The sequence below is a fragment of the Nicotiana tabacum genome, chromosome 4, assembly GCF_000715075.1.
Source record: "Nicotiana tabacum cultivar K326 chromosome 4, ASM71507v2, whole genome shotgun sequence".
NCBI classification, from domain to species: Eukaryota; Viridiplantae; Streptophyta; class Magnoliopsida; order Solanales; family Solanaceae; genus Nicotiana; species Nicotiana tabacum.
The window spans coordinates 47070970-47143058 of record NC_134083.1 but is presented as its reverse complement, the minus strand read 5'-3'; the positions used below and the strand labels follow the sequence as shown (position 1 = coordinate 47143058).

Genomic DNA, 72089 nt, shown 5'->3' with positions numbered 1-72089 from the left:
ATTGCTACACTAGTATTGATGAAATCTACACATAAAATACTTAGATCTTCAAGAAATTTCTTAAAGAACTCAAAGGAGGGTTTTGCAAGATTTTTTCCAAAAGGTAATCCTACACCCTTAGACTTACATGTGTGGATATATTATGTGAATTTGAGTATGAATTAAGTATTGAAACTTATGGTATGGTGATTGGAAACCATAAGTTTCCAATTTAAATACATAACAATTATAGAGATTGAAAGGTGATTATTTGATGGAATTTTGTTGGTTGGGTGTGGATGGATGGCCATGTATGTGATGTTGGAAGTTATGAATTGTGTAAGAATGATGGTGTGATAAATTTTTGGTTAATGGTAGTAGTTGGATGAACTAATTCTATGATTAAGAGATGTAGAGATTCATGCCTACTAGGTGTTTGATAAAGTGCTTAAATGGCCTAAATTATGGAATTTGTTACTAATATTGGTCACATTGGATGTTGTTATTGTAGATTGAAGTTGCTTAGTGTAGTAGATCATTGTAGTATCATTAAGGGATGAATTTGAGGTATGTTGACTAAACTTCTCTCCCAGAATTGAATCACATGATGTTCTTGTAAGTTCCGAGTTATTCATTATAAATTAACTATTCTGAATAAGCTTTGTGTTGAAAGGTTTATGTTCAAAATGTATTCCGGAATCTCTTATCATAGGATGTTATCCTTCAGGAATGTGTTCAAAGCATGAGTTGGGTATTAAAATGTTATGACTTCAAGTCATATTTCAAGTGAAGGCTAGTATGCCAAATTATGTAAGAAATCTAAAGGTACTTAAGACTCTTAATTGCTCGTATGTGTTCTAAATATCGTGATTAGAGATTCTTTGTTGTCGATAATCTATAAAGATGCTTGAAAGTAAAAGTAGTGAATAGTGGATATAAAGTGTGGACAACGTGCCAAGAATGAAAGTTATACTTGTGGCCAATAGCGCCAATGAAATGAAATGATGTGTGAAAGATTACGAAATGAGCCTTGGTTCAACTATTCCAAATTGACTCCAAAAATAGAGATTATCCAAAAGCTTATGTACTCAAGTCATGTCCAAATGTGGTATTTCTAACTAATGCTATGCTTGGTAGGTATTTCCAATATGTTGTGAGTTCTTAGATATTCATAAATTGAAATTGTGTATTGCCCTTTTTGGGGAGAGGTATTTCAAGAGTATTCTATAGGATGATGTTTATGATGATAATCCTTGAAAGAAAAGAAATGAAAGTGTGGAATATGATATACGGCCACAGTTCTATGAATGAAGAATAATATGTATGGCCAAGGGAGCCAATGAAATAATGATGTGTAAGTAGTTGAAAATACTAATGAAGTGATATATGGTGTGAAAAGGTTATGAGATGAACGTGTTCGTATTTGTGTTTCCAATGTGCTATAAGCTCCTACGCCCTCATGAAGAGAGGCTAAGGTGTTCCTAAATATTTTAAATGTTCTTGATGTCCTGTGATCACCCATGGCAAGTACAAGTAACTGATAGTATGAACATGAAATGTGACTGTTTGCCAAAATGAGAATTATGAGCGTTTATATGTCCCAATGGCTTCAATCATAGTATGTATGCTTCTAAAATAATTAATGTAAATGACTTCGATGTTAAGTCCCCATGAATTATGAACATAGCTAATGACCTTAAGATGACAAGGGAGTATTTAATGAAGTGGAAGAGGGATGTCATATGCTAAGTGACGATAAATGTTATGGAAAATGTATTTGGGCCATGTGCCATTGAAATTGACTTATTTATTTACCATACATGTGCTAATGTAATGAGGTGTATTTCTCCATGATGAGCATGAATATGAACATGAAGTGTTCCAATGATCCGGGAACTTACTTTGATAACCCAAAATGTCATCTTTAAATTTAATGATTAATTTTGTGATCTAAGTACTATTTATCATTACTCGACTTGCGAGCGCAGTCCGTAAAAATTTTTCGGAAAGTTTTTATGTGAAAATGGATTGAAATATGAATTAGAGCTTTAAAATACAACTAAGTTGACTTTGGTCAATATTTTGAGAAAACGGACTCGGATCAGTATTTTGACAGTTCTGGTAGGTCCGTATCGTGGATTGGGACGTGGGCATTTGCCCGGAATTAAATTCCGAGGTCCCTAGTCCTAGATATGGAATTTTGATGAAAAATCTAAAGTTTAAGGTTAAATAGTGATCGGATGTCGTATTATGTGCAAATGACCCCGGAATAGAATTTTGATGATTCCAACAGCTCCGTATGGTGATTTTGGACTTAGGAGCGTGATCGGAATTTTATTTGGAAGTCCGTAGTGGAATTAGGCTTGAAATGCTGAAAGTTGAATTTTTGGGAAGTTTAACCGAGGGGTTGACTTTTTGATATCGGCATCAAAATCCGATTCTGAAAATTTTCATAGCTCCGTTATGTCATTTATGACTTGCGTACAAAATTTGAGGTCAATCGGACTTGATTTGATAGGTTCCGGTGTTGTTTGTAGAAATTGAAAGTTTCAAAGTTCATTAGGCTTGAATCTATGTGTGATTCGTGATTTTAGCGTTGTTTGATGTGATTTGAGGTTTCAAATAAGTTCGTATGATGTTTTAGGACTTGTTGGTGTATTGGGTTGAGGTCCCGAGGGCCTCGGGTGAGTTTCAGATGGTTAACGGATCAAAAGTTGGACTTAGCTGCTGCAATTTTTCTGTTGGAAATGCTGTCAAAATCGGGCTGCCTGCCAAAATCAGGTTGCCTGTCAAAATTGGGCTGCCTGCCAAAATCGGGTTGCCTGTCAAAATCAGGCTGCCTGCCAAAATCGGGTTGCCTGTCAAAATCGAGCTCCCTCACAAAATCGAACTCCCTTACAAAATCAAGCTCCCTGACAAAATCGAGCTCCCTGACAAAATCGAACTCCCTGACAAAATCGGGCTGCCTGCCAAAATCGGGCTGCCTGCCAAAATCGGGTTTCCTGTCAAAATCGAGCTCCCTCACAAAATCGAGCTCCCTCACAAAATCGAACTCCCTAACAAAATCGAGCTCCCTGACAAAATCGAGCTCCCTGATAAAATCAAACTCCGTGACAAAATCGAGCTCCCTGTCAAAATCGAGCTCCCTGACAAAATCGAGCTCCCTGACAAATCGATCTCCCTGACAAAATCGAGCTCCCTCACAAATCTATCTTCCTCACAAAATCGAGCTCCCTCACAAATCTGTAAGTTATAAAAACAGGGGACTTCGTCCCATTTGCTTTTTTGACGAATTGGAGCTTGAGGAGAGGCGATTTTGATATATTTTCAAGTAAAAATATTTGGGTAAGTGATTCTAACTTTGATTTGGTCAATATACACGAATATATCATTGTTTTCACCATTTAATTAGTGTTTTGAGATTGAAATTTGGGAACTTTTAGAAATCTCATAGAAATGAATTTTTGAGATTTCGGTGTCGATTCGGAGTCGGATTTGAGTGAAACTGGTATGGTTGGACTTGTAATTGAATGGGTTGTCGGATTTTGTAAGTTTTGTTGGATTCCGAGATGTGGGCCCCACGGGCAATTTTTGAGCTAATTTCGGATTTCATTGAAAAATGTAATATTTTCTTATGAAATTGATTTCTATAAATTTTGTTGACTGTATCGAATTAATTATGAATAGATACGAGTCGATCGGAGTCGGAAAATCCAGGAAAAAGTATAATACTTAGTTAAATTGGAGCAAGTCGAGGTAAGTGACTTGTCTAACCTTGTGTGGGGGAAATTTTCCCTAGAATTGATATTATGTGATTATTGAAATGTGTTGAAAGTCGTGTACACGAGGTGACGAGTGTGTACAGGGGCTAAATGTGAAAGATTATATTTTTAAATTGTGTAGATCATTGTTGCGCATTTATTAAATTATTTTATCTTGTTATATTCTTCATCATTGATCTGAGATATATATTTTAAATTTCTTTGATCTTTTCCTGCTAATTGTTTTACATGTTTAATTGAAACTTGATTTCTTTTATACTGTGCATTATTTGAAGGTTGATTTTCTTTAAATTAAATATTATTAATACGAAAAATTTGACATTTTTAGATTTTGATATTGAAGCGACGTAAAAAAAATTAAAATATTATTTCCTGAATTATTTATTCTTGAATATTTTTGTAAGATTTTTTGGTACTCATTGTGATGGAGCTGTGAGCTCTTTATTGTAGAAAAAAATATTATTGTTGGATTATTCTGGCATGAGCCGTGAGCTCTTTATTATTGAAAAATATTGTTGTTGATTTATTGTGGAAAATTGAAACATTGGGCACTTGAGATGCAAATTGTGATATATTGTGATATTAATACGCATGCGGTGGTATAAGGTCTGGGTATTGAAACGCATGCGGTGAGATAAGGGTGGATTGATACGCGTGGCTAGTAGGGGTGACTACTAGAAGTTATGCAGTGTGATAAGGGTGGCTAAAACGCGGGATGCTATTTCGGGAAAAATATTTTCTTTAAATAAATCATGAAGGCTCCCGCGATGATATAAGGAAATGAGATATTGTGAAATTATTTATAATTTGGGACTACTAGGCGGTACCTTGGTAGTGACCTTGTTGATATTGATTTATGGCCATAGTTGCCTTCGATTAATTGTTGTGATTTTTATAAAGTTGAAGAAAATTTTGTTTTGATTCCACGAGATATTATTTGCAATTATTTGGTGTCATTAAATGTGACATACTATTTGATTCATTCCAATGTCATTTTATTTTACTATATTATTAAACATTTTACCATGCCATTATTATATTCCAGTAGGGCCTCACCTGACCTTGTCACTACTCTACCGAGGTTAGGCTTGGCACTTACTGGGTACCGCTGTGGTGTACTCATACTACGCTTCTGCACATCTTTTTGTGCAGATCCAGGTACATCTTACCAGCCTAGACGTCAGTGAGTTACCTGCGCACGGAGACTTCGAGGTATATCTGCCAGCGTCCGCAGACTTCGGAGTCCCCTTCTATCATTTTATGTTGCTTCCTTATATTTTATTTATACCTTGATATATAGATACATTGAGAATAAATTCTTAGAAGCTTGTGATTTATTTCTACTGGGTTTTGGGAGTTAAAATTGTTTGAATTGTAGTTTATTTATTTCAGATATTTATTATTATTCCACATTGTTAGGCTTACCTAGTTTTAGAGACTAAGTGCCATCACGACATCCTACGGAGGGAATTTGGGGTCGTGACACTTACGTCCTCAAAAGTAGCGCTAGTCATGTCGCTTTGGGTTTATATATATGGTCATGTGCATAATGATTCTCTATTTTTACTCAATTATGTTATACCCCCCTTGGGGAGAAAGTTTTCTATGGATTCAATGTGATCAAATTCTAATTCACATATGACGAAATCTTATGAACTTATATTCTTGTTAATATCAAAGGTGCCAAAGGGTATGATTTGAAAGGAAATATTTTGTACTAACTATTATCGTTTGAGAATCCAAATTGTAGTATTGTGGTTGCACCTCCACCCGCATATATTGGGGTGAGGCGGTAGGGCCACTTTGTGTAGAGATCGTGGTATTGTGGTTACACCTTCACCCGTATATATTGGGGTGAGGCGGTAGAGCCGCTTTGTGTAAGGATAGTAGTATTGTGATACACCTCCACCCGCATATATTGGGGTGAGGCGGTAGGTCCGCTTTGTGTAGAGATTATGGTATTGTGATACACTTCCACCCTCACATATTGGGGTGAGGCGGTAGGGCCGCTTTATGTAGAGATTATGGTATTGTGATACACTTTCACCCGCATATATTGGGGTGAGGCGGTAGGGCCGCTTTGTGTAGAGATTATGGTATTGTGATTCACTTCCACCCGCATATATTGGGGTGAGGCAGTAGGGCCGCTTTGTGTAGAGATTGTGGTATTGTGATACACCTCCACCAGCATATATTGGGGTGAGGCGGTAGGGCCGGCTTTGTATAGTGATTGTGGTATTGTGATATACCTCCACCCGCATATATTGGGGTGAGGCGGTAGGGCCGCTTTGTGTAGAGAATGTGGTATCGGGATACACCTCCACCCACATATGTTGGGGTGAGGCAACAGGGCTGCTTTGTGTGAAGGTGGTTATAGAAGATCCCCGACTTAATATCTATAAATTTTAATGGAAGCTCTTAATAAATTTTCTTGACGTTAACGGCTATCTAAGCCATTTTACTGTTACCATAATTCATCATATTCATGATGTATTTCCAAGCCCTTGAATAGGTGTATTTGTATTGTGTAAGCAAACACGGTGAACGCTCTATGAAACACACAGGTGTATTGTATAGGTGATACTGTGAACAGTATATGAGACGCATAGGTGTATAATATGATATGTGAACACTAAGGACGGTCTATGAAATGTATATGTGTAAAATAAGGGAGGATGGTGCCACTTTCATTGGCCTTGTTTGTACTTATTGTTACAATTACATTATATTATGTATTCCACGTATAGTTCATATGGCTCAGTTGATCCTAAAAGAAGTTTAGAATGATGCAAGTATAATAAGACTTGAAATGTGATTCTATGGGATGTTTCGTAGTTTCTTGATGTACTTTATTTGCCTCTTATTTGAGTTACCGTATTTTCATATGTTGTTTTGCCTGCCTTACATACGAGTACTATTCCACATGTACTCCGTCCCTTTTGTCGGTGGCGCTGCATCTTTTAATGGATGCATGTATACTTCTACAGGATGATATGGATCTTTGATAGGGATCTTCTTCCCTACTCAGCTTATGGTGAGCCCGCTACAGTTCTAGTGGGTGTTTGGGTCAAGTTCATTTTATGTATTTAGGTATCTATTGTTATAGAAGCTCCATGTACATTGCGGGTCATGTAATTAAAACTTTGTGTTTTGTCATGTATTTATGTTCACAGTATTTACAACTATTTATAAAGCTGTGTAACCACCATGAGAAAGAAATTATGGGCCATTGAGCCAAATATATTCAATATGAAAGCCAAGATCTAATTATGTTATGGTAAATCATGCATGAGTAATGATGAGAGGTTAATGTAAATTAGGCTTGCTCGACTGGGTTTACTCGGTTGAGCGTCGGTCGCACTCCCTGAGTTCGGGGCGTGACAAGTTGTCCATGCACTTAAGATATGGCGGCATTATTTATATGGTGTTCATGTGGATATATTTACAGATCATAAAAGTCTGCAATATATCTTCAAGCAAAAAGAGTTGAATTTGCAACAGAGGCGATGACTAGAGTTATTGAAAGATTATGACATTAATATTCTCTACCATCCAGGGAAAGCTAATGTTGTAGCATATGCTTTAAGTCGCCGATCTATGGGTAGCTTAGCATATGTAGAGGATGAGAAAAGAGAACTATCTAGAGAGCTTCATCAATTGGCTTGTTTGGAGGTTCGGTTAGTAGATTCTGACGATGGTGGAGTTGTACTCCAAAACACTGCAAAATCATATATCATAGCTGAAGTAAAGGAAAGGCAGTGCGAGGAGCTGGAGTTGGTCAAGTTGAGAGAGTGTATTTTGCAGCAGAAGAAGCCGCTGATAGAGCTCAAGAAAGATGGGGTTCTCAGATACAGGGGTCGTCTGTATGTCCCAGATGTAGCAGGGCTACGATACAGGATTATGTCAGGGGCACATTATTCGTGGTACTCTATTCATCCTAGGTCGACGAAGATGTATCATAACATTAAGGATGTGTACTGGTGGAACGATATGAAGAAGTGGGAGTAGGCATAATACAGACCGAACCGATAATTTCGGTTTTTTCAGATCGATTTTCTCGATGTTTCGGTTGGTTTGCGGTTTATATTTTTAAAAAGTTCGGTGATAGGTTCGGTTTTCGGTTTTAGTGCCCCAATTTTCGGTTAAACCGAAAAATCGAAGCTTTAATGTATAGGTTTGGAGGGGCTCTTCTTCACCTATTAATGTCTATCCCAAGTTGCTTACCCACACTCCAAAGGTTGAAGTCCAAATACCCATTTTTCAAAAGCAAGTCCTTTTGTTAGTATAGTATAATTTAGACTATGATTTTAGTTTAACAAATCACATTTCTATTCTCATTCAAGATTAGTTCCAGTTTAGACTAGGGCTATATTCAAGATATCCCTGATGATGGTAGGGGAGAGGGTACATCCATTGGTGTTGAGAGATCAAAGACGAAGGAAATATGAGAAGACATATTTGTTAGTTTGGCTGCTTTAATTGATTTTCGGGTGTGGTGGCCGACGAGATCATTGACGTATGAGAGCCAGTTTTTGTTGAAGGATCTATATAAATACAACCCTGCAGTGTTGAGGCACTTCATATCGAGGAAGGGTTGAATGTTGTAAACTGAGAGAGTCGTGGATGCCAAGGAGCACCTTATCCGCGAGTTCTATGCCAACATTTCACACATCCGCAGGGGGACAAAGGTGACCAAAGTACGCAACCTCAATGTGAGGTTTGATCAGCACACGCTGAACGCGTACTTGGATTTTTAAATTTATTTATTTTTACAATTAGCTTTTTCTAAAAGTTAATTGGACATTTTTTCCAGTTAATTGGTTAAGTACTAATGCACCACAAACTCACAAAGATGAAAAAAGAATGAAACTATACTTTCAACTTTCCTATGAAACTCCTTGGAGAATTTTTAATTTATTCTCATATCTATATAACTAACTTGCAGTACATTTATAACTATGGATATTATTTTAAATATAAATATTTCCATTTCGTCAAAACAAAAATTGGAGACTAAATACGTATCATGAAATATGAATAGAAAGAAATACAACAGTTTGAAACAAAAGGCACAGCTGAATATGTTGTGCATCCGATTATGGAATAGCTGCTGGCTCGAAAGCCTAGCTAGCACTTTCTGAACCCTCAAAAATGAAGTGAGATGATGAACCCACATCCATGGGCTCAGATCTCCCATGTGGCCTGGACTGTGCAACTGCCTGCTCCTCTGGAATAGAAACGGAGTTGCCCTCAGAAGCTTCCCTAGACGGGACATAAGAGCTAGACTCAAAAAGGTCTACACACCTCCCTCTGCCTGATGTGGCCTTCTTCCTGATGGTTTTGGGCATACTGAGGGACAAGGTACCTCTGACTCGACCCCTAGATGAGTCATCTCTACCTTTTGCAATTTCATCCCGGCCTCGTGATCGAACCATTGTTTGTATCAAAACAAAGAAGATTGTTAGTTGCAAGTCATCATTCAACACAGTCAAGACTCATGTAGGGAAGGGAGACATTGTGGACACAGTTAGGGTACTATAGATTAATATGCTGCGGGAAAATGGGAACTGAGGTCCGCACATTTCTGATGTGCGGCCGCAGAAAGGGAGTGCGGACCGCACAATTTCAAGTGCGGTCGCATTTCTAACAAAAACATTCAGAGGCTCAAGTGCCTCTTCTCTAAAAACAGTGCAATAGCTAAATGGCGGACACATAATTCATCTGCGGTACGCAGAAATTAAAGTATGGTCCACACTCTTATTTTCTCAAGAGACAGATATCTGATAGACAATGCAGACCTAATGCGTGCATTCTCAGAAGCACTTGCCTTTACCACTTGCCCAAAATAACTAAAATGCGGACCGTACAAATTCAAGTGCGGCCCAGAATTTCAAATTTTCACGAACAATAGTCTTTTTTCACTTAGATTATGCAATTACTTGTACAAATCAGTGTTGCAACATGGTATACACATCAAATCTAACTAACCCAACCTATTTGAGCATGTATTAACAACTACCCATTATAGATCTACCCTATATGAACATATAGATGAACTCTAATAACAGATGGCCTAAAAAGAAACTAAAATTTCAAAAATTAAACTAACACAAAGATTAACATGAGGTGAAGCATACCAGATAAAGTGAGTGTACTATGTGTGTAAGTACAAGTAGGTGTGTGTAGTGAACAGTGAAAATCTCTCAGTAAAGTTTGTAGAGCAACAATGATTGTATGGAGGGTGAAAAGTGTAAAATGAAATCAAAACTCCTATTTATACGCTAGAGTTATTGAGGTGGAAAAGGACCGAGTGCGGCCACACAAATGCGAGTGTGGTCTGCACTCTTTCACCTAAGCCTGAATTCTCTGTTCCTTATGTGCGGTCCGCACATTTTTTAGTACGGCCGCATAATTTTTCTTGCGGTCGCAGATTAGCCTCGCACTGACAGCCTCAAACTTCAAAGAGTTTGCATTTTGACACTTTGGCAAGCTTCCAATTGTGCGGTCCGCATGTGAAATGTGCGGTCCACATGTGAAATGTGCAGTCGCACAAGCACTTCTGGTATGCCATACGAAATTCTGTGGTCCGCAGAATTAAAGTACGGTCTGTAGTTCCTTCAACACTTAGCCTTTTTTTTGTCTACTCTTCTTGCGTGTAACACTCAACCCAGTAGCACACTTCAAATCAAGTTATAAAAACAAATAATATCTAACTACAAAAGAAAAAAGAAAAGAATATGAATTGCCTTCCAAGAAGCGCCTGATTTAATATCACGGCATGACGCAATGTCAAAGCATCCTCAATTGAAGTAAATAACTGCCACCACATGGCTATCTCCAACCTTGCCCAAGTAGTGCTTCACCCGATGACCATTGACTCGAAATGCTTCATTGTTCTTGTTCTTCAAGTTTAATGCACAGAATGGTGTCACACCCATAATTTCAAATGAACGACTCCACTTGGATTTTAACTTCCCGGGAAACATCCTCAACCCTGAGTTAAACAACAATACAAGATCGCCCACCTTGAACTCTTTATTCCAAATATATTTGTCATGAAGATATTCTATCTTTTCTTTGTACAAGGACGAACTCGCATATGCATAGTACCAGAACTCATCCAATTCATTTAAGTGTGCAACCCGCAAGTTAGAGGCTACATCCCAATCAATATTCAATTTCTTTAAACCCTACATTGCCTTGTGCTCTAGTTCCACCTGAAGATGACAAGCTTTACCGAACATTAACCGGTATGGAGACATTCCTATAGGTGTTTTGTAAGCCATACGATAAGCTCATAACGCATCATCAAGCTTCTTGGACCAATTCGTCCGATTAGCATTCACCGTTTTTGACAAGATACTCTTTATCTCCCGGTTGGAGACTTTCACTTGCGCACTAGCTTGTGGATGATAGGGAGTCGTGACCTTGCATTTAACACCATACTTGCTAAGTACAGTGTCAAAATCTTTGTTGCAAAAGTGTAACCCCTCATCGCTTATGATTGCATGTGGAGTACCAAATCTTGTAAAATATTCTTCTTCAAGAAAGTCACTACACTTCTCGCCTCATTGTTAGGTAAGGTGACGGCCTCAACCCATTTGTACACATAATCCATCGTGATCAAGATGTAAGTGTTTCCACAAGAACTCACAAAAGGTCTCATAAAGTCAATGCCTTATACATCCAAAATATCAATATCCAAGATGGTTGTGAGAGGCATTTCATTTTTCTTTGAGATTCCACCGGCCCGGTGACATTCATCACGTCTTTTCACTAAATCACTTGCATCCTTGTAAAGAGTAGGCCAATAGAAATCACAACTAAGAACTTTGGCCGTAGTTCTTTCTCTACCATATGGTAAAGAATGACAATCCCCAAGAATATTGCCTTGCTCTTCTTCCAGTATACACCTTCTAATCATCCCATCCGTACAAATTCGGAAAAGGTATGTTCATCCCAATAATAATCTTGACGATCTCTCTTGAGCTTATTCCTTTGGTTTGAAGAGAACTCATCCGGAATGATTCCACTCACAAGAAAAATTGCCAAGTCCGCAAACCATGGCACCTTTTTCATTGAAATTGCCAAAAGTTTCTCATCGAAAAAGGAGTCATTGATTTCAAGGCCATCATGCGGCCTCTCCTCCTCCTCCTCCAAACGAGACAAGTGGTCCGCCACTTGGTTTTCGCTACCTTTCCTATCTTGGATATCAATATCCAATTCTTGCAATAAGAGTACCCATCTCATAAACCAGGCTTTAGAATCCTTTTTGCTCATAAGATAGCGAAGTGCCGTATGATCCGTGTGGACAATAACTTTGGCACCCATCAAGTACGGGCGGAACTTCTCAATTGCAAACACAAAAGTAAGGAGCTCTTTCTCCGTAATGGAATAATTGACTTGGGCATTATTCATGGTCTTACTAGCATAGTAGACTGGATGAAAATATTATTGATATGTTACCCCAAAGCAGCCTCAACCGCTACGTCACTTGCATCACACATGAATTCAAAAGGCAAACTCCAATTTTGAGTGGTAATGATAAGAGTAGTGGTCAACTTGAGCTTCAATAGTTCAAAAGCCCTCATTGAAATGAAACTTGGCACCCTTCTCAAGGAGCTTACACAATGGGTTCACCACTTTTGAGAAATTTTTGATAAAGTGCCGGTAGAAACCCGTATGGCCTAGGAAACTTCGCACACCCTTCACCAAAATCGGGGGTGAAAGCTTAGAAATCACCTCAATCTTTGCCTTGTCAACTTCAATTCCATTCCTTGAGATTTTATGGCCAAGGACAATACCTTCCTTAACCATGAAATGACATTTCTCCCAATTGAGCACCAAGTTGGTCTCTTCACATTTAGCCAACTCTTTGTCCAAATTTGCAAGACAATCATCAAAAGAATCCCTAACCACCGAGAACATCCATGAAAACCTCAAGGTAGTCCTCCAGCATATCCGTAAAAAAAGTTATCATACACCGTTGAAAAATTGTCGGTGCATTGCACAAACCAAATGGCATCCTCTTGAAAGCAAAAGTACCATAGGGACATGTAAAGTTTGTTTTCTCTTTATATTCCAGAGCAATGAGAATCTGGTTGTAGCCCGAGTACCCATCAAGAAAATAATAAAAAGCACGGCCGGCCAATCTATCGAGCATTTGATCTAAGAAAGGAAGTGGAAAGTGATCCTTCCTTGTAACTTTGTTGAGCTTACAATAATCCATACAAACCCTCCAACCGGTCACTGTTCATTTAGAAATAAACTTATTCTTATCATTGGTAACCACCGTCATGCCCCCATTCTTTGGGACACATTGAACCGGAGAGGTCCATGAACTATCGGAGATGGGGTAGACAACCTCTGCATCCAACCACTTGATAATTTCCTTCTTGACAACTTCTTACATAGCCTCATTGAGTCTTCTTTGATGTTCAATGGACAGTTTAGCACCATCTTCCAACTTAATCTTATGCATGCAAAAGGCGGGGCTTATACCTCGAATATCCGCCAAAGTCTATCAAATAGCCTTCTTCATCTTTTGTAACACCGCCAATGTGGAATCAACCTGCACGTTAGTCAAATAAGAGGAAACAATAACCGGTAAAGTAGAACAAGGGCCAAGAAATTCGTACCGAAAGTGTGGAGGCAATGGCTTTAACTCCAAAGTAGGGGGCTCTTCAATACAAGGCTTTGTAGGAGGAGTCTTCCTATTCTCAAGATCTAAAGATAATTTCCGGGGTGCATCGTTGTACGACCTCATTCCTTGCAAATAGTTCACATATTTCATGAAATCATCTATATCGTCATCATCAAAATTGAGCAAAAAGGCCTCCAACATATCATAAACATTGATTGTTGCACTTTTATCATCAACAATGACATCGGTCACCAAGTCCTCGAAATAACACACCTCACTGCTATTTGGTTGCCGCATGGACTTACACACATAGAATACCACTTGTTCATCAATAACCCGGAAAGTGAGTTCTCCAACTTCCACATCACAAAGAACATTACCCATAGCAAGGAAAGGTCTACCAAGAACAATAGGCACTTCATAATTAACTTCATAATCTAGAATAACAAAGTCTGCTGTAAGAATGAATTTATCAACCCGAACCAAAATATCTTCAATCACACCCAACGGCCTCTTCATGGTACGATCGGTCATTTACAATCTCATAGAAGTGTGTCTTGGTTGCCCAATTTCCAAAGTCTTGAAAACCGAATAGGGCATCAAATTTATACTTGCCCCAAGATCACAAAGAGCTTTAGCAAATTCGTCACCCCCAATTGTACAAGGAATCGTGAAAGCACCGGGATCCTCCAACTTAGGGGCCATTGAATTAACAATTGTACTCACTTGATGAGTGACCTTAATAGTTTCAAAATTTATCGACCTCTTCTTGGTCACAAGATCTTTCATAAACTTTGCATAACCGGGCATTTGTTCCAAAGCTTCTACCAATGGCACATTGATTGAAGACTTGTCATCATTTGAATGAACTTCTTAAATTGATTCTCACCGTTTTGCTTGGTAAGTATTTGCGGGTATGGAGGTGGAGGCTTAGGCAATGGTGTCTTCGCCTTTTGCACTACCGATTTTGGTATGTCAATGATGTGTTCCCTAGACGGTTTCACCTCCTCTTGAGTCTCTTCAACACTATCATCAATATCAATCCGAACTTCCTCATTTACTTGAACAACTTTGGTTGGGATCTCTTCTTCTTGCATCACTTGGTCATCATCGACAAGTCGCCTTTCACTTGAGGTGTGTGCATTTTTATATCATTGGTGTTCTTTTTCTCTCTTTCTCTCATCCTTCCATTTATCCACATCTTTTATGTCTAGTTTGCTTTACAACATAGAATCAGATTTCCTTTTTTGTTTATGCAAAAGATTTCAGTTGCTACAAAGATATGACCTACATATCATATCTTGACTGGTTCTTTAGATCCAGATAATGTGAAGTGATGGGTTGGTTATTAGTTCTATAGTTTTTAATTCATACTATGTGGTATGATCTTTTTTAATCCTAACCCTAAAAACCAACGAGTCACACATTAAGCATATCAATTATATCAAATGGTCAATCAAATTTTTATTCAACCTTATAGAATTAAGAATTATAAATATTACCCTTGATTGATTAAAGGACCAAGATCACCTATGAAATATAAAAGATCATTCATACATAGCACAATCCAAGCGAACCCACTTAAAATCTTTACCGAGCTATGACCGTCCATCATATTAGCAAATAAACGTATTTCTGAGTGCGTGCTTCGCAAGTTTTTTACTTTCTTCACACAACAAAATAAAGGCATGATAGTATTGTACTCAATTGCTCGTGTTGTATGGCTCTTCTACATTCTATAATCTATAATATGTTCATTCATACCAATATATGCTAAAAACCCCAATAAATTTTCAACCCCTCTCACAGTCATCAAACTAGCAACACCAAATTTCTCTCTGCCCTCTGTTCGGTAACGCAATTCCTATGCTCACAACCAATTAGAGCAAAAATATCTACCTCCGTCTTTCTCTTAAAACTCACCTCAGTCTCATAAATGTCCTTCCCAAATCCTAGCGTAAGGTGTATGATCCTCCGAATCCATTGCTAGCTTTACCACGATCGATTAGGTGAAAGGTTCTGCAAACTTTGTTTTTTCATACATGCAGCATGGTTATAGTACTCATATTATGCCAGCCATACAATTAGTACTGCATTGGCAGAATTGCTATACACTCTATAAAAAGAGGATCGATAAGCCTTCATGCTCTACAAAAAAATAGAAATTTTCTACCAGTGTATATCGAGAAGCCATGGCCCTCCCTGCTCAAATTCTCGACATTCCCCAGCGACTTGCTGAAATTAACGTTGAAATACAAAATATATAAAAATTTATTTGAAAGACTCGAATAATGTTAAATGGTTTCTTGAGGCATCTTTGCTTCATGAACCCCGCTGCTATTGAAGCCCGAATGGAAGCAAGCCGTCAAAGAATTCGGGAACTAGAAGAAAGACTCTAGGGACTATGCCAGGAGCAGCAGGCACTGATCATGGAGGCAATCTTCCTTGGTGCCCGCACTGATTTCTTTAATTCATTTCTCTTTTATGAATAGTTGGTTGTGTTGGATGATTGATGGGTAGTTTGAAGAACGGTCGGATACTGGAATCTACCCAAAAGTCCTGACGTTTTCGAGGCAGGGCTCCAACCCGTATCTGGACAACTCTGGTACAATAGCACCCTGCCTTAATAATCGCATAAGAATCTGGGCTTGACAAGTTCAAGCAAAACCGTAGAGAGAGTGGGCTACACGAAACCCTACTGCGAGAGGGACGCCTCGCGAGCCGGGCTTTTAGAGATGAGGCCTTTTGGCGAAGCCAAGCATTCCCGCCCCTTCCACTTCTTGTGATAACTGTCATAGCATGCCCCGTATTGTTACCACCCTTTGAGTTCACTACCGTGTCACTTGGTTGTGCACCCTTAGGATGAGAATTTAAAGCTTGAGAGATTTGTCTTATTTGAATTTCTAGATTACGGATTAATGTGTTATGTAAGGTAAGTTGGGCATCCGAATCGGCATTATTTTCCATCATTTTCTTGAACATATTCTTAATACGTCTCATCTCATTGTTTGAAGAACTTGAACTATGGGAAATGATAAGGAGGTGGGTTGTTTGGTTGTTGATACATTGGGGCCTTTGAAAACCCGACCCCTGGTTGCCTTGGTTATTTCCCCAACCACCTTGATTGTTGCCTCCCCAATTTCCTTGGTTGTTTCCGCTCCAATTTCCTTGGTTGTTGTTATTATGCCACTTCCTTTGATTGTTATAATTCCAATTGCCATGGTTATTTTGTGGTCTCCATTGTTGTTGATTTGAGCCTTGGAAGTTGTTTCTTTGCCCTTAAAAATTGTTCACATATTGAACTTCCTCCACTTGCTCATTATAAGAATCATCTTGATCAAAACTTCCATCATCTTGCACACAGATCTCCACTCGGGGTTGTATTTGTGGACCCTTGGTCCTCTTATTGTTCGCCAAAACATTAACTCCCTCCATAGCATGAACTTGCTTAGGATCTTACACTTGATTGAGTTGGGCCTTTTTATAGTTTAGTCATGGTTATTGTCAATTCAGCAATGGCTTGCCCATGGTCTTGCAACTCTTTGTGGAGGTGTATCATATTCGGATTACCTTGTGGAACATTAGCTCAGAATTGCCAAGCCAATGACATTTTCGCCATCTCATCTAGAATATCACACGCCTCCGCATAAGGCGTTGTCATGAAGTTTCCACCCGTTAGTTGATTCACTACACATTGGTTGGTTGTGTTAATCCCACGATAGAAGGTTTTTTGCAACATGTTCTTCGTTATATCGTTGTTAGGACATTACTTAACCATTATTCTATAGCGCTCTCAAATTTCGTGCAGTGGTTCATTCGGTTCGTGCTTGAATGCCAAGATTTCATCCCGAAGGGTATCCATATAGCCGGGAGAGAAAAACTTAACAATGAACTTGGCCGCCAACTCATCCCATGTATGTATTGAATGGTTGGACAAACGTTCCAACCAATCTAAAGCTTTACCCGTAGAGAGAAGGGACAAAGCCTTAGCCTCAATGCATCCTCGAAAATATTAGTTTGGTTGGTCCCCCAACATGTATCCACAAAGCCTTTCAAATGTTTGTAAGCATTTTGAGTTGGTGCACCGGTAAAGAAGCATTGTTGCTCAAGCAAAGTGATCATGACATTGGTAATTTGAAAGTTGTCCGCCCTAATACGGGGAGAGACTATTGCACTAGCATAACCTTCGTTGGGCAATATCTGGTGCTGATCCACTTGTGGTTGATGTGGTAGAGGTAGGGGTGGTACGTGCAATTGTCTTGTGGCACCCGGCCTCGCCGATTAGGTTGTAGCACTTGAGGTACCTCATCGAGTTGTTCCTCCTCACCTTCCAACTCCCCCAAAGGCATGTTTCTGAGCTCATTGTTTGCCATTTTTGTACCTAAGATTTCTTCAACAAGTTAGTAACACATAAGGGAAAGAAAATATTCCAAAAACACACTCAAATATATAGCTAACACCATTATAAATCCCTGACAACGGCACCATAAATTGATCCACACCCAATTCACACTCAACAATGAGTGGAAATGGTCATTAGAAGAATAGTACCCAACAATGAGTGGGGTTACTTTTCTCAGGTAGTTAAATATGGGTGTTAGGGTGTACACTTGATGAGCGTAGATAAAATAGCTCAATTACACTTCTAAACAAGAGGGTTTTGTGATTTACTTCTACAATCTATACTAGCAATGATTAATTAGAGAAAAGAAACTAGAGATTGAATAATTATTTTTGTTGTTTTTCAAATGGGTAAAAGGCCTAGGGATGTAACATTCACCTAGATGTTAGCCTAATAGGTTAATTATGATAACGCTTGTTTTAGTGATCGGGGTGTATTACAGCTCTCAACTCTAAGTTACCCACTCAGTACCTCTCGGTCATAGAGTGATTTTGCCTAAATTGGCTTCTCAAGCCCAATTGGGTACCAAGTCAAATAGTTGATATGAGCTCAAGTCGGGTTTTTCCTATCTCTAATTCAAACCCTTTAATTAGGCGAGCCAAAATCTTAACTAGCCCAATTTCTTGTTAGCCAAGTTTTTCTAGACTAGGTCCCTCTTTCTCAAGTAAGAACCAAATCAAAAAGGCATGAATCAATATTTGCAACCATTAAATCTAAAAATAATGCATAAACAAGGATAAATAACAAACATCCAATCATAAACAAATATTAGATTAATTACCCATAAGGTTTACACACTAGGGTTGGATAACAACCCTAGAAAATATCTAGCAACTCATAATATAAATGGATGAAAATAAAGAAGAAACACTAATTAAAGTCAAAATACAAAATTAAAATGATAAACTAATATGTTTTAACCCAAATTGGTCACAAATTAGTAAACTACAACGATACAGCTCAAAAACTATAAAACTTGCCCTAAAAAGTGTTTCCCATCTATTTATAGTGGCCCAAATTCGCTAACAAAAATACCTTTCGGGAGGATCGGCGGCCGCACAATTCCATGTGCGGTCCGCACAATTCCATGTGCGGTCCGCACAATTTCATATGCGGTCCGCACAATTCCATATGCGGTTTGCACTATTCCATGCGCGGTCCGCACTTTACTTGGTTCTGCAGGTTGAGGAATTCTGCAGCCGCACAGTTTGGTTTGTGGTTGTACTTCAGCTTCTGCGGCTGTACTTTTGGCAAGGCTTCACTCTTTGTTATTTTGCACTCTTTGAACTTTTTGAATTCTTGTCAGCGCGACCATGTTTTGCGGCCACACAATTTGTGTGCGGTCCGCACTTTGCTTTAACTATCATTAGAGCTTCAACACCAAATCTGCAGCTGCAAAGAGAATTCTGCGGTCCGCACTTTCTTCTGCGGACCACATTTTTGGCATGTTGCGCTCCTTCTTGCCTTATGATCTGGAACACTTCTTTTTGAGATAGATTTCTTCATTGAAGTTCAATTCTCCAACATTCCTGCAATTTGCACAATTTTATTAGTTTTGGGAACAGAAATCAACATTTCGGACTAGTTTTCTTGAAAGTTCACTAAGTCCACCTAAATTTGTGAACCTTTCATCAATATCACGTACATCAATAATGTTATTAGCAAGTTCGTTCTCAAGGACACCCAAACTAAATTCATCAAAGTCGTCAGGATATAATTTATCCATTTTCACCATCTTCCTTATGTCAAAATTAGAAAATGAAACAACCGGATTCAGGCAAGCTACTCCTTGAAATAAATCATTTGTCCCCTCACTGAAACTGTCATTAAGTTCTTGAAGTTGCCAATCAATAATCTTAAAAAATACATCCACACGATAATGATCTAAAGTAGTATGATTAACAACTTTACGCCGTGATATTCCATAATTAGCATTAGGCTCATCAAAATTGGGTATTAAAATATCATGCTTGATACAAAATATAGATACCTTATCTTTAAGTGGATCCCATCCATCAACTCTTAACGTCTGAAGTTTTCTTTTTGCTAATTCAACAAGTATCATGGCATTGGCAATATCCTACTCTTTTTTATGGATCGATATATTAGATCATATGCGATTCCCAAAATATCGTTTATCATATGCAACATGAAAGCAACCACAAACGTCTGGCAACTTCTAAGATAACCTGATGCCTTAGCTCTTTCATTTAAAGTTCTTGCATCTTGAACAAGAGTATCGAGTACATCAATAATAGATTCAAATAAAAGTATAAAATTTTCAAACGACTTGTAGTAAGATCCCCAAAGAGAATCACCGGCTCTAACAAGACCGAGCTCTTGATTTAAGCCTTTACCCATTTCTAGCTCACCCATATCTAATGCCTCTTGAAATTTTTCTTTTTGAGATTCTCGAAGTTAATTCATATGTTTAAAAGAAGCCCCTAACACATTCAAAATATTTAAAACCAACAACACAAGTTCTCCCACTTGACCACACTTTTTTGAAACTGCTACAGGAGTTAATTGAAGTTGATGGCCAAAACAATGAATAGAATGAGCCGATCTACTTTCTTGTTTAATCAATATTTTAAGACCATTAATATCACCTTGCATATTGCTTACTCCGTCGTAACATTATTCACATACAGAAGATAAACTTAATGAATGATGAGCAAGTACGTCAACAATTACTTTCTTTAAACATAAAACACTAGTATCAGGAATATGAACAAGCCCAATAAATTCTTCCATCACAAATCCCTTTATATCAACATTTCGTAAAACATTATCAATTTTCTCTCTACGTGACACATCAAAAGATTCATCGGCTAATAGAGAAAACTAATCATTATTTAGATCCTTTATTATATCCTTAATTATTTCTATTTTACATGCAGTCGCAATTTCTTTTTGGATGTCTGGAGAAGCCATTTTATTATTTTTTGGAGCATTCTGCAACACAAAAGGCTTAATCTTTTCACATCTATCTCGATACCATGAAAGAACTTCAAGAAAATTACCCCATTCAATGACGATTCACTTTCATCGTGATCACGGAGTGCCAATCTTGATTCAAGAGAAGTCTTACCACATCAATTGAAGCATTTAAGTTAATCCAATATTCATGTTTCATTTGATCAGATTGTTCGTCAAATGCAACATAAATGGACTGTTGTTGTAACGACCCGACCTGTCGTTTTGAGAATTAAAGTCTTGTTCGACGGTATAAGGTCTCGAGCAGCTCCGTATTATATGTTATGACGTGCATGCGTAGTCGAGTTCGGACATCAGATGATTCGGGATTGATGTGGAAGAAGGATTCGTGTTTTAGAAACTTAAGCGGTAAGAGTTGACTGGAATTTGACTTCTATGTAGATGACTTTGGAATGGAATTTTTATGATTCCAATAGTTTTGTATGGTGATTTTGGACTTAGGTGTATGTCCGGATTTGAATTTCGAGGTCCGTAGGGTAATTTGAAGCATTTCAACGAAAATTGGAAAGTTAAAATTTTTGGAAGGTTGAGAGGTTTGACCGAGAATTTGACTTTGGTGATATCAAGTTTGGAATGCGATTCCGGGAGTTGGATTAGCTCAATTATGTCACTTGGAACTTGCATGCAAAATTTGACGTCGTTCCGGGTTGATTTGATGTGTTTCAGCATGAGTTTACAAGTTGGAGTATTCGAAATTTCATAAGTTCGATTCATGGTGTAATTCATAGTTCCGACGTTATTTGATGTGATTTGAGACCTCGAGCGGGTCCGTGTTATGTTATAGGACTAGTTTGTATATTCGGACGGGGTCCCGAGGGGCCCGGGTGTGTTTCAGACGAGCTTCAGATCTATTTCATATTTTAGGACATGTCTGATTCTGGTGCTTCGCACCTGCGACATTTTGGAGCGCAGGTGCGGCTCCACTTCTGCATGAGCCTGGTCGCTTCTGCAATCATAGTGGCCTGGGAGCTCGCTCGCTTCTGCGAAGGCTGGCACACAGGTGCGAAGGACGCTTTTGCGGTCCAGCGATCGCACCTGCGAAGTGGTTCGCTTCTGCGGTCCTTTGGCGCTTCTGCGGTGTCGTTGGGGTGACTATATTTGACGCAGATGCGCTTCCATGTCTGCAAATGCGGAAGTCCTCGGCAGAATCATATAAGTCGAGGGTTTGGCCATTTTCTTCATATTTTGAGTTGTAAATCTCGGTTTTGAGAGATTTTTCGTGGGATTTTCAAGCAACTCATTGGGGTAAGTGTTCTCCACCCGAATCTTGTTATATTTCATGAATCCATTGCTATTTTTTATCATTTAATTAGTGAATTAAGTTGGAAATTTGGGGAAAATTTATAAAATCTTTCAAAATGTAAAATGATGATTTGAAGGACGAATTAAGGTCGGAAATTGATAATTTTGGTATGATTAAACTCGATATCGAATGGGTGTTCGGTTTTGTAATTTTGATTGGGTTCCGAGACACGGGCCTAGGTCAACTTTTTGGAGCGATTTTTTAATTCTTAGCTAAGATCATTATTTAAATTAGTTTCCTATAGTTAATTATAGTATGAAATAGTTTGGGCTAGATTCAAGTTGTTCGGAGTTAGAAATTGAGGGAAAAGGCCTACTAATTGATTGATTGAGCGTGGTTTAAGGTAAGTGTCTTGTCTAATTTTGTGTGGGGGGGGGAGGAAACTACCCTTAGGTATTGAGTCTTTGGTGCTGATTGTGTCATGTGAAGCCCGTGTACGCGATGTGATGAGTATGTGCTCGGGCTTATTTGTGGAAAGTTGATCGTTTAGGGCTCTTAGGTTCTTATGTTCATTAGATATGAAGTTGTTTTGTTATGTTAAGTTCCCCCATTTACTAGTTTCACCTCTATGTGTCTTAATTGGAATTATTTGCTTCATGTTCAATCCTTATTGCCTATTTGACTCTTCTGTGCCTTAACCGAATTTGTTGTCTCTTCCATTCCCATGCTATCCTTTCCTAGTTGTTTATCCTTAATTGAATTTGTTGTACCTCTTTCGTAATTGCTCAACCCTAAATGAAGCTAGTCATCCTTGATCGTAGTGGCCTCATCCTTATTTGGAATTATTGACTCATGTTATCTCCCTTGATGTCGGATTGTACTTTCGTGGAATTATTTGTTACATATCATTTCTCCCTTGTTGAGCTATTCTTATTGAAACTAGTATTTTCTATTGTGTTTATTCTTTGTGAGCTCGTTCTACTGCTTCTTTGTGATCCAAAGCTCTTGAGTTGATTTACTTGTCGTATTCTAGTGATATTGTTGTTGTTGTTATTGTACTCAGTTTGTTGAGCCGAGGGCTATGCGCGATTGTGGTATTGACACTGTTTAGATGAAATGTTGTGGTATATGGGTACATATTGTGAAAGTCATTCTATCGTGATGTTGTATTTTTGGCACGTGATATTGTTGGGAGGTTTGTTCGGATGACTGCATGAGGTTTCTGCCATGCTATTGTTACTATTGATATATGTACATGCGGCGTGACAAGACAGGCTATATATGTGGGTTTGCGCATGTGGCGAAATAAGGTGGGAATATTAGTATGCGCGTGCGGAAAGACAAGGTGGGCATTTACTTTATTATTGCGCATGTGGCGAGACAAGGTGGATTATGCCGGGGATTGATTTGTGATGACTTGTGATGGCCTGGGGGCATTGTTGTTGTTGATATTTGTGTAGTGGCGTGCCTCGCCTGTATGAGTTTTACTTGGTGCAAATTATGGGGATCGCTCCTTATATGTCGTTCATTTTTTTCTCTACTCATATTCGTTGGCCCGAACTGTGATAGAACACTTACACAAGCATACACGTACTTTATTACCCTATCGGTTTAAGAAGATGAACACTGAAGCAACCGATCATTTGTACATACTTCGTCTACTTGTCTTATATGTGAGATTTGTTCTATTGGCACGTGTCGTCCGTGCAGTTATCAGTTGTAATTAGGGCACAATATGCCAAGTGATTAGGGTTCATGAATTTGGACCCGTGAATTGTGTGTGTTTTGAGATTTGGTACCTCGTGGGGATTATTGAATAAACCTGGTGCGAAAGTGGTTATTCTTATCAAGTTGCTACATGTCTTTTCTTTATTTGTTTTTCACCGGATTTAAACTGTGTCCAGCTTACTCTAATGTGATATTACTTGTGGTGTCCCGCTGCAAATTGTTGCTTATATTTCCTATTGCAAGCACCGTATTATTGTTGTCATTATGCGTAGTTCTGTAGATATATCATACTCTGTTAGTCCTATACCTATACTTGTTAAGGTTATCTTGTCCAGTAGGTGTCTTGACTCTCCCTCATCACTACTCCACTGAGGTTAGTCTTGATACTTATTGGGTACCGATGTAATTCGGAGTCAGTCGATTGCTAGCTAACCATACGGGTCTTGTTGTGGAGACTCAAGTAAACCTATTGTTGCGTTCACAGGTCTCGGAGTCACCTTCTGTATTGTACTTGCACTGTTTATCTCTATTTTAAAATAGTTGTATTTAGAGATTTTTGTAGTAAACTCAGTAGAGCTTATGACTTGTACTACCGATTTTGGAAATTGTAAGTTGTATAATAAAGTTCTATTTCCTAATTATTAATTATTGGTCAAATTCTTCTATTAATTGAGTAACTGTTAGGCTTACCTAGTCTTAGAGACTAGGTGCCGTCACGATATCCGACGGAGGAAAATTTGGGTCGTGACAGTTGTTGTTGCATTCGATCTTTAAAATTTATTTTTGCTTGATTATGAACGCTATTGGGACCACCAATATGCTTTGAAAAACTGTCTTTGATCTTATGCCAATTTTTGAACCCTTTACTTGAAAATACATCTTCTCCACATTGATGAATATTATCACCTATAAACAAATAACAAGGTAAATAATATGACGCATTTGTACACACACTATACTCCAACCAGTCACCATAATCTTCAAACCATTTAAAAACAAAATGACGCATTGATCCAGAAATATTAGATTGAGGGAAGTCATGATTTCGAGGTTGGCAAGGACCAATTTGAAGGTATTCCCTCCTTATTTCATCACGAATGTTTGGATGATAATTTAAAATTGGAGTCCTCAAGTTTTTATCATGATTTGGAGCATTTAAATTAAGTTTTTGTCTTTGAGCAGAATGCGGCGGTACTTCTGATTGGTCTAAAAATTTTTCTCACTCACGTTGATTTTGAGATTTCAACCTTATTTTTGGTACTTTACTAAAAATATTCTTCAAGTCCATTGAAACTTCAAATCAAACTGAAATAATAGTCAAGTGCATCACTTATGAGAAATATGAAGAACATCTTTTAAAAAAATACTTTATAAGTGGGTTGTAGCAATGCTTCTTTATGAGTAGGCTACAATACATTTACCTTACAAGTGAAAATCTCAAGCTTCTTTAAAAAAAAATCTTAAGTATAAAATATTTTATTTTAGTTGCAAATTATTTCAGAGATTTAGAAATATTGAAAAAAATTTCAATCTCAGACTTCAACAATAAAATCAGCCATAAATACACCGCCCACAAAAATAAATTAAGAAAAGGAAGAAAGACAAAAGAGAATCAAACCTGGAATTCAACAAGCTAGCAACGAGACGAAGACGGAGAGCAAAATCCTCACAAAGTTAGGTTTTATTTGTTTTGATAAAGTTAGGTTTCTCTTATTTGTTTTGATAAAGTTAGGTTTAGCAGTTCTTTTTTTATTAGTAGCTTTTAATATGCAATGTCTTTTAATATTTATGTAGTAAAATAATAAAATAAATGTTAGTCAAAACCGATTGGGATTTGGAAATTGGGCCGGCACTCTTATTTTTGCAAAAGGAAAAGTTGAGACAACATTGCAGTTCGACTGTTTTTTTTTAAATGTGTTGTAAAAACGCGCTCGCTGGTGCTCGACCCCGCATTTGTTGAAACATTTTGTACATCCTTCGCCACTAGGCCACATCACTCAGTTGTGTCAAGGGTACGCACATAGTGATATATATTTAAATAGAACATAATTTTACTTATATACACAATGTAATTTTCCGATAAAGGTTGTTTGTCTGACCACCCTTGGAGTACTGTAGTTCGGTCACTCTATGAGAAGGGAGATTTGCCCTTTTTTTGAATAGTATTTATTGAATATGTTTTTAAAATTAAAACAACTTTCATAGTCAAGTAGATGTTTGTTAGTAGGTGCTTATTGAGAAGGCAAGTGTGTAGTGCTTATCTTTGAGTCATTTTCTTCTTCCTTGGGGGAACTAGAGAGACGTAACGTCACTCTTTCTTGATCATGACATTTGTTTTTCTCCTTTTCTATTTACTCCATGCCTTTCATCTTTGTTTTTCTTTGAATCCCTTCAATTTTTTACTTTATTCACTTTCTTTTTGGCATTTTTCTTTTTATTCTTTCTTTCTTTTCTTTGTCTTCCCTTTTCTTCCTTTCTTTCTCTTCTTTGTACCTTTTTCACTTTCAAACTCCTCGTCTCTCCTCCAAACTTATATTTTTGTCAATTGTTTCTCAAGAATGCTAAGGAAAGATTGGGTGCCAAGAAAGGGTCATTACAAAACGGATAAAGGCGTGTAACGTGGTTATTGAAATAAAGAAGGCCTAGGCTCAAATAGGTTGACTAGGCATATCACATTGGTAGGCTATGGAAGATTTCAAACTTCAAATCGGATCAAAGAGAGCCTACAATCATTTCTCAAGCCAAGCTACACTTAGAATTTCGCCTAAAAAAATATTCGGGGCAAGTTCTAGACTATTAGCACGGGTACTTGGACTTGCAATTCAATACCTCCCCTTTCACGCTGCTAGATTGCTAAAGAGAACGGAGTCGAGGGCCCACAATAACCCTAGTTGAGATTGAGAATTACAAATGGCTCGACTGAATCACTCGATGACTGCTTAAGTCAACACAAAAGTCAAAAGGTCACAACTAGAGCTAATTTATGTCAACAACTTGTTTTTAACCATAAAGTCGTGGGTAAATGTGTTATTTTTATTCATTACTACTATTTTTATTTTTTATTCATTACTACTAGAGCTACTATTTTGCCTAAACATAAAAAAAAATGGACTCAATCTCTTAAGAAGGTTGTCACGCCATCTATAATTGGGAAGAGCCACCCGGTTCATACAAAATCCACATTTGAAAAGAACTATGGTATTAAGAAAATCAAAGGTTTATTGTTCACTCAAACGTAAAAAAGAAGCTAACAAATCAAAAAGAGGTTACTAAAATAAATAAGAAGTTATACTACTAAGAAAAACATACTAAAGAAGCTAAAGTACGGAAAGTAAGGCAAACGAATATACAAACCGGGGGGAAAATGAATATAAACATCAAGGGAAAGGGACGAATATATACATAACCAAAGAGAAAATAAAGATAAAAGAAAAAATAGTATAAGAGCTATTACAGACCAAATGTCAATGTCAAATCAATCAAAATAGACTACCCCCCGAATAAAAATGAGAATTGTCCCCAATGCTTATCAAAATTAAGAACAAGAAGGGGTAGAGAGTTAAGAGAACTTCCTATGTGGTCTCAGTCTGCATGGCATCCTCAGTACTCTCGGTCTCCTCTAGCTGTATCTCATCATTACCTAGCTGAGGGACAACAGGGTTGCTGAGCATTTGTATCATCTCCTCAGCGGTGTGGGCAGTCGCAACCGGCTCCTCAAACTGGCTGGTTGCTGCCTATGGTGCTGTTGGAACTGCTCGTGCTGCCTCCATGAGTAAATCCAGTGGTAGATCTCCGGCATATGCAAGCTTGGTAATTGTTGTTGTCAACTTATCCACCGACTTCTTCGAAGATTGAGACTTCTGCATTTTCTTTACATGCTTGCCCAACTCCTCAATGACATCCCCATGTGCCACCAGAGTCTCCACAATGGTCTTTTGGTTGTCCAAAATCTTCTTCAATGTTTCCTCCACTGACGAAGGTACCTGTGGTGCTGTTGGGGCTGCTGACTATACTGCAACAGCACTGGATATGTCAGATAGCTTTGAAGTAGTTGCCTACATCCAGTTGTTGAGACTCGCCAATGTCTGGGAGACTCACAGCGCAGTCTGTGGATAAGTGGATGAAGTTGGAATTGATAATGGCACTAATAATGAAGTCGGTGGTCTAGAAGACGACAGCGGTGGCATGGCTACTGTCCCGGTGGAAGGACAAGCTGTCGTGGAAGGCTCAGCAGCTGAATCAGTAACTACTATCGCTGGCTCCTCAGACTGCTAGTAGAGGTAGTTGCCTTACCTTTGAACTTCAGGTTGTCAGCACCCTGTAGGTGGTACCATGAGAAAGGCTTCTTGGTCTTTACCTTAGTATCATACTGCCTCGACTCCGCCTTTTGATCATTGAAGTACTCTGTGAGGAAGTTCGGGTAAGGGTAGGATCTTTCATCCTTCTGGACAGCCAAAGTGATATTGGTTGACATTATAGCACCCACATTGATCGGGTACCCAGCCATAATCGAAGCCACCATGATTGCTCGGGGAAGTGGGAGGTTGTTTTCATTTAGGCATGGATCAATGCAACTGCACATAAATGTTTTCCACCATTTTGCTTCAAAGTTTAGGGTGGCACGAACTATGGGAACCCCTTTGTAAGCCACGGAGGTGTTGATCCTCGAATAGACAAAATCTCAGCTATCCACGGGCGAGCTACGTCACCCATAGCAAGCTTTTCAAGTATTGGGCTCCCTCCACTTCTACAAATTCCACATAAGAGTTCAAAGCACAGGAGTCGAATCAGATTTTCAGATTTCGCACTTTTGTCACCTTGGTACCCTTCTTAATGTGAGCCATATTGGCATAAAATTCTTTAACCAAGTGCTCATTTGCATCGAGGGCGCTTTGGGTGAACCATTTCCATCCTTTTCTCTCCTGGAACTGTCTGAGGACATTTGGATTGTGCTTGTCCAAATCCTTAATCAAGAATTGTCGCTCAAGAGTGAGCGATCTCTGGGGCCACCACTCTCTAAATCTGTTGAAGGCAGTCAAGCTGACAAATATGTCTTCCAACATCTCCCTTTTCCTCGACCTCTCTAAACCACCCACTTGAGTGTCTCCCCCTCTACCGTCATCCGGGATGTCATCATCATCATCAACATTGATTGGTGCAGCCGCAACATGTGAGAAAGAGGGCTTAGAGTTTGGGCAACCCTCTTCCGAACCTTCAGAAGAACTAGTAGCGGAAGATGACTCATCTACCAAGTGGAATCTACCCGGTACTTGTTGTGATTAGGCTTTCGGTTGTGCTTGCACGAAGTTACCCTCAGAAACTTCCCTAGACGGGAGATACTCACTGGTGTATGATGATTCAGGGACTCTGTTGGTCGTAACCTTCTTGCTTATCACTCTCTAGATGGCTAAAGGTAGGTTACTCTTACCTCGGCCACGGGAGGGTTCTACCTTCCCTTTTGATATATCTCCTCCACCACTTGATCTAACCATTGTTTGTAATTATAACAATAGGAATCAGTTAGAGTTCAGGTTCATAGGACTCAATTACATGCATGACAGTTGTAGGCCAGTTGTGGATAAACAGTTTCAGGAGAGGCAGTGCGGACCGCACAAAAGTGAGTGTGGCCGCATATTGCTAAGTGCGGACCGTACAAAAGTTAGTGCGGCCGCACAATCAAAAGTGCAAACTGCATAATTTTGAGTGCGGCCACACAACCCCAGGTTCAGACTACTGGGTCTCTGATCATTTAACAGTGCGGACCGCACAATTTTGATTGTAGACCGCATAATTTCACTGTGGACCGCATATTTTTGAGTGCGGTCCGCACAATTCAAGCATACAGATGCCCTAACTTAGAGACTGCGGACAGCACAAAAGTGTGTGCGGCCGCACAGTTTGGATTAACACGGCACTGCTTTACGATTCATACAAGTTTTGCAAGAATTAGACATGGCCCTAATAATTAAGCATGATTAGCTATTTACCCATGTCCCAATTAACAATTATGCAGCTACCCTCATAATTTTTAGCAAAGATGACTAACTATTGACATTTATAGGCATGAAATTAACCCTAGACAAAAGAACAAAACTAAGAGAAGATGAAATAAACATGCCAATGATGGAGGATGCAGGTGAGAATCTAAGAGATGAAATGCTTGACGTTTGAGAATCTAACAAATTAACCCGTCAAGCTCAAACCTACCTGAGTGCGGCCGCACAATATTGAGTATGGTCCGCACTCATTACATGTTCCTTCAAAGATGTTCTGTGGACCGCACAAAAGTGAGTGCGGCCGCAGAATTTGTGCGGATCACACAATTTTGTGTGCGGCCGCACAATTTTGTGTGTGGCCGCACTTTGTTAAGGATTTTTGACAGGCCAAACTTCAGAGAGCATGTAATTTTGATCTTCTAGTTGTGTGACCGCACACAGAATTATGCGGCCACAGAGGAATTATGCGGTCTGCATAATTTTGGTGCGGTCCGCACTTTTGTGACACTTAGCCAAAAAAAAAAATCTTGCACAGTCCCTGCAATGCACACCCATTCCTGCATACACTTCAAAACTAGTTAGCACAAAATAAAGCTATCTAACAAAGAAGAAAAACAAGAAAAAGAAAAGATACATGGGTTGCCTCCCAAGAAGCGTCTGATTTAACGTCGCGGCACGACGTAAATTACCAATCATTTGAAATGAAGGACCGCCACAATGTGGCCATCATCAACATTGCCAAGATAATATTTAACCTGGTGCTAATTGACTCTAAACACTTCGTCATACTTATTTTTCAAATCTAGAGCACCAAAAGGGGTTACATTCACCACTTCAAAGGGGCCACTCCGTTTTGACTTCAACTTGCCCGGAAAAATTCGTAACCGGGAATTGAACAATAGCACAAGATCACCCTATTTAAATTCCTTGTCGTGGATGTACTTGTCATGGAGGTACTTCATCTTCTCCTTGTAAAGGGACGAGCTTGTGTAGGCATGATACCAGAATTCAGCAAGCTCATTCAATAGTGACACCCTTAGATTTGCCGCGACATCCCATTCAAGGTTCAACTTCTTCAAAGCCCATATGGCCTTATGCTCAAGTTCTACCGGAAGATAGCATGCCTTCCCAAACACTAACTGGTATGGAGACATCCCGATCGGTGTTTTGTAGGCCGTTTTATAAGCCCAAATAGCATCATCAAGTTTTCTTGACCAATCTGTCTGGTTGGCATTGACTGTCTTTGACAAAATACTCTTTATCTCCCTGTTGGAGACTTCAACTTGTCCGCTTGCTTGAGGATGGTAGGGAGTTTATACTTTGTGAATGACACCATACATTGTGAGTAAGGTATCAAAAGCCTTGTTTCAAAAATGTGAACCCCCATCACTAAGCTCTTGGGGTACCAAACCTTGTGAATATGTTCTTTTTTAAGAATGCCACCCCACTCCTTGCTTGATTGTTGGGCAAAACAATGGTCTCAACCAATTTAGATACATAATCCACCGCAACTAGAATGTAGGTGTTCCCACAAGAGCTAACAAATGGACCCATAAAGTCAATACCCCATACATCGAAAATATCTATCTCCAAAATGGTGGTGAGAGGTATTTCATTATTCTTTGATATCCCACTGGCCATTTGGCATTCATCACACTGCTTTACAAGCTCACTACCATCTTTGTAGAGAGTAGGCCAATAGAATTCACAACTCAAAACTTTTGCCATCGTCCTTGCTCCACCATGGTGACCACCATACGGTGAAGAATGACAAGCCTCAAGAATACCTATTTGTTCTTCCTCCGGCACACATCGTCGGATCATACCATTTGTACATATCCGGAAAAGATACGGCTCATCCCAATAATAGTCAAGGCAATCCCGTTTGAGCTTCTTCCTTTGGTTTGAAGAGAAATCATTTGGTACAATGCTACTCACAACATAATTGGCAAAGTCGGCGAACCATGGCATCCTGGTCATAGAAATCGCTAGGAGTTGCTCGTCGGAAAATGAATCATTTATCTCAAGGACATCGTGTGGCCTCCCCTCCTCCTCCAATCGAGACAGGTGGTCCGCCACTTAATTCTCACTACCCTTGTGATCTTGAATCTCTAGATAAAACTCTTGCAATAGAAGCACCCACCACATCAACCTTGCCTTAGAATCCTTCTTGCTCATCAAATACCGAAGCGTCGCATGGTCAGTGTGAACAATCACCTTTGTACCCATCAAGTACAGGCGGAACTTCTCCATGGCAAAGAAAATAGCAAGGAGCTCTTTTTCGGTCACTGTGTAGTTGACTTGTGCATCATTCATGGTCTTTCTTGCATAATAGACCAGATGGAAGATTTTGTTGATACGTTTCCCCAACACCGCTCCAACCACCTCATTACTTGCGTCGCACATGAGCTCAAAAGACAAGCTCCAATCCGGTATGGTAATAATAGGAGTAGTAGTCAACTTGAACTTAAGCAACTAGAATGCCTTCATGCAATCTTCATTGAAATAAAACTTGGCATCCTTCTCCAAAGGTTTACACAAAGGGTTCACCACCTTAGAAAAATCCTTGATGAATCGGCGATAGAACCCCGCATGACCCAAAAAGCTCCTCACTCCCTTCACAGATGTAGGGGGAGGGAGTTTGGAGATCACTTCAACTTTGGCCTTATCAACCTCAATACCATACTTTGAAATCTTGTGACCGAGGACAATGCCTTCCTCGACCATGAAGTGACATTTCTTCCAATTCAAAACCAAGTTAGTTTCCTCGCATCTTGCCAATACCTTGTCCAAGTTGTTCAAGCAATCATCAAAAGAATTCCCAACGATGGAGAAATCGTCCATGAAGACCTCAAGAATATCTTCCACCATATCGGTGAAAATAGTCATCATACACCGTTGAAAGGTCGTCGGTGCATTACATAACCCAAATGGCATCCTCGAGAATGCAAAGGTACCATATGGACAAGTGAAAGTGGTCTTCTCTTGGTCCTCACGAGCAATAAGAATCTGATTGTAGCCGAAGTATCCATCCAGGAAGCAATAAAAAGCACGTCCGGCCAACCTATCCAATATTTGATCAAGAAATGGAAGCGGAAAATGATCTTTCCGAGTGACTTTGTTGAGCTTCCTATAGTCCATGCACACTCTCCACCCGATGATAGTTCTTGTGGGGATCAATTCATTCTTGTCATTAGTTATCACAGTCATGCCCCCTTTCTTTGGGATACATTGCACCGGAGAAGTCCATGAGCTATCGGAAATGGGGTAAACAACCCCGGTATCCAACAACTTTATGATCTCCTTATTCACTACCTCTTGCATTGCTTTATTCAATATTCTTTGATGCTCCACGGAGAGTTTGGAATCCTCCTCCAAAATAATTTTGTGCATGCAAAAGGTGGGACTTATACCCCGAATATCCGCCAATGTCCAACCTATAGCTTTCTTCCTCTTTTGGAGCACCGCCAAAGTAGAATCTACCTGCACGTTAGTCAAGCAAGAGGAAAGAATAACATATAAAGTGGAACAAGGTCCAAGAAACTCATACATGAGATGTGAAGGCAAAGGCTTTAACTCTAAAGTGGGAGGCTCCTCGATTGAGGGCTTTGTTGGAGGAGTCTTCCGGTTCTCAAGATCTAAGGACAATTTTCAGGGTTCATAGGTATATGACCCAATTCCTTGCAAAGCATTGACACATTCCACAAAGCCTTCCTTCTCATCATCATCATGGTTGAGCAATACAGCTTCCAAGGTATCCTCAACATTCATCACAACACTAGCATCATCAATAATTACTTCGGTCACTAAATCCATGAACGAACATACTTCGTTGCTATTTGGTTGCCTCATCGATTTGCACACATGGAAAACCACCTTTTCGTCACCCACCCGGAAAGTGAGCTCACCGGCTTCCACATCAACAAGAGCCTTCCCTGTAGCAAGGAAAGTTCTACCCAAGATAATAGGCACCTCATAGTCAACCTCACAATCAAGGATCACAAAGTCCGCTGGAAGGATAAACTTATCAGCACGAACTAACATATCATCAATAATTCCCATTAGCCTCTTCATAGTCCGATCTGCCACTTGCAACCTCATAGATGTGGGTCTTGGTTGCCCAATTCCCTAAGTTTTGAACATAGAGTAGGGCATCTAGTTGATACTTGCCCCCAACTCACATAAAGCTTTGGCAAAGTCGACGCTCCTAATAGTGCAAGGGATTGTTAAAGCACCCGGATCATCCAATTTCGGAGCCATTGAGTGCACAATAGCACTCGCTTGATGTGTCATCTTGATAGTTTCACAATTCATCGATCTCTTCTTGGTGACCAAGTCCTTCATGAACTTTGCATAACTCGGCATTTGTTCCAACGCCTCATCCAATGGTACATTGATAGACAAACTCTTCATCATGTCAATAAACTTTTTGAATTTGTTCTCAATATTTTGCTTTGCAAGCCTTTGAGGGTATGGAGGAGGAGGCCTTGGCATTGGTGCCGTAGCCTTTGGCACTACCGATTCCGGTATGTCAATCATGTGCTCCCTAGACGGGTTCACCTCTTCTTGCGTCTCCTCCACATTTTCAGCAATATCAATTCTCACTTCGTCATTAGCTTGAAACACATTGCTTGGAATTTTATCTTCTTGAACTACAACATCATCATCCACAATTCTTCTTTGATTTGAGGTGGTTGCATCTCCACATTTTCTACTTCTCGTAGTTACGGCCATAGCATGCCCCGTATTATTATCCCCCCTTTGGGTTCACCACCATATCACTTGGTAGTGTCCCCTTAGGATGAGTGTTCAATGCTTGTGAGATTTGGCCAAGTTGAACCTCCAAATTGCGGATTGAAGTGTTGTGGGAGGCTAAATGAGCATCGGAGTCGGCATTTTTCTCCATTATTTATTTGAACATACTTTCAATTCATCCCATCTCATTGTTAAGAGCTCGGGCTCGGGCCTTTAGAAGGATAGGGGTGGATTGCTCAGTTGTTGGAACATCGGGGGCCTTTGAAAACCCGACCCCCGGTTGTTGTTATTGTTACACCCTCCTTGATTACCTCCCCCAGTTACTTTGATTGTTGCCACCCCTATTGCCTTGGTTTCCTTGATTATTCCAATTGCTTTGATTGTTCTTGCCACCACTCCAATTGCCTTGGTGGCCTTAATTATTCCATTGCTTTGAATGTTGTTGCCACCACTCTAATTGCCTTGGAGGCCTTGGTTGTTCCAATTTCCTTGATTTCCTTGTGATCTCCATTGTTGTTGATTTTGAGCATTGTTTCTTTGACCTTGATAGTTGTTGACATATTGCACTTCTTCTTCTTGCTCACTATACGAATCACCTTGGTCATACCCACTATCATCTTGCATGAATTGTTCCGGACGGCTTTGCTCTTGTTGACCTTTTTGCCATCTCTTGTTCATCATCATATTTACACCTTCCATCGCATTCACTTGTTTCAGCCCTTGAATTAGTTGCAGCTGAGCTTTGGCCAATTGGTTCATTGTGGTTGTTAACTCCGTGATAGCTTGCCCATGATCATGTAGTTCCTTGTTTAGGTGAATGACATTGGGGTCACCTTGCGGAACATTGGCCCTACTTTGCCATGTCGATGAGGTATCTGCCATCTCATCCAAAATTTCACAAGCTTCGGCATAAGGTGTGTTCATGAAGTTCCCGCCAGCGAGTTGATTTACCACACATTGATTTGTTGTGTTGATCCCCCTGTAGAAGGTTTGTTGGATCATGGCCTCGATCATATCATTATTCGGGAACTCTTTAACTATGGTACGATATCTTTCCCAAATCTCATGCAATGGCTCATAGGGCTCTTGCTTGAATGCTAGAATTTCATCCTGTAGTGCAACCATGTGCCCCGGAGAGAAGAATTTGGCAATGGTTTTTTCGGCCAACTCATCCCATGTATGGATGGAATGATTGGGCAATCTCTCTAGCCAGTCCAATGTTTTTCCCCGTAAAGAGAAGGAAAATAGCCTCAACCTCAGCGCGTCCTCAGAAACATTGGTTTGCTTGCTCCCCCAACAAGTATCGACGAACCCCTTGAGATGCTTGTAAGCATTTTGATTTGGAGCCCCGGTGAAGAATCCCCGTTGCTCAAGTAGTGTAAGCATCACGTTGGTGATTTGGAAGTTGCCCGCCCTAATGCGGGACATGACTATAGCACTTGCATAACCCTCGTTCGGCAACACTCGGTGCGCTGCCGCTCTTGTTGGAGGTGGGGGAGGGACGAGAACATTATCATTAGGCGGTCGACATCGCCTATTTGCTTAGGTTCGGGAAGAACCTCATCTCTTTGATCATCGTCCACTTCCTCCCCTAATGGCAAATTACCAATGGGCTCGTTGTTGAGAGCCATTCTCGTACCTATAAGCAATTCAAAAACAAAATTAGTGACTCGGAAGGAAAAGAAGACAAATCACACAAAAACCTAGATATATACCTAAATCCGTTTAACTCCAAGGCAATGACGCCAAAAATTGATGTTGCCCAAACTCACACCACAAATATAGGTAGTGAGGCGGTCGAAGCAATAATAAAACCCAACGCAAGTCGGGGTCGAATCCTCAGGGAGTTAGAATTAAGATTAGGTATATATTTAGTGTAATTGTACAATATGCCTTAGATTACACTTTCACATTCTTGTTTGTTGTTTCTACTTCTACTTTAAACTATTGATTGCAATTATAAAACTAGGAGACAATATTTTTGGTTTTGGTTATTTTTCAAATGATAAAAGATCTAGGGTCGTGACTTCCACCTAGGTGGTTACCTACTGGGTTGAAAAATCTAGGACAAGCCTGATTGGTCAGGGTTGTAATATAACAATCACACACAATTTTCCACTGTATACCTCTCGGTAGTTTGAGTGGTTTTGCCCAATTTGGCTTTTTCAAGTCCAAGTGGGTATTGCACAAAACAAGTGATAAATGCTCAAGTCGGGTCTTACTATCTCTAGATTCAACCCTTTAATTGGGGCTATCAATTTCTTGGTAGCTAAGTTTTCCTAGACTTAGTCTCTCTTTCTCAAGTTGAGTTTAAGTCAATTAGGCATGAATCAATGTTTGTAACCATTAATTCTTAAATTCAAGCAAGAACTAGGCTAAATATCACTAGCCCAATCATAAACAAGTCCTAAATCAAATACCCATTAAGTACCCACACTAGGGTTGGGCCACAACCCTAGCTAGAAATTTAGCTACTCAGGAAAAATGAAGAAATACAAGAAGAAATTAAGATAGAATGCATATGAATTGATTAGAGAAAGAAAATCTAATGTTTAGAAGCTAATCTGGTACAATATTACTCAAAACAGTAAATAAAAATGGCTCAGGTGCTCTTCAAAAATAAAACTTACCCTAAAAATGACAAAAAGTTCTATTTATACTAAGTTGAAAATATCTGACAAAAATACCCCTGCGGAGGTTGTGCGGCCGCATAATTATGTGTGCGGTCCACACAACGAGACTTGGCTTGACAGGTTCTAGTTCTGCGGCCGCTCAATTCTGGATTGCGGCCGCACTCCTTTAACTACTGCGGACCGCACATTTGTGAGTGCGACCGCATTCTTGCTTCTGCGGCCGCATAATTATAGTGATGTCTGCACTCATTGATCTTAGGCTCTGGTTGTGTGAGACTTCTGCGGACCGCTTAAAAATGAGTACGGCCGCGCTCTTGATTATGCGGCCGCATAAAAATGGTGCGGTCCGCATTTCTTCTTGAACTTGAAATCCCATCTCTCTGATCTTTGTCTTCTGCGAACCGCATAATATTGAGTGTGATCGCACTTAATATTCTGCGGCCGCACAATTATGGTGCAGTCCGCACTCCTTCAGCTTGCCCAAAACCAGCTCTCTGAATCTCCTCTTCTGCGGCCGCACAATATTTGTGCGGTCCGCATACTCTGAAGAAGAACTGTCATGGCTTTTCCCTTGTTTTGCGGCCGCACACAGTATTGTGCGGTCCGTACTGTGGGCCTTTTGCCTTGTTTTGGTCCTTATCTACTTTTGACTCATTTATGAGTTGATTTTGACTTTTTTGGCTCGTTTTCCAATGTTCATGTATAAAAGCACATTTCATTAATTTTCGAGAATACCTTTACGCATTTTTGAGCTAAAACGCAAGTAAAAGAGAGCAAATAAGTGATCAAAATACCTACTTATCAAGTACCATCCAGCTCATAAGTGCAACACCAAAAACAAGAACAAATTATGTACTTCTAAGTACATTGCCAATAAGTATAAAGATAGGATTATTTCCCAGCCAAATATTAAGTTGTGGGAGATTCAGGATTTCGGCAGGGATAAGTTAGGTTTGTATGTTGGAAGGACTATATGTTACAGGGCTAAGTGTAGGGTGATAAGTCAATTCATGGGTAACTGGAGGATGAAATTTAACAGACTTGATGATTATGCTGATATTATTAAGCAAACAAATCCTGGGAGTCCATGCTGGATCAAAACAGATAGTGAAACTCTTCCTCGCAAGAATCTGTTTATCTATTTCTATCTATGTTTAGATGCTTTGAAAAGAGGATGGTTAGAAGGGTGCAGAAGGATCATATGATTTAATGGTTGTTTTCTAAAGGGAAGCTGCAAGGGTGAGTTACTTGGTACAGTTGGTAGAAATGGGAACACTCAAATGTTTCCTATTGCATGGGTTGTAGTTGATCAAGAGACAAAACACTCTTGGAGCTGGTTCATCACATATTTGATTGCAGATTTACAGTTAAGATATGGTGTTGGCTTAACTATTATGTCAGATATGCAAAAGGTAAAGTTACAATCAACTTTTAATTTTTCTTTTTCCAAGTATGTCTACTAACAATTTTTACTATTTTTTGTAGGGACTAGTACCAACTATAATGGAATTTCTACCAATGGCAGAACACAAAATATGTGCTAGACACATTTGGTCTAACTGGTCCAAAAACTAGAGAGCTGAAAAAGGAGGAAACAATTATGGAGATGTGCCAAAGCATCTTATAAAGTGAAATTCAAGGAAGAACTTGAAGTAATGAATAAGCTTGGTTATAAGATATGTGAAGACTTGTTGAAGTATGATAAAGAGTATTGGTGTAGGGCATACTTTAGAGAAGATTCAAAGCGTGATGTCATTGAGAATAACATGTATGAAACATTCAATTCTTGGATAGTAGGTCCTAGGCAAAAGTTTGTTATAACTATGTTGGAAGAAATTAGACACAAAACCATGAATAGGACCATTGAAATGAGGAAGTTTGCTGAGACTTGGGTTACTGACATTGTACCAATGGCTAGGATGATACTGGAAGAGAACAAAGCCCTCTCTAGGAGGTGTGAGGTAATGTGGAATGCAGAACATGGGTTTGAAGTTGATGAAGGTGTGTACAGATTCATTGTTAACTTTATGACCATGGCATGTACTTGTAGATCATGGATGTCGAGGGGCATTCCATGTTAACATGCAATATGTGCATTATATGATAAAGAAATGGACCCAGATGATTATGTTGCCCACTGGTATAGGAAGAAAAGTTTCCTTAAAGCTTACTAGCATTTCATTCAACCAATTCCCAACATGAAGATGTGGCTAGATTCAACAAATCCATGTATAGAGCCTCCGTAACCTAAACCTATGCCAGGTAGACCAAAGAGATGTAGGAGAAAAGCCAAGGATGAACAAAGGAAAAAGTATGGTAAAGATAAACTATCAAAGAAAGGGGTAAAGATGACTTGTTCAAACTGCCAACAAACATGTCACAACAAATCTGGATGCAGGAATATGGTAAGTTCTCATATTTATAATTCTGTCTTTTACATTCTTATTTTGCAATTCTGATATTCTTTTCTTTTACTTTTGTCAGCATGTTCCAAGAAGTGCTACTCAACAAAGTCAAAATATGTCACCACCTCTACCAAGATCATCTCAGGAAATACTATCTCAACAAAGTAATCCATCATCTATATGCGATGATACAAGTATTGTCAAAAGATAAAGCAACAATCAATCAACTGGGCTTGGTATGGGAAGAGGAAAAGGAAGATGAACTACACTTGGCATTGGTAGGGGTGTATTCATATCTGCTACAAGAAGCTCTACTACCACACAACCTTCAATATCTCAATCTACAGGAGGCCCTGGACTAGGCAGGGGAAAAGGAAGAGGAACTACACTAGGAAGAGGCTCGGCTAATGCAGCATCCATTGGACATAAAAGGCCAAGGCATACCGGTTTTGGGATTTTCACTGACACTATGACTGGAACTACTATCCTGAATGTAAGGGTGTATAGTTTATTGTAATGCAGTTTTGTGGGCTAAAATTATTCTATTTTTACTAATTCATTGTATTTTACAGCCTGGTATATCATCTGAGAGAGTCATATCAAGTGGGACATTCAAGGATACATCTGCAACTAACATAGACATTGGATTTAAGCCCCCAGATTGAAGTTTAAAGGAAGAAATACAGTGACAAAGTCACAACTTCAGCAGATGAGTGCAGCAAGGAAAAAAGGCCCTTAAAGTCAAACAAGTTCAGCTGCATCTACACTGTGAAGCATACCAACTTTTGTTTATGTTATCTAAGATGTCACAACCAGTTTTTTGTTTGGGCAGTTATGCTCTATTTGATACATTATGCTTTGTTAGAGTTTACTAGTTTGGGCAGTTATTTGTTTGGGAAAACAATGCTCTATTTTTATAATTTGTAGACCAAAATAATGCTCTATTTTTTTAGCTTCGATGTAATGCTAGTTCATCACATTATGCAATTGAATGTTTGGGCAGTTATGTTTTCAATTCATGAATATGTTTGGACAATTATGTTTTCAGTTCGTGAATATGAATTTGCATTTCATTCATAACACAATATGGAAGTGCAGCTGAACTTTAATTTGCATAAAAAAATTGGTCATTGACATTTCATTCATAACAATATAGTGTACATTAATAAAAGGCCAAATTCCTAGTACCCACTTCCAACATACTACATTATTCTTGAACTAATAGCAACAACTACAACACCATTATCACCAACATATCATAAAAATAGTACATTATTCTTCAAACCATCAGCATCAGCAAAGCCAAATCCATAGAAACAGCACCACCACCACAACAAATAACCACTTCAACCGTGCAACTGTTTTCTCAGTTCTTTCGACTCTCTTCAACAGACCCCGTATAACCCTCTTAGCTTGGTCGGGCATTTCATCATCATGCCATCTGAAGTATTTGCATCCACCTCGACCCAACAAAATTAAAAAAAGAAATGTGGCCAATTTTTTTAAAAACATATTTCTTTTTTAAGAAATTCAAGGGTCTAAGCAATATGATCGACTTACCAATTTACAACCATAAAATCGATGACCTGGGTTTGCAGGTGACCATAATATAGTCAGTGGCGCGTTCAATCCACAGTAACAAATATCCATTCTATTGCGTGAAGTTGTTGATTTTTGTGACATGGAATTGATAAACGAGAAAGATGAGGAAGAAATCAGATAAAGATTCAAGCTTGGGTACCTAAGCTTCAATTGAAGGGAAAAATAGCGACTTTGAAAGGGAAAGAAGACGAAATAGGAATTAGGGCTTTTTTGAGAGAAATAATGGAAAAATCGAGTGTTTTGAAGTGGGTCTAACGGGTGTTTTTTTTTACCGTTGGAATATCCATCTAAGCAAATATTAATAACATTCACACGTACTTACCATGTGTGGACATAACGCTCCTTTGGCCGGTCATGCGTTTTGTTTAAATGATATAGACCAAAATAGAGTTAAATGTTCAATAGGAAAATCGCTAAGTTAAGGTGTCAAAATGGATACTGGAACCAAGTTTAAGGGGCGTCTATATATTTGCACTTTAAAATATTTAAAAAGTGTTTGAAAAAGGAAAAATCATAACTAATAAAGATTTAATTACGGAGGGAGTACATTTACTTATTTATCAAACCATGTAAAACCAAAAAATTGTTACTTTCACGACTACTACAAAATCAAAAGGAAAAGAGGGTGGAAAATAATGGGAAAACTTTGTAGCACCGTCAAACAGAGGTAATGACTGACATATATGTATGCCATAGGCAATTAAAGAGAGATTCAAGGACGAAATTACCCTCAACACATCATAGAACAGTCTTATTAGTAGCGGGATAATAGAGTCTTCTCATTCTGGGTTTAATCAGACGCCTTCTCCTTGCATCTTCTTCTTCCTCCTCCTCAATGTCTTAAAACCCTAGCAAACAAAACACGATTCAGATTTAAACATTCGGGTTAACTTCTCCCGGCGGGAGTACGCGGAGACAAGGAATGGGTCGCCCGGAACCCTGTGTACTCTTTGCCCAAACTTTCGTCCACCCTCAACTCGATGAGTATGTTGACGAGGTAACTACTATCCTCTTTTCCAGTCCCTAGGGTCATGTTATGTGGATAATTGTTGTGTTATGTTGTTTCAATTGTCTATCTTCTTGTTGTGGATGCTTTTTATTGTTTATTTTTATTTATTTGATGTCATTGCTGTATCATCTGTGTTTTTGCCAGGTGCTATTCGCAGAGCCGGTTGTAGTCACTGCTTGCGAGTTTCTTGAACAGAATGCCGCTTCTGCTTGCTCTTCCCTCAAGCTTGTGGGGTACGGTTTGCTTTTTCTATTTGCTTATTATTTACCGCAGTTTGAAGTAACATTGCACAAAGCTATATGTAAGTTGTAGTCCAAGTGTGAATTCAAAAATTTATAGGCCCTAGTTGCTATTGCGGTTTTATTGCATTAATGTTGGTTTAAATGTTCAAACAACGCATTAAAGTTTTTGATACGCCATATATTATGCTTACAACGGAATGAGGTATTTTTGGGACCATCAGCCAATCAGGTTATCATTGTTGACAGTGAGACGTAGAGAAGCAAGACAAAAAGGATTTGTCTGAGATGTGACATTGTTTAGAAAATCTTAGGAGCATATTTGTCAAAGAGTCGTTAAGATATAAATATTTGCCTAGGTTAATAAAATAAACAGGAGGCTGAAGTTTTAGGCCTTGGTTCTTCTCAACTTTGAAGCCGAATAGGGTGAAAATGGTGTATTTACAGGTCAAGGACTTACAAAAGGAAATTGAAAATCTCAGACTGGGCTCTGTGAAGTGTTAACAGCAGTTGAAACTTGAGAGTAGTTTCCAAAGACTGGGATTCCACACCATGAAGTTGTTAACATCCCTATTCGGAAGTGCTTTCTTGTACTTATTAAGTTTGTTCAAACTGGTAGATCCTTTGACTGTGGAACTTTTGATGAGTGGATGACTAAACGTACAATCACGTATATTGGAGAATCTCAAAATTTACATGTGAGTTTTCTGTCCATGGCAGGAATTTCTCTTGCTCAGTTTTGACACTCGTGAGTCTTGGCCAAGTGTGCTTACAAGTACATGTACAGTGATGGTAATCCCCAGCGAACATCTCTGGTAAACTTCCAATTGTGACAGAGAGTAAGAGAAATAGAAGGAGGTGGGGAACTTTGGGCGTACAAATTCCGCTGCTTATTAATCACAATGGTACAGAGAAAAATAGATGATAGTTAGTAGTAATACTAAGTTCAGGTGAAGCTAGGAAAAAAATCTTCATTGCTTCTCTTATTACGAGTCTTAAAGTGGATATTTATGGTTAGTTTTAAATCTATATGTTTGAGGTATTGTTGGTGGAAGTCACTTCCCCAGGTATCTTTTCCAGTGGTATTGGAACTTCTAACTAATCAACAGCCTTACTTATTAAAAAGAATTTGATAAGCAGCCTGACTTGCATATCACTCTTCATGTCTGACTGTGGCTATAGATTTAAGAAGAGCCTATTGGATGAGAACTTAATAGATCATGGCCTTCAATCTCAGTGCATGGTCTTCACTTTAATGGAAGGGATGTGATACTTTTCATTCTAAAGAAATTGGTTGAATCTACCATGCAAGATAGAGGAGGTTATAATTATATTTTATCGATATTGAGTGGAAATACAGTTTACCCTATTAAGTCTTTTACTGAGTCTGGAAAGTTTTGTGCCGTGTTCTAGCAATTTGGAGAGTGAAGGACTTCCTCATGTATCGTTCTCGGCTATGACTATGAGAATAACTTTACTTGAGTTTTGTACCAAGGGTGTGGCCTAATGGTCAATGATGTGAGTGAGAACCATGAGGTCTCATATTCAAATCCCAGCGGAGGCAAATACTAGGTGATTTCTTCCCATCTATCCAAGCTTTGGTGGATAGAGTTACCTGGTACCTGTTGCTGGTGGGAGGTAGCAGGTATTCGTGGAATTAGTCGAGGGGCGCGCAAGCTGGCCGAACACAACGGTTCGTCTTGATGGAAAAGTGAAGTGGAAGCTTTTTACTATGTGTTATAGAAAATTAAAATTAGCAAAATTTTTTTCTGCTTAGTCTGTTTGAACATGTTTTACTCTCTTTGATGCATGTGTGAGTGCAGGGAGAATGTTTTCATCTCAATTCTTAGTTTTTATTAGAGTAATTTTTCAATTTTAATAGGGAAATTAAGGAAAGACCTTTACATGATTGGCTGGTTCGAGCGGAAAACATTTTTTCCCTATGGATCTGAGAAGCCAATGTCAAATATCATTGATCTGCGTTTTTGTTATAGGAACAATCACCTATATATAATAACCAAAAGAAGACCCTATGTGTCGAAGACTGATTAGCTTATGTTCTTCTCTTTCATATAAAAGAAACCGTTGTAAGGATGTATACAGAAAAAAGAACAATTTTTCTGTGCAACAATACAACTAATAACAAAAGCCTCACAATTACTTTGGAGGTTAGTGAACTAGATCTCTTGAAGTAGGTATAGTGCTCTATCCTTATCGCAGAGAAAGTAACCTTCAGTCCCATGGAGAAATTCTGGATAAGTCTAGTTTAATGCTTTTCATAACTAAAACAAATCTAGTGTAATGTTCTAAGTGGAAGATATGATCGCACTTCTCAACCAGATTATATAGGATCTTGCTGTTATTTCTTTAGCAGACGCTTTGTATTTAGAGTGGAAGACAAAGCAAACCTGAAAGGTACCACATCCTCTCCATAAATCTGCTTTTATGCTGTTAGGACAAATTTACCACATTATTGGTTGAAGACGCATATAATCTTCTTATGAATTTGTTATCATCTTGATTTTCTGGGAGCTAAGTGAAATTATGATTGAATGAGTTTTGTATGTGTTATCATGATTGTTATGGCTTATGAATACCCCTTTAGACCCTTCTATAAAAGTTTATCTAGTTCTCCCTAAATATGAGAATACTTCTTGATGTATGTTTTGATATTACCTTTTGGTTTGCTCAGGGCCACTTCCCCACCCTCATTTGCTTTGGAGGTTTTTGTCCAATGCGAAGGAGAGACAAGGTTTAGGCGTCTATGTCAACCTTTCCTGTATTCTCATTCTTCGTCAAATGTGCTTGAAGTTGAGGTATCAAGTAAAATTTGTGTAATTCTTGTCTTATTCATACAGTGGTCTTGGAAAATGGGGTTAGTTCTCAGGATGTTGTTCGAAGAACTAATCCACATTGTTTGCAACCCTTGTGCTATTGTGCGTGTATAGGAGAAAGTAGTTTTCTATTTCATTTCTTTTCTTCAGGAGTAATTATTGTTTGTATGACAACTCCATTTAGAAATTCTCTTTTTGGTTTGAATAAATCATTAGGACATTCATATTTTGTGGCCATTAATAATGTCCTGCTACATTTGCTTGTTCTTTTTTACTTTTACAACTGAAGCTTCCCTTTATAATTGGTTGATTCAATTCTAGCCACAGCGAATTTGGAGGAATTTATTCTGAATTCCACTGTTATAATTTGAATGTCGTGGTTTCTGTTGTAGGCTGTCTTGTAATGCTAGCCTTTTTCCTGAATGGGATGTGTTGTTGATTAGTTCCCAAATGGAATGTTTTACCTTTTATTGCATATATCCAAAATCTTTTACGTCTATAAAATTGAGAAAGAATTATATTAACCCATGAGCTCTCTGATAATGTTCCGAGTGCACACACTTCCTTTTTCCTCCTCCTCCTCCTCCTCCTCCTCCACGGGATTTGGGCTGTAAGGTTAGATCTTTGGCACTGAAAAGCACCGAAAGACCTCTGGCAATTGATCAACTATAGTTGAGACTCTGCAGAAAGAAGTGGAGAATAACATTTGGTATGTCATTACCCATTGATCATAAAGCTGCTGTTGCAGTCTCTCCTGAGTACTTGTCTAAATTGGAAAGGTCAATAGGTGGTAGTGTTCTTTTATGAAGGTCTAATAGTTTTCCCAAGTTGGCTAGGTAAGACTGGTCCGTATCAGTACCAACTGAAAGATAATTGAAATACTAATTTGTCCCCCCCAAAAAACAGAATATGGCTTGCTTTTTCAACTTTAAAATTCAATTTTGGAGTTAGTGATCCCATCGATGTATAAGCAACATTTTTTCCTCAATGACTTGGTGAATGAGCCATCAGGGTCAGTTTTGCTAAAATATCTCCTAAACGAGCTCTTTTGAGGCTCCTCTTTATGCACAAAAATAACAAACAAAGCCAGTTATCTTCTTGTGGCTCAGTATCTGTTAAGTTTTGTGAACGCCTCTTGTGTTTTGGTATCTCTCACTTTATAGATGTGTTTTCTACCATTTTTTTAAATATTTTAAAGTAACAAGATCCAATCTTTTCAGAAGTTCCAAAACATATATATATTTCATGATATTCTAAGTTTGATCAGCTTGAATTGGATCGTTACAGACATTTTTCTGATATTTAGATTTCATTGATGAAGCACTAAGGGTGCTAACCATATAAGACAGGATATATAAAACGATAACTGTAGAAGAAATGAGCTAAAAGTCATTCGATCTTAACGCATCCAAAGGCTTCATATTTCATGGTGGGAAATAGGATATTTATCCTTGCTTCACCTGTCAACCAGTATAAATATTGAACAGAGATGGATCTGAGCCTGTTCAAAGACATATTCTTCCCCTGAAACGTCCTTCTAATTCTTTCCAGCCAAATAAGCCCAGACAAACATGTGTATAATATCCTCCAAAATTGTCTTTTTCTTCAAACAAGGCAGCTGCTTAAGCAGATTGCAGTTCTAGGCATCACCAAGGCATATTACCAAGGGACAAAATAAGACATAAGACTTCATTTTTTATTTTTTTTATTTTGATAATTAAGAGGCAGGCTTAAGTGTCCACTAACAGTAGGGAAATGTGATAACTGTCTTCTCTTCTGGCTTACAGAAATTCTGGGTGTGTTTGGACTAGGAAACAGTTTGTTTTTGTTATGTTCTTCTTCTGTTTTGTTTTGTCTTTTACCAGTGATTGGATTTGGGATTATTCTGAGAGAATGTGTGTTCTGATTGTTCTGTTTTTGTTTTCTAAAACAAAACAAAACATGTTTGGATTTGAAAAACCAAAATAACTGAGCAAGAAAACAAAACAGTTCTGTTTCTAGAACAGCATTTTATGCCGTTTCTTTCCCTTTTCTTGTTGTTATTACCTGTGAGGTGGTTCCCATGCCTGATGGGAAAAAGATGCATTTTGAGGGCCCCTTTCTATTTGCAACTTACTCATGGGGCTCTATGAGTGTTATTGCTATCATATGCAACTACTATTTCCTGTATGGTGCATTCTAGACTTCAATTGGACAGATCCTAATCTGAACTTATTTTCCATTGTTACTTTTCTCTTTTCTTTCCTCGTTGAATTCCTATATATGTCTTTATTGCCACACGTTTCGCCCTCCTCTGCTTACCTCTTTTAAAAGGTTTAAACTGGAAAGAAAAATGAGAATCTTTAGTATTTTACTATTTGTTAAAGTGAATATGACGTGTGCAGGCAATTGTAACCAATCATTTGGTTGTGCGAGGCAGCTATCGAAGCCTTAGCCTGGTTGTGTATGGAAACACCACTGAAGATCTTGGCCAATTCAACATAGATGTTGATTTAGATGGCTCTTTGGCCAATACTATTAGTGTTGTAGAAGGAGACCTTGAAGACCTCCCACCTGCATTGCGTCCAAATAATCTGTCAACTGAGCAAACATTGTCTTCTTTGAAATCATTATCCCTAAAAAATATTCCTCAGGATATTCCTCTCGAGCTCAGGCAGTTTTTACAACTTATTCTTAAAATGTTGGAATCACCAAAATTTGGACTCGTGAAAAATAAGGTTCTTACGTCCTTGTTATCAGTGGCCTCAATCTATGCAACTCCATGCTTTCCTTCTATGATTACAATGCAAGAGCAACTTGGGCTGGATAAGTTGGTTTATAATCAAGAAGTTCAACTTGCAATTGCTGAAGCCAAAAAGGAGCTCCTGGAGATACATGATAGCTTTATTTTTCAAGCTGGGGACCAGTCTGCTGAATTTGTAGCAGATGCTATGTTGTTGGAATCTGAGAATGAGACTCCTGCTTCAAAGCAACTGCTGGACTCCTTAAGCCACTACTTCAAATTTGGCAGTAGTACTAGAGATGTTGTTCATCGTGAGCTTTCAAAGGTGATTGGATATCTAGCTTGTGTGTGTATTATGATATCATATCCTCATTATAATATGGCTAGATGTTTTCTGTCTCTTCTTTTTCTAAATGTGTCTAGTTTTCATGTGTAAATTTTGTAATATGATTCTGATTTTGATTTCTCCTTTCAGAGAGAGAACATGGTTCTCTGTTTGAGTCTGGCTCTTTTAGTGTCTTCGGCAAGAGAAAGCTGCTATCATTTTGTTAACTGTGGTGGCATGGAGCAGCTTGGTTATTGTTTTGTTAGTAGCTTGCAGAACTCTAGTGCTCTCAAATTGCTGCACCTTGGAGTTATTGAACAGGCAACTCGTCATTCAGTTGGCTGCGAAGGTTTCCTTGGATGGTGGCCTCGTGAGGATGAAAATATACCTTCTGGTACTAGTGAGCGATACAATCTATTGTTGAAGGTATTATTGCACAATCAGCGGCATGATGTAGCCTCTCTTGCCACTTATATACTTCATCGTTTGCGGTTTTATGAAGTTTCTTCCAGATATGAGGTACATCATTTTGTTAATGTCCTCCTTTATGTCTTGTTGTACACTCGATAAACATATTCATATGAACTCTCTTTTTATTTCACTTCTCAATAGTGCTCCATATTGTCTGTCCTGGGAGGTCTATCTGGCTCTGGTCAAGCTACTAGTGCCACCATGGATATACTTGCCAATGCTAAACTTCAACTCAAGAACTTCTTGGTCAGTTAAAATTTTATCTACTCGTTACCTGTTTATTGTGGTATTATAGTTGGTTTATCATCCATTTTTGTGACAAGTATTGGTGCAGAAATTAATAAATTCCTCTGGCCCAATTGAAGATCCTTCTCTGGTGGCTTGTGCAAGTAAATCTTTGGTTCTTGGTGATGCTGGACAATTATCATATAATTCAACCAGTCACTTGATAACTCAGTCAAGTTGTTGCTTTTCTAACAATGACATGGATCAACATTTGCTTTCCCTTCTGAAGGTATATTTTAACCAACTCATAGTGGTCAAGAAGTGTTATCTATGCCTGTCTCCCCGTATTTTGGTTAAACTTTTTTAGTAACTCAGCGAAGAATTTGAGACCGTAAAGGAAGATTTTTACTTCTAGACTACTCGAATGCCTAGACAAGAATAGAAAAAGTTGTGCTTCAGAGTTGACTTTCTTAGATCCATTGCTTGATTTTGCTGCATGCTCTGATCTTAGGCCCTCATCTGGCCAATTGCCTAGTTAAGAACTTTGTAAAAACAGATCTACTCTAGGACAGCAAAGGATGGTTCCTTTATGAACTCTTTCAGAAAATAGAACAATTTTTGGCTGGATTGTTTCTTTTGCCTTCCCTGGTCCTGAATGATGGCGGTTATAAATAGACATAGGCATTAATCCATGGTTGCTGTGACCTATGACTATTTTGCCTATTTGCCTAATCCTTCATCCTAAAAAGACAGAAGCGGCTAGCAATGTGAATGATTCTGTTAGTTTTAATTTTTTATTCTCGCTTATCACAAAATAGAGTTTTGGGTGATAGTTCTCATACAAGTTTGTTCAAACTTCAAACTGGTTGGTAATATAAGCATTTTCAGTTCACTTGCGTTATTGGGAATAATAAAACTTCTCTATATCTGACCATCATGGTATCAATTCATTTTTTGACAACCCTGGAATTGATTCAATTGCCTCATTTTCTTTATAAGGTTCATAATTCGTCATTCTTAGGGCAATGTCATTTGCTTTTTTTTGTTGGATGGGGTAAGGAATTGAAATGTCATTTTTTAAAAACCAATATCAATAGGCAAACATTTCTGCACTTAAAGTGCTATGTTTTTTCTCAAAAGAGTGAATTTTACATGTATAAAGATCAGAGTTCACACAACTTGCACAGAGCATGATTAGTCTATTTACAATCATTCTTTGGTCTGGTAGTTAAGCTGTTTCAATTGTTGACGAACGAAACCATTATGGATCTAGAAAGAAAATCTAGACCATGACTCATTTGAATAGGGATTAAGCTCAAAAAGGAAGGGTGTAGGACCCCATTTAAATTATTGTTTGTGATCAGTTATATTAATACCATATAATTAGCTAAGGCTGAACTCTCTTTTTTGTCCATCTGGTGGTTATTTTGATGTTGTTGTGACTTCATTTACTGCTCTTTCAAGTATATTTAAGCTGCTTTTGAAGCCTGATTAATCATTGATCATCACAAATTTTACAAAGCTAGAAAATTATGGGTTAAGATTTAAAATGATCAAGCTTTGGGCCTATGCAGGTTAAGATTGAAGTCCAGAAATATAATATGTGCAAATCTAGTTCCTTTTTTCAAAAAAAAAAAGAAGAAGAAGACAAAAACCAAACAAATGAAATTCAGACTTGTAAAAAAACAGAGGTTTTTAATCTCCTTACCAAGTTCCATATTGAAGTCATTCTTAGAGTTGTCATGAACGCGATCCCTCTGAGGTTACCGCTAGGATCACTCTGTTGGGTTATGTTTCTCTTTGCTTGTACCTTTCTTTGATTTTCCTGAAAATCTTGTTCATTGCCCTTGTTAATAAAATTTTGTATTGATAACTAATTTTGTCAAATCTTTGTTCTTTTTTTTTTGTTGTGAGCAGGAAAGGGGTTTCCTCCCTTTGTCCATTGCGCTGTTGTCATCTTCTGCTTTATGGTCTGACACAGCCAGCACGGTGGACTTGTTTGTGGATATTGTATCATACTTTCAGGCCATTGTTCTTTCTCTTCTTTCTACTCGCTCAGGTTTGATTTATATTAGTTGATAGGTTCGGTTTTTCTAACTCAGTTCCGTGGCAGTGTTTCTTCAAAAACCTCAAAATCTTTTGTTATATACACTTATTCTGTTTTCAGGGTTGATTTTCCTTGGTCGCGACCTTGAAGTTGCCACTACAATAATTCATGCCTTAAAGGGTGTTGATAATTGGAAGAAGGAAGACTCCATTTCCCTTCGACATGCATCTGTCCTAATCTCCAAGGGTTTCTTTTGTCACCCACGTGAAGTTGCGCTGATCATTGAGATGCATTTGATGGCAGTGAGTTCTGGTTATTGTTGCAATCAATATGTTCATTATTTCTCTGTTCCTCTAAACCCTGCTGCATTATAGAGACAAGAAAGAAAGCAACGAAACAAATCTTCTCCTCATTCCTCAAAATTCTTTGTGTTTATATTTTCTCTCCAGTAATCAACTGTATTTCCTCTTGTACATGTCGCAGATTAATGCCATAGACCGTTTAACGACATCAAGTCCAAACTCTGAAGATTTGTTGTGGGTAGTATGGCAGCTTTGCGGTCTTTCCAGGTAGGAACTTTTTATTATATTTTATCTGAAGGTTTACAATCTCTCAGCCTTTTGACTAATGCTTTTGAGATGTTCTTCAGATCTGAATGTGGGCGCCAGGCTTTGTTGGCTCTGGTTCATTTCCCAGAGGTAATAGGCTGTTATTCTGCATCAATCTAATAAAAAATGGAAATGTTTCAAAAGCTTCATGTGTGAGTTTTACTGGCTAACACAATTATTATCGTCAACCTTAATATCTATAGCTTATCATTTAGTGATACATTTTGAAACTCTAAAATCAAGTTTTTCCTTGCGTCGAGTGATATGCATTTGCCCATCTCTGGTATTATATTTCCATGACCTGGAATTTCTTTTGTCTTGTGTAGGCTCTTTCAGCTTTAATTGCAATACTTCACTCAGTCAGGGAATCGGATCCAGTTGCCCCAAATAGTGGTACTTGAGAACTCCATTTAGCAGCAATTTTCACCTCAAAAATGGAACTGATGCTACTTTACTTTTTTAAAAAGGGAAAAACTGGAATTGATGCTACTTTATGCTGATTATATTGAATTTTCAAAGTGTTCACCTCATGTCTATTAACTTCTTGATTTTTTAGGAGCGTCACCCTTGAACCTTGCTATCTTTCACGCTACTGCTGAGATTTTTGAGGTCATTGTTTCGGACTCAACTGCGTCTTCTCTAGGGGCTTGGATTGGACATGCTAAAGAACTTCATAGAGTCTTACATTCCTCCTCCCCAGGATCCAGCAAAAAAGATGCTCCTGCAAGACTTTTGGACTGGATTGATGCTAGTGTGGTGTACCACAGGAGTGGAGCAATTGGTCTTTTACGATATACAGCTATCTTAGCTTCTGGAGGAGATGCTCACATGGCCTCAACAAGTCTTTTGGCATCTGATGGCATGGACGTTGATAATGTCATTGGGGATTCTTCCTGTGCTGATGGTAGTATCATAGAGAATATGCTTGGGAAACGCATCACTGAGAAGGATTTTCCTGGTGTTGTTCTTCGTGACTCATCTGTTGTTCAGCTGACGACAGCATTTCGAATTTTGGCGTTTATTTCCGATAATTCGGTATGACATTATAGCGGTATCATTCTTATCATATTTTACGTCATTAGGGAAAACTCATCCGTAATATTGTTGTTTGTTGGTGAAGGCTGTCACTGCTGCTCTTTATGATGAAGGTGCAGTCATGGTTATCCATGCAGTTTTAATCAACTGCAGGCTCATGCTTGAGAGGTCCTCAAACATATATGGTCAGTTTTTCCAACCATTATGTTTGCTTGAATTAGAAGATTCAGCTATACTTCGGCACCTAAATATTTCTTTCCTAACTTCTGACCCCTTGTTGGATGTAAACTTTTCATAACGTACTCTGGAAATTCTATCATACACTGAAATTATCCGAAAATACAAAAGAAAAAGAGAATAAAATAAATGTTCGACCATATTTTGTGATATGGAACACTAGTAAAAACCCCAATCAGTAGAGCCTAGGTTTATGATGCACATAATCTGTTTAATGAATTGGTTATGCTTTGGAATGAAGTATCAACTTCCCTTATGAAAGCAGAAGTTTTACATTGTTTAATCAAATCAAGTATTTTGTGCTTTCTTTGTGTTGCTCGGAGTTTTTTCGTGTTAATTTGGTTAAAACATTTGATATACGAACTTCTTTTGGGTAATAGTGGTGTCCAGGTCAATCAGTGTGCTGGTACCTGCTATTTCCCATCAGTATAGGGATCGGATAACCCTGTCTATCAAGACTTAGATTGAAAGAGATCACCTAACTTTTTTTTTTGCCTCTACTAGGATTGGAAGTCTGATCTTCTATGGTCCAATCTAGCTTCATTGGCCGCTAGGCTACACCCTTGCGTGCGGCACAAGGACTTCTATAGTCGCATATAGTGCAACTTCATGATAAGTCTTGATATGGACTCTTGAACTCAAGTATTTGAATGAGTCTTATTAGGTTTTCCTAGGGAAGGCTCCCCCAACCCTCGTGAGTCCCATCGTGCCTTAAGTGGAGTTTCATGATCAATCTTAGTAGAGCTCAAAAGGATGTGTATATCTTTTTGGATTTAATGCTATATTTTGATGTCAAGAAAGTAGCTATAAGATGTGTTTCCCAAAAAAATGCAGGGAAAACAAAAAGTCACCATGAATGAGCTTGTTAGAAGCCGAGGGTCTTTTAGAAAGAGTTTCTCTACCTCCCCATACACATTACCCCCCATACTCACTTGTGGGATTCCACTAGGTTGTTGTTGTTGTTGAATGAGCTTGTTAGAGGGGAAAACTATGTGAAGAAAGTTTGCCATTGTAGATTTTGTTGTTAAAATCATACAAGATGTTGGAAGAATGCTTTATAAAAGTTTATATTTTTTGGATTGATTGCTTCACTGCACAAATGTAAGGATAATGTAGGAAAGCTTATGTTGCTGCTCTTTCTTCTCATTTTATATATCATTTTCGAGCCCTTCTAAAAAAAAAATAAAAAAAAAATATCATTTTCGAGAAGTGACTAACAGGGTGTTTGGCTAAGCTTATAAGTTGGTCAAACTGGCTTATAAGTACCTTTTGGCGTATTTACGCGTTTGGTAAGCACCCAAAGTGCTTATAAGCTAAAATCAGCCATAAGTCATAAGTTGGTCATCCCCAACTTATGGCTTTTTAGCTTATAAGCACTTTAAGTTTGACCAAGGCTTTTACTAGTTTATCCTTAATAATATTTTCTAATACACAATATTTTTCCCAAAATAAATTTTCTAACTTTCTTTTCATTCTATATTCGTTGTTTATCTTTTTCTTTACAAAGAAACTTTTTAATTTATATTCTTTTGTAAAGTTTTTAAGAATATTTTAGTCATTTTAATAAAAGAACAACTTATCAACACTTTTCTATCAAACACATCAACTGCTTATTATCCGTTTCAGCATGTCTATCCAAACACGTAAATGCTTATTTATAAAATCAGTTTCAGCACTTAAAAATGCTTTTCAGCATTTCAAACTTATCGGCTATTTACAATCAGCTAATCAAAACGGGCTCTAAGTGCTCAGTAGTCATTGTTGTGGTTTCTTCGCAAAGTAATGCTCAATTTACATACCGACTCCTCCACATAAAGAATCTATGGGTTCTGTTCCCCATTGGATTCTCTTACTATTTAAGAATGCTTTTTTTCAATACTTCTGAATTTTATACAATATGCTAAGAATTAGTACAACATGGTGTGTGGTAAGCGTACCCCACAAGTCTGAAACATGGCTGTTGCATTATGTCTGGTCTGGTACTTAACTGGACAAGGGTAGAGGAATGAGCTAATTGCCCACTGAGTTCCGAAGCTGAAATAATAGATCTCTCTGTCACCCTCTAAAAAATTAGTGAGAAACTATTTTTGACAAATTATTTTTCAATATATACTTCAATGTAAATTGTGATTGCCTTATTTCCTGTCCTGACATCAAGTTTTTTTTTCCTTTTTGAGACAAATCCTAGCTGAATTATCATTGAATACCATCTAAATAAAAAGTACATAAACCATTTGAACTTTTAAGAGAGCTCGTTTGATTATCTTTTCTTCTTTTACTCTCTCAACTGCACCCTTGGAAACAAGTATTTGCCAAGGTGATTTGAGCCTCTACTGGGCTCAATCCTTAGCGGAGGCAAAAAACACTAGGTGACTTCCATCTACCTAAACCTTGGTTGACAGAGTTACCCGATACCTGTGCTGGTGGGAGGTAGTAGGTACCTGGTGGATTAGTCGCAGAGGCGGATCTAGGATTTATATGGGTTTAACATTTAAAGTTATTAGTATAGAACCTATTATATTTTTAAAGTTATGGGTTCAGACCCGCTATGTGTTGCAATTTTAGTGAATTTTTACACTAAATTTATACACCACGTTGAAAGTACTAGGTTCAGATGAACTCGGTACTATAACACTACATACGCCTCTGAAAAGTCAAGGTGCCTAAAAGCTAGCCCGAACACCACCTTCAATAAATAAAACAATTATTTGGAAAGGTTACTTGAAAAAGAGAGAATTCCTAAGATGCTATATAAAATTTACCATCAATCTCCTCACCAACTAGAACTCCTTAGTCATTATCCCCTCTTCCTTCTCGTTGCTAACACATCAGACTACGACTTGTCACATCCTCTTCTTCAGCGGCTCCACCAGCCTGTCATTTGTTTTAAGCCTGGATGCTCTTGCCGCATTTGGCCTTTCCTTTTTTCTGCCTTTGCTATCTAAGACTAAGGAGCTTTCACAGCAAATCTGTTTGTTTGCAGTTTCTGCCAGCAGACGAAATACATGTGTAGTTCTTGATGCTTCTCCTTTTACTGCTTCCTGAACTCCTCCATGAAAACGAAAAAATTGCTGGCAGGCCTCATAGGACTGTTAGGATTATTGGCAATCTTCTTGGCTTTTCTAGTTGCGGTAGCTTGCTTTTTCTTGGACGACCGAGGAATCCGTTTGGGTCCAACCATTAGGACCAACCGTAGCCTTTGAAACTCGGGGATAATGGGCCTGCCCCTCTAACCTTCTCCACTTAAATAACAGGCTTAGTTGGCATGGCGTAGGGCTTGAACCTTTGACCTAAGTCATAAGTGCCTCAACCTTTGCCCCTTGAATTAAGCCACGGGGCTAGTCGCAATAGCTTTATTCATGCTGAACTTGTTATCAACTTCGGCTTTGGATAATTGGATATATCTCCTATCATAATGGATATAATGTCACACTACTATCACATTGTTTTCAAGCTTGAGTAATTAAATTCGGGAAATTGTTTAAGGCTTGCAAGCTAAGTTTTCGGTTAAGCCCATATATGAAATTGAGAGATATTATACCCGAAAGGACAACCCTCTACGTCCAACCTCGAGATTTTGGTTTGAGTCACCAATGGGAAAGTGAGAAAAGCCACCATTGCCTTGTGGAGTTGGGAAGGGAGATAGGATTTACCATATCCAAAAAACAAAGAAGGAATGTAAATCAATCTTTATTTTCATAGGTGGGATATCGGTTTGAGTGGTTGTGAGATGGAAACTATGGGAGAGAAATATTGACGGGGAAGAGAAGGTTTGCAGTGGTTTTAGTTTTTGGTAATGCTACTCTTCATTTCTTTTTCGGTTGTTTTTCCTTTATTGAAGTGGTCAGGACTCAGGAGTATGATGGCCAAATAATTGAAGACTCGCCGATGACCCATCAAGTATCCAAAAGGGAAAATAATGTTGGAAGTGTCTATTGGTGTAGATGGCCTCTTCTCCTACCTCCACCTTCCTCCCTCAAACGCTTGGTAGTTGATCTTACCGTGGAACTGGGGAGATGATTGGTACTCCCTTATGCCAAAAGAAAAAGATAGTGGAACTTGTGGATGCACCAGTGTTTCCTGGATATGGTCCATGCTTTGTTGAGAGGGGATGGTGTCCAGTAGAGAATTTAGATCTTTCTTGATTGTCAAAAAAGTGTGGACCATTTTTCGGTTTGTGTCTGTCATCCTTGCTCCAAGTTCATATTTATCGTTTTTTCCATCTTCTTGATGCCATTCAATGAATCTACTTCATAAGAAAAGGTCATATTAATCTTCTCTTTATCGTTCCAATTTTATCTGACATCTTGAAGGGACAGTAGAAAATATGGATCTTAAATCTGTTTTTGGAGTCGCTCCTCATTATGCAGTGACACGTGAACAGGACCGAGCTTCACATGGTCTTAACACAGTGCTTCTGTAGAAAATACTAGACAGCAGTTCCCCTAATTCTCTTCCACTGTGAGCAAGAGTCCCAGAAAAACAAAAGAGGAAAAACCATCCAGCTTATTTGTCAGCTCTATCGTTCAAATCATATTAATATGCAAATTATATGCTTTTCTTATTTGATGGTAGTAAATGGGCATGCTTTGGAGCTTCTGTTTCTGACAGATGTCTGTCACTTTGACCCTAATGCTCTATAGATTTCGTTCTTGGAGAACCATGTAGGAAGATCAAACTTATGAAATCCTTTCTCATGAATATTTTGCTTTTATTTAATTGTGACATCTATCTTCAATTCCCTTCTCTATTTTACTTTCTGCTTTTTCCTGACTTCAGAAAGTATATGTTGTCATACGTTACAATATTTTCGTGTTTCTATTTTTCCTTGAGCAGATTACCTAGTTGATGAGGGTACAGAATGCAATTCGACTTCGGATTTACTACTGGAACGTAATCGTGAACAGACCCTCCTTGATTTGCTAATTCCCTGTCTGGTGCTGTTGATTAATCTGTTGCAGAAGCTAAAGGTTTGTAGTGACTATTTTAGGGGAGAAAGTACTTGCTGTTATATTTTCAAGTTGTTTCCTCCAGTGCTGGTCTTCAAATGCTTGCGCATTATCTCTTTGGTTCCTCATCGAAACTTGGTCGACCTTCCGAGACATTGCTGTATTTATGTCTTCAAACAAGGACATCTCCATCCTTCATAAACTATTAGTGAGGGCTTATATTAGGACAATTAGAGTTTAGCTCCTGTCAATTATAAAGCAGAAGTTTTACAGAATGTTTGGGATTATTGCTGTCTATAATAGTGTTAGATCTAATTCTTTGAGCAGCATCCCTTTTTCTGCACATTTGTGGTTTGGTGGTTACCTTTTTATAAGCTAGATGATCATTTATCTTTTCCCAAGTTCTGCATTGCACAACATATTCCTGACAGAGGCAAGTTGTTCTCTTACTCAACTTGTAGGAAGCTAAGGAGCAGCACAGGAATACTAAACTAGTAAATGCTCTTCTACAGTTGCACAGAGAAGTGAGGTAAGGAAACGGCTTACACTTTCATCTAAGTTCCAGCAATTATTTTCACCTAGTTTCTCCTTCTTACTTTATTTAACTATTTTTATTCCTTTATTGCAGTCCAAAGTTGGCCGCCTGTGCAGCAGATGTATCCTATCCTTACCCCAGTTTTGCACTTGGGTTTCAAGCTGCTTGCCATCTTCTTGTTTCTGCATTAGCATGTTGGCCAGTTTATGGTTGGACCCCTGGCCTTTTTCATTTCCTCCTAGATAGTCTTCATGCAACTTCAGTATTGGCATTAGGTCCCAAGGAAATCTGTAGTCTGCTTTGCTTATTGGTATGTGACGCTTGATAACTCGGATTCTTGGGCAGCAAGCTTGATATTCATTTTTTTCCCCTTGATATGTCATATTTGAAGCTGACTGCAAACTGATTATCTCTTCTCCGGATCATATATGTACATTCAAGAACGACTTATTCGCAGAGGAAGGTGTCTGGCTCTGGGAAAATGGAACACCCACATTGAGTGTCCTTAGAACCTTGGCCGTGAGGACGTTATTAGGGCCTAAGAAGGAGAAGGAGATTAATTGGTTCTTGCAGGCTGGATTCCGGGAGAAGCTGCTTACCCAGTTGAACCCGCACTTGAGCAAAATTGCTCAGATTATTCTATATTGCTCTGCCAGTGTATGTAATTATTTGTCAGTCCCTAGTTTTCTTTCTATTATTACATCTGGATTTAGTGATTCAATGGGCAGTTCGGAGAAAATTTCCATTTATCCTTTTTTTTTTTTTGGAGAATGAATATTTTCATTTATCCTTGATCTGCAATTTGTCTAATGATTAAGGTGCAATTTATCAGACATTGGTGGTCATCCAAGACATGCTTCGAGTGTTCATTATTCGTATTGCATCTATAAGCGGTGATAATGATTCAGTACTTCTACGGCCAATGATATTGTGGATTCGTGATCGTCTTTCTGAAAAATTTCCATTGTCTGATTTGGATTCTTACAAGGTCATATTACTTTCCCTCTTTACATGCGTCTTGGCAACAATATTGTTTCTGATTTTTTTCCAGGATGTGAACTTCAACTTGTTTTCTTATGATTGCAAACCGTTTTCTTTCAGGTTCAGCAATTGCTCTCCTTTCTGTCTCTACTGCTAGAGCACCCACATGGAAAGGTGTCTGCATTCACAATAAATTGAATCTGCTTTAATAGTTTTACATATGTATCTGTTACTAAGCAGCTGAATGTTATATGCTTAACACATTTCTTGTGTTCATCAGCGATTATTCTTGAAGGAGGGTGGCCTTCAGATGCTAATGAAGGTTCTTGAAAAGTGTTCAGCTGCTGCTAGCTTAGATGCGAAACAGTCAGCTCAGAAAGGGTTTTCACCACTTAGTTGGTGTGTCCCTGTATTCAAGTCTATTCGACTAATTAGTGAGTGCAGGGCTTCTCCGCAAACCCCAGGAATAGTTGAGAGGTTAGCTAGGGTTGCATGTACAGCAATCTGGTTTCTTGTTTAGCTCTTTCTGTTGATGCTTATGTTTCTAGTGTGCTTGTTGTGATTTCCAGACACATCCCTGAAGATATGACTGCTGAAGAAAGTTGCTTGCTTTTGTCATTGCTCCTTAGATTTTGCAAGGTATTTCCTTTTTTGTTATCTGTTTAATTTATGGCTTAGATGTGGTACTCATGGGCAACTGTGCATCTATATGAAACCGTGGTTTATGCACTATTTGTTATTTGCTTTCTGGATATCAGTTCAAGATTTTGGTTAAGCTTCTGAAGTTTGTGGCACGATTCAAATTTCTTTGGATTTTGATTTGTAGGTTATGTTGCACTGTATCTAATAGTAGGTACCATCGACATTTTCTTCCTTTTCTCTTGTTTGATTGGGCTGGATGGGGACCATCAGTTTTAGTTTTCTTGCAATTTATTTCGCTTTGTAATTAGTGCATTATAGTATTTGCTCCTTCCTCGGTCCTTTGGGAAAATTAAAGCATTTCGATTCCTGAACCAGTACTAATAGTTGCTGTTTTTTTCTAATTGAAAATCTTGATTCTGCTGATATGACTCTATTTAGGTTGATATATTGATACAGGGGTCTTTTTGGTTGACAAACTTTCTTTTTTTCATTCTCACACTATTATATTTTTAAATTTTCTGTATTTATTTTCAAAATTTGCAAAGCTTTTTAGTAATGGTTGCAGACTTCTCTATTTCTGATTCCTAAAGGAGGGGGTTTAGGATTGGGGGAAAACAAAGAAGGTAAATAAGATTCAGATTTATGCCTTTAGATGTAAGCTCCAAGTTAGAGCAAAAGGTATTATAAGACGGAGTACAAAGAATAAGATGTAAGGGGTGTGGTGTTCTCGAATAGAAACTGATAAGAAACTGTTAGTATAGTTTGTAAGCATCCCCAAGATATTTAATACCATATCGCCATCAAGCATCTCTTTCCCTTCATTTTTTCTATCGTAAATATGCCTCACATATATATAAAGAAAAAGAGATATCAGCCGTTGTGCATAACCAAACCCGCAGAAACTGATTTTCCTAGGTCAGCCATTTTCCACACATGATTCTTGATGAACGCCCTCGAACAAATTTTCAGAGAATAGTATTTTGGCCTTGGGGACTTATTACCTTATAAAAATTTTTTGGCCTTGCGATTGGTTTCCAATAATCACAACTTGTTCTGTAGGAAACCTTTTTATGTCATTCGGAACTCAGCCCATGTAAAATATAATTGGTTTGTTATGGGTGTCCCCAACCTGTGTTAGTATTCTTGATTAATTTCTAACTAGTTTTTTAAGATGATGTGACTCGACAAGTACTTTTCTTGCTTTATTTTTTGAGTGTAAGTTAACAAGTATATTTCTTGCTTTCTTTTGCTCATTCGTGAATCTTCTGACCTTACTTCCTTCTCCTGGATAAACGTATCAGGTCCTTCCTGCTGGAAAGGAATTGCTTTCCTGCCTGCTAGGTTTGAGATTATTGTGGTCATCTGCCAAGGGAAAAGATGCTCTGCTTTCACTTTGTCTGCATGTTCAGTCCTCTAACATTGAGGATCAGGAATTTGAGAAACAATTTGAAAATGATCTAAACCGTGATTTCAATCTTGACTGGAAGGAGCATCCTCCATTGCTATGTTGCTGGGAAACTCTGTTAAGGACAACTGCTTCAAAGGATATTCCACCAGCTTATACTGTTCAGAGCATTGGGACATTATCCTCGGGTGCCTTGTCCTTCTGCATGGACGGGGAAAGGTCTGTTTGTTCATGTACTATTTTTACATTTGTATGCTGGCTCTGCGGGTGCTTGGTTAAGTGTGAAGATTCCACCTGTTTCTCTGGTGCATGGCCACAGTTGAAATCCTTCTAGATGCATGCTTATCATTGTAAACCTTAGATCACATGGAAGAAAGTTGTTTCGAAAGACCTACAATATCTTAAAGTCCATATAGACTTGGCAAAAAATGGGAGATAATTGAAGAAAAAAGATCTTTATATAGGCGATACAAATTAGTTGGGGTTAAGCTTTAGTCATGTTAGCTTATTTAATTTAGGTCCAATATTTGCTATGTGTCTTTTGTCTTGTTATAAATTTATACGCCATTGAGAACTCCTAGTGCTAAAGAATGTTTTTTCTTTTTGTTATAGTTTTTTCTTAATTTTATTCTATATAACATAGAACTGAGATGAGCTTAAATATAGCAACTGGACAATGAGGATCCATATAGCTGACCCTAACTTGATTTGTTATCCTATGCGGACAAATGTTGTTAGTCAAAATCGGCAACATGACCTGTTAAGCTTTGCATGAGATGTCACTGTTGACCAACTTTTCTTGTAATTTGGTGTGCATTTTGTTCTTAAAAATTGTTAATTCTTTAGTGTGAACTTGGAGAGGGTTGCTGCAATCAAGTACCTCTTTGGATTTGAAAATGGCAATGTCGTCATGGACGGGCTTGTTGAGGGGACCATTGAATCTATAGAGGAGCTTGTTAATTTGTTGAAGGCAAGTGACAGTTCCTTCTTGCCTGGATCGGACAAGACTTTGGACCAGGTATACTTTTCCTTTCCTGTTGATGGTTTGTTCTAATTTTTTACCTCCAAATGTATGTAATTGGATTTTTATTGGACAGATCAAGGAGTCAGCAAGATCATTAATGCTTCTGCTGCACAAACCTACCGGCACAGTTGAGGCAGATGATATAACGAGCAGTATTATTTTCCCTTCACCAGCTGGTACTCCATGTTCCTCAAAGATACACACCATTGTAGATGGTGGTACTGAAAGGACCGAGGATTATGACTTAAATGAATTTGGAGTCAAGTTTTTGTGGGAGTGCCCTGAAAATTTGCGTGATAGGTTGACGCAGACAGGTCTTACTGGTAAAAGGAAGATCTCCTCAATGGAAGGGCCAAATACTAGGCGCGCCAGGGGAGATGGTACCTCTGCTGAGAACACCATACAGGGTGCATTCCCACGGGGATCTATACCTACCATTGTCCCTTCAGGTCCTACTCGTAGGGACACTTTCCGCCAGCGCAAGCCAAACACGAGCAGGCCTCCTTCTATGCACGTGGATGACTATGTTGCAAGGGAAAGAAGTGCGGATGGATCTAATAATCCTAATGTTATAGCAGTCCCGCGAATAGGATCTACTAGTGGGAGACCACCGTCTATTCATGTGGATGAATTCATGGCTCGGCAAAGGGAACGCCAAAATCCTCCAGGGATGGTGGTTTCTGATTCGGCTGCTGCACAAGAGAAAGCAGCACTACCTGAAAACAAAACAGAGGCAGAGAAATCAAGTAAATCTCGTCATTTGAAGCCTGATCCTGATGATGATCTCCACGGAATAGAAATCGTATTTGATGCAGAGGAATCAGAACCTGATGATAAACTGCCTTTTCCCCAGCCAGATGATAATCTACATCAACCTTCATCTGTAATTGTTGAACAAAATTCTCCCCGGTCAATTGTTGAAGAGACAGAAAGCGAAGTGAATGAAACTAGTCAGTTTTCTCAGCTGGGTACACCGGTGGCTTCAAATGCTGATGAAAATACCCAAAGTGAATTTTCTTCGAGGATGTCAGTTTCTCGTCCTGAGCTGCCGTTGGCTCGGGAACCTAGTGTTTCTTCGGATAGAAAATTCAGTGATCAGTACGAGGACATGAAGAATTTCCCACCTAAAACCTCCACTGGGTTCGCTTCTCCTGCAGCAGCAGTTAGTTCTGGTGTAGGTGCTTCTGCGTTTACAAAGGCTTCTCCATCATCTGTACAGGCAGCTGTTGATTCTCGAATGCCACCTAACTTCTACTCTAGAGCCACTGTACAGAAAATTGGAGTTACTCCGCAAACCGTCGGTTCTCAAGGATATTTTGACCAGAAATTGCAGCCACCATTACCACCAACTCCACCTCCTGTGACCATGTCACCCATGTTGTCTCAAAGTGCAGATCGTATAAGCCAATCTTCTCCATTTGTTAGCTCTATGATAGATGTCCAGCCACATTTACCACCAGGCTTCCATGTGAGGAAAATATGCAATATTTGTATTTCTTATTTTTATTAGTAATTATTATTGTTATTGCTACTACTACTACTAGTCTACTACTGCTACAACTATTGTTGTTGTTATTATAATAATAATAATAATTATTATTATTATTATTTTTATTAGTTGACTAAAATATGATGTTTTTTCTCTATAACAGGTTCAAGCTGAGTACTTTTCAACTGGGGCTTCAGCCTCTATGATATCCAGTCCTTTGCGAGATTCAAAGTTTGGACGGACATCCCTTTCTTCACCTGGAGGGTCTGTTAGGCCTCTTCCACCACTTCCTCCGACGCCTCCACCATATGCAATTAGCCTTTCTAATTTATCCTCATTAAAAAATCCAACTTCCCAGTCTCAATTTTATAATCAAAGTGTTGGAAGTAATGAGCTTCAGCAGACCTCTCTTACACATTCAAGTGATGTTCGACCAGGTAACCTTTCAGCATCTGGTCCTATCCTAACATCTTATCCTCCACCTCCATTAGCACCACCCTTGCTATTCAATAGGCCTGGATCAGTGCCTGTCAGTCTTTATGGAAGTAGCTCAGTTCCATATCACGTTGAAAAGCTCCCTAGTATCTCACAGCATCTTCCTGCCATTCACTCTATACCATCTGTCACCCAGCTGCAGCCACTCCAGCCCCCTCAACTTCCTCGTCCTCCACAACAGCATCTTAGGCCACTTGTTCCAGCTTCACCCCAGTCAGAGCAAAGTGGTCCTTTGCTACAAAGCCCCCTGCACATGCAAATGCAAATGCAGCCGCCACAGGTGTTGCATCAAGCCCAAGTTTCTCCAGCTCATGTATACTACCAGACCCAACAACAGGAGAATGTCTCGCATTCATTACAACAGCAACAAATAGAACACTCTCTCGCTCAAGTTCCACAGCTGCACGGTGATAGTGTCACCCAGCAACAAGATTCTGGGATGTCATTACAAGAGTTTTTTAAATCTCCAGAAGCTATTCAGGTACTTACTGTACACTGGCTTGCGTGTCCCATTGCAGTTGTGGCAATCAATTCAATTCTCTAAAATTGATATTATTGATATTATTAGGAGACTGCAAATTATGGGAAGTTAGAAATAATTATAAAGTTCATTAACTAATTGGATCAACTGTAATGTCTTTATTTCATAAGAAAAATGTCTGTTAAAGCCCATATTTGTACTTATATTTTTGTAATGAAAAAAATTAAGGAAATAATAGATTTTGGATGATGGGATAACACAATAATATGATTGATATATATTCAAATATTTCGTGTATTATGAATATAATGCACAATCACCATTAGAATATCTCGCTATAATTAGACTCCAAAGGGATTTTCTTAAAAGAATATTAGTTATTTAGTATTAGAAATATTAGTTTTGCTCGACGGGTTCATCTAAATTTTAGTAATTGTGTCTTTAAGTGTAGAGTATTAGTTGTACTTGTATCAGATGGTTATCTAGTTGATTTTGATAATTATCCATCATTGCAGTCTCTCTTGAGTGACCGTGACAAACTCTGCCAGCTATTAGAACAACATCCAAAGTTGATGCAGATGCTTCAGGTGTGACTGCTATCTGCTTATTGTGCTGTTAAATGCATTTATCTGTTGATTCTCTTGTTCTGCTGCTGTGCACTTCACATTTGAGAGGTCCTATTTCTTCTGCAACTTGTCAGGTTGATAATTGATCACCCATCTTTCTGTCTGTGTGTGTTGGTTTGGGGGGGGGGATAACTGTTAATTGATTTGCTGATATGACAAATTAATATTGCTATACTGAACCAAGTTTTTTTCCCCTTACTTTTACCTTTTCCGTTTTCATTTTGTGACAATTATTTGAGTTGATAAATTCATCCAGTGTCTCTTGGATACTGAATTTAACAAATCGAAATCAAGTATTTTTTAAGTTCAATATTTGTTGGAATTGATACTTTAGATCCAGATAGATTGTATCTTGTAAATTATAAATTCTTTCTTTTGTATTCATTAATGACCACCAATTGAATTTCTTAATTAAATATTGAGAACTAGCCAATTTATCTTGTCTCGTAATATCTTTCCCTTTACTTTAACATACCTGTAGTAAGAGTGTAGTCTAGTACTTCCTATTCTTAGATTTCTATTACTACTTGTTGTTTCTTTGGCTTTGGTTATCTTATTTTTCTGGCCGTGGTTACTGCTTTTCTTTTTAAATCTGCTATGATTATGCTTTCCCTGAGCCGAGGGTCTATTGGAAACACTTTCTACCTTGTGAAGGTAGAGGTAAGGTTTGCGTACCCCAGACCCCACTTGTGGGATTACACTGGGTATATTGTTGTCGTGTTGTTTTGTAATATCTTTCCCTCATTTATTCTCTTCCTGTCTATGGGTGAGCAGTGAAATTTTTATTTTCTCGAAATATTGGATATCTTGATCAATATTGTATTTATCTTTTGAGTGGTGGTGATGGTTAGGTGGGGGAGTGCTTCATTGTGTTTCTAGATGCATAAGTTTCGTGGTATTTACAAAGTGTAAGTTTCTAATAATGCTCCTGGTTGGCAGGAGAGGTTGGGCCAACTCTAAGCGGGATCAGTGGTATCATGGCTACGCTCTGGCTTCTGTCTTTGCTGCCTGTAGAATATGGAACTCAACATGGCCATTATTATTTGCGAGCTGCTAAATGCAATTGAAGAAGTTTTGTAGAAACTGCAGTCACCTCTTGTACAGTAAATGTTGTATTAATGGCTCAATCAATGTTTATAAACCCGTATGTCATTGTACATTATTTAGTCAAGTTAGCTTTTAGAACTTGTAATCGTTGGAATGTGTACAAGTAAATTTTATTGCGGCTAGCATTGCTCCAGTTCTATGAGTTTGCATTCATCACTTGTCTCTTTTCTTCATCTTCTCTCTTGTGGTTTAATTTCCTTCTACTGAAACCAAAGGTTGGTGATGGTTGGGCTTCGTGTTACCTGAATTCATCAATTTCAGAACATAAACCTCATTGAGACTACAGGTAAAAGCCTAAAGACTGTTGCCATCTTCAAGTATGAAGATGTCGAAATACCTTCGCATATGTATTGTCTTGGCATTTCTGAGCAAGGTGGGACACGTTGATGGAAAATTGTAGAAGCATTAATCTCTATATTAAGCTGTTTACTGCTGCTTCGGCTGCCAGTGTTTGTTGTTACATTTTTTTTAAAGTGTGGATAACTAGATGTCGGAGCTGCAGCTTCATGGAAGACATTTTTTCTTTTGTTGTATTTACCTTTTTTTTCTCACCATATCTATCTATATATAGTATAGGAGAAGCAAATCAATGTGATGATTTCAAGTTCCACAACAAAACTTCAACAAGTGTCAAATTTTAGGACAAAATTAGGTAGGTTAGTTAATAATTAGTTACTCTTTTTGAATTTGAATTTAAAACAATTAAATATCTATATATATTTTAAGGAAACTATTCTAAAAAAAAAGAAGCAAAAAGTATATAAATACATATAACTTCAATGTAGAGATATATAAAATGATAAGACTAATTTATTTTTTGAAAGGAGAAAGTTTTTGAATAATAGTTCATATGGTCATGCTATATGCTATATGGATAAGATAAAACTAATGTATAAAGAGGAGAATATATATAATGTGATTCTATCCACACTTTAAATTTATTTGATAAAATTAAGTAAATAAATAATACTCGAAAATATTATTGATAAATTTAAATATCAAAATAATTATGAGAAAGTCATACGGGATAAAGTCAAGTTAAATTTCAAGAGTAATACAAAATTATATTCATTGTATTATATTAAATTAAACTGCTAATTTATTAAAAATTCATATGATAATTTAATAATATTAAGTAATGGATAATACAATTAGATAAGCAAGGGAAAAAAAAAGAAATAAAATATAAATTAATAGGAAAATATAACTTATAATTTGAATTATGATAAGAAAAGTTGTACATATACACATAAATAAAATCATAATAAATAGTTATAAAGTAAGAATACTAAATATAAAAAAATTCAAGCGATAGCGTAAAACATATACAACAACAACATACCCAGTATTATCCCACACCGTGGGGTCTGGAGAGGGTAATGTGTACACAAACCTTACCCCTACCTTGTGAGGATAGAGAGGTTGTTTCGAATAAAAAAGTATATACTAATTAAATTTCCCATGTAGGAAATTTTAGTTAAAAAATAGAACTCATAATTTCATAATAAAAAATACAAAAAGATAAAGATACTATTAGAATATTATACACAAGATAAGCATATTTTATATATAACAAAAATTAATAATTATTAAAAATATTGGTAGGTTTTCTATAAAAATAATAAAAAGCTAATCTCTTTATACTTTTGATGAATTCAAAATTATAATTTAATTAAAAATATTACATTATTTAAATTTTTATTAAACTACAAAATGAGAAAACTAATCAAATATTATAGTAGAAAACAATATACGAAAAGGGGGGATAGAGATAATTTTTGTGATATTTATATTTTAAATTAATTAAAAAATAAAATATAAATAAGTAACACTCAAAAAAACTATTGATAAACTTAGACAATTAAAGAACTTTGAACAATATAACATAAGTTTAATAAAAATAAAAATATTCCAGAGTAAGAAAATATATATCTATGATATATAAAAGAGAAGTAGTATCAAAATATTAAGCCAATTGACAAGTTAATAAAAAGTCACATTAGAAATGTATAGTATTTAGTACTTGCTAATTTAATAAAGAATAAATAAGGAACAAATAATTTATTTGATTACTATATGATGTGTATCATTCGATTTTGTATAGATTTTGTTATATTTTTGCACACAACATTAAATAATAAAATAACAACGAATCTTTATAAAAATAATATGATGTATTAGATCATAATTTTATACGATTAATATTCTGTCAAATTATCCGCACATAGCGCGAGTTCTAACACTAGTAATAAATATAAGAAGGGAAGCAGAAATCATAATTTATAATATTAAATTTTTTTGGTTTCATTTTCCGTCTCGATTTCCTAAATGAAATCCCGCTGGAGTTTTGATTTAAAAAGTCACGTTTCCAATTTCCATTTTTTTTTTGTTTCCTTCTCCTTATGGGTTTCCTAAATGGAAGTCCCATTTGAGTTCGAATTAGGATTTAAAAAGTCACGTTATTTAGTTTCCTATTTGTGTATTAATTTCCTAAACGGAGAATCCAACATACGTGTGGCACGCCGTCCACTTATATATATATATATATATATATATATATATATATATATATATATATATATATATATATATAGTTTAAAGAGCAATAGTTTTATTTTTAATTCTACGATCTCTTTTTCTTCCTTTGATAGTCCAAAAAGAGTTTTATAGTGCAATCTTGTGGTATCTAAAAAGCTATGGCATCATTTGCTGGCAAAGTCATCTTCCAATCGGCCTTAGGAGTGCAACTAATTGCCATATTCAATCAACAAAAGTTCAACGGAGTAGTACTACACATATTTTCATTAGTTGGTCGTCTCCTCCGTTAGAATTTATCAAAATCAACACGGCAGTTTTATGCCTAATTCAGGACTTAGCAGGTTTTGGAGGTGTTGGTCGAGATGGTAAAGGAAGGTGGATAAGAGGATTTTGCGGGCGACTTAGCATGAGAGTGACGTCAAGTCTTATACTGGAGTTAAATATTTTCTTATTTCTTCGTGGTCCTTATTTTTTTGAACGTCTTTTGTTGATATATGGTTGAGTTGCTCAGATGCTAAATTGTTTTTAAAAAAAAAAAAGAGAGAAAAACCAGTGTTATATTATCAATATGTATTAGTATTACGGTATTATTAGGGGTATAAAGGGAAAGAATAAAATAATTTGGTACAAAACAATTTCCTGGTCCTTTATGAGTTCATGTGTCATACTTTTTGACTGTTCCTGTAATTCCATGCTCTTTATATTACATTCATTTCAGTCATCTTTATAGATTTTAATCCCTCTTATTTTGATAAAGAGGATCTTTTGATAAACTGTTAGTTTATTCAAAAGCAAATAATACTTTTCAATTTTCATAACTTCACGAATAATAACCCTGTCAGTGGGAACTTGTGATGGTATAAACCTACAAAAGGAAGGATATATATCTTTTTATTTTTATTTTTAAAAAAGGTGGTATCTGTGTCAATTTATACGTATCGCATTGAACAAGTACCGGATAGTTTTTATCTACCAAGGCTTAGGTGGAATTCAGCTAGTAAACTGAGAAAAGAGGTGGTATAAGAAACAGACTATGCTACAATTCCAAGGTAGATTATATGATTAATGGATCATGCTGCTCTATTGAAGCTAATTGTAGACCTATATTATACAATAAAAAGTTATAATAATAAAACAGTAGACGTGTTTAATATTTTCTATTAGTATATAAATTTTTGATAGGACTAGAAGACGAGAGAAGATAACCTAAAGTCAGGGAAATTGGATTTTCTTATTAAATTTTCTTTTTCTAGATTAAGATATCACTAGGCCAATATCCTAAAGAAGGAATGCTTTGATTTTGTGATTCCTTCTTTCCGCTCTCAGCTTAGCTACTAACTAAAATATAGTCCCAACAGCTTATAGAGATATTTCTTACATTGTGCTCAATTTTTGCTAGGTCTGCATGGATTTAAAGAGCTTGTAGTTCTTTCAATACGGCCATGTTTTCATGTGATTTTAGGTTCGCTTTGTTCCCTTTTAACACTCATGTCAAAGCGATCTAATCTCATTTTATCCTTGATTTGTACTGCTACTTGTACCTTTTGTTAGATGTGATCATTCAAAAAATATTCCTCTTTTCTTCAAGTTTGTTCGTGAAAACAACAGTTACTTTAATATTATAATTCGTCAATGCCTAGTGATAATCTAGCTTTTATTTAAGAATTCTTATCTTGAAGCTCTACTGAAATTCCCCCTCCATTCCCTGTTCCACACCCAAAAGAAAAAGGAAATATCTAAAATACATGCCGATTAACACGACGATTTAGCGTTTCAAACACTAAGATGAACGTAACGAGATATGATGATAATCGTGTGATAATGCTGTTAAGTGTTAGCACTATTTTTGTTTCATGTGTTACTATTACATCTTCGCTTAGAAGGGAGTAGGAAAGAAAAATAAAAGTTCATCATTTGAAAAGTCGCGACATTCCTCGGCTTCACAAAAGGAAATACAAGTAAGTCTTAGTAACTATCCATGAACCAAAATGATTCGGACTTGAATTTGTACGCAATTCTTTGATCAGCTTAAGATTGCTTGATAAGTTGGAGTTTGGGAGATTATGATAAAATAAATATGTTTTACTTCTTTATCTAAGCTTTCATCCTAACAAATCCGCAGAAAGAAAAATAAAACATAAGCTCTTTGCATGGGAAATAATAGACGACATTCACAATACAAGGTGTAGTATTAGATCAAGCTCGTTATATATGCTTCTGTTATTACTTACTACATTCAACAGAACCAAGAAATTCAAATACATCAAATATCAACAATGTCTAAGGCCTAACGAATCGAGCCTATAAGCCAAGAAACAACATATATTAATCAAAAGAGTACGCGACATAAATAAAATACACACTTGTTTTTTTTAAATTACTTTTGAAGCTCATGCTTCTCTTATTAGATGAAATACATATGTGGTTTTCTTGAGTTTGGAAGCTCATGCTTCTCTTATCACTAGTACTTCATTTCAGCAAATCAGAAATATTCGAATAAATACAAATTATTAAGCGACTAGTTTGTTACTTCATTTTTCTTCTTCAATCCTTGAAGACTTAAGCCTTCTTAAACATAACTTTAAATGGGACATCACTTAAAGCCAAACGTCTAGTCCCATCCTGAATGAAGATTCCAACATCTTTGCAAATGACCTTGCAGAAATTGCATACTGTAGGACAATATACCAGCTTATAATCACGTTCAAATTTATCAATCTTGAACCAGTTGCTTATAGTTTCCCTACCAGGATTTCCTTCATTTCCACCAATCGTAATAAAATATTTCCCTGTCGCTTCATCAAAGTCATCTAGCTTCCACAGCGTTGTCTGAACACAGATTGAGGCTGCAGAGAACTTGATGTTTAAATCAGTGGACTCGCGAATCACGCCTTTCTTTG

At 37.9% G+C, this 72089-nt stretch overlaps 3 protein-coding genes across 4 annotated transcripts in view; 1 reads left to right on the top strand and 2 right to left on the bottom strand.

The window, feature by feature from the left end:
- Positions 1–19271: 19271 nt before the first annotated feature.
- On the bottom strand, positions 19272–19871 carry LOC107829688 (uncharacterized). Its single transcript, XM_016657150.2, has 2 exons — positions 19432–19871; positions 19272–19335 (listed from the first exon to the last, which is right to left on the bottom strand). The coding sequence occupies exons 1-2, from the start codon at positions 19869–19871 to the stop codon at positions 19272–19274; spliced, it is 504 nt and encodes a 167-aa protein (XP_016512636.2).
- Positions 19872–41950: 22079 nt separating this feature from the next.
- LOC107829690 (protein virilizer homolog) lies at positions 41951–66804 on the top strand. Of its 2 annotated transcripts, none has more exons than XR_012708654.1 (28): positions 41951–42162; positions 42319–42407; positions 45106–45229; positions 47632–48294; positions 48445–48813; positions 48907–49011; positions 49100–49279; positions 50908–51049; positions 51158–51339; positions 51521–51606; positions 51687–51735; positions 51972–52038; positions 52202–52680; positions 52766–52865; positions 57754–57887; positions 58328–58395; positions 58495–58711; positions 58843–59058; positions 59234–59389; positions 59503–59556; positions 59663–59859; positions 59952–60021; positions 61326–61648; positions 62276–62447; positions 62527–63921; positions 64106–64918; positions 65434–65618; positions 66484–66804. XR_012708654.1 is itself a non-coding variant. In XM_016657155.2 (28 exons), the coding sequence occupies exons 1-28, from the start codon at positions 42088–42090 to the stop codon at positions 66502–66504; spliced, it is 6618 nt and encodes a 2205-aa protein (XP_016512641.2). In that variant the 5' UTR covers positions 41951–42087; the 3' UTR covers positions 66505–66804. The 2 variants fall into 2 exon arrangements, 1 of the variants encoding a protein (XP_016512641.2); XM_016657155.2 differs by having other exon boundaries at positions 65434–65505.
- Positions 66805–71493: 4689 nt separating this feature from the next.
- The window catches only part of LOC107829691 (kunitz trypsin inhibitor 5-like), a 1063-nt gene continuing 467 nt past the window's right edge, over positions 71494–72089 (bottom strand). Inside the window, exon 1 of the mRNA XM_016657156.2 lies at positions 71494–72089. This exon is cut by the window's right edge and continues 467 nt beyond it. Within this exon, the coding sequence (XP_016512642.1) occupies positions 71749–72089 (341 nt within the window). The 3' untranslated portion in view covers positions 71494–71748.

What these genes read in the sequence shown, in the direction of transcription:
- LOC107829688 (XM_016657150.2), bottom strand. Translation starts at nt 19,871, where the DNA reads ATGATACTTGTTGAATTAGCAAAAAGAAAACTTCAGACGTTAAGAGTT. An exon ending in GTACGTGATATTGATGAAAG is followed by an intron (nt 19,336 to 19,431) that starts GTTCACAAATTT and finishes TGCAAATTGCAG; the next exon opens with GAATGTTGGAGAATTGAACT.
- LOC107829690 (XM_016657155.2), top strand. Translation starts at nt 42,088, where the DNA reads ATGGGTCGCCCGGAACCCTGTGTACTCTTTGCCCAAACTTTCGTCCAC. An exon ending in TTCAACTCAAGAACTTCTTG is followed by an intron (nt 49,012 to 49,099) that starts GTCAGTTAAAAT and finishes GTATTGGTGCAG; the next exon opens with AAATTAATAAATTCCTCTGG. An exon ending in TCTTCTTTCTACTCGCTCAG is followed by an intron (nt 51,050 to 51,157) that starts GTTTGATTTATA and finishes TTCTGTTTTCAG; the next exon opens with GGTTGATTTTCCTTGGTCGC.